The sequence below is a fragment of the Clytia hemisphaerica genome, unplaced genomic scaffold (genome assembly GCF_902728285.1).
Source record: "Clytia hemisphaerica strain Z4C2 unplaced genomic scaffold, Clytia hemisphaerica genome assembly, whole genome shotgun sequence".
In the NCBI taxonomy this organism is placed as follows: Eukaryota; Metazoa; Cnidaria; class Hydrozoa; order Leptothecata; family Clytiidae; genus Clytia; species Clytia hemisphaerica.
Window position 1 is genome coordinate 147,834 of NW_027104376.1, and position 51,851 is coordinate 199,684.

At 35.0% G+C, this 51,851-nt stretch overlaps 3 protein-coding genes and 1 long non-coding RNA gene across 4 annotated transcripts; all 4 read right to left on the minus strand.

Moving 5' to 3' along the window:
* Nucleotides 1–7,255: 7,255 nt before the first annotated feature.
* On the minus strand, nt 7,256–8,506 carry LOC136818852 (kinesin-like protein KIF21A). The gene is made up of 2 exons (XM_067075082.1): nt 8,448–8,506; nt 7,256–8,227 (listed from the first exon to the last, which is right to left on the minus strand). The coding sequence occupies exons 1-2, from the start codon at nt 8,465–8,467 to the stop codon at nt 7,372–7,374; spliced, it is 876 nt and encodes a 291-aa protein (XP_066931183.1). The 5' UTR covers nt 8,468–8,506; the 3' UTR covers nt 7,256–7,371.
* A 38-nt stretch (nt 8,507–8,544) lies between these two features.
* LOC136818860 (uncharacterized) lies at nt 8,545–9,362 on the minus strand. Its single transcript, XR_010848374.1, has 3 exons — nt 9,185–9,362; nt 8,963–9,050; nt 8,545–8,609 (listed from the first exon to the last, which is right to left on the minus strand). It is a non-coding gene; the product is annotated as an uncharacterized lncRNA (long non-coding RNA).
* Nucleotides 9,363–18,001: 8,639 nt separating this feature from the next.
* LOC136818854 (uncharacterized) lies at nt 18,002–19,976 on the minus strand. Its single transcript, XM_067075084.1, has 3 exons — nt 19,896–19,976; nt 18,988–19,325; nt 18,002–18,733 (listed from the first exon to the last, which is right to left on the minus strand). Exons 1-3 carry the CDS (start codon nt 19,936–19,938, stop codon nt 18,653–18,655), a joined length of 462 nt encoding a protein of 153 aa, XP_066931185.1. The 5' UTR covers nt 19,939–19,976; the 3' UTR covers nt 18,002–18,652.
* A 2,352-nt stretch (nt 19,977–22,328) lies between these two features.
* On the minus strand, nt 22,329–51,454 carry LOC136818851 (hatching enzyme 1.2-like). The gene is made up of 9 exons (XM_067075081.1): nt 51,211–51,454; nt 49,776–49,814; nt 49,144–49,299; nt 47,250–47,390; nt 46,177–46,306; nt 44,351–44,442; nt 41,167–41,271; nt 22,988–23,040; nt 22,329–22,573 (listed from the first exon to the last, which is right to left on the minus strand). Exons 1-9 carry the CDS (start codon nt 51,302–51,304, stop codon nt 22,358–22,360), a joined length of 1,026 nt encoding a protein of 341 aa, XP_066931182.1. The 5' UTR covers nt 51,305–51,454; the 3' UTR covers nt 22,329–22,357.
* Nucleotides 51,455–51,851: the final 397 nt, after the last annotated feature.

Below are 51,851 nucleotides of genomic sequence, written 5' to 3' on the forward strand. Positions count from 1 at the left end.
GGTCAATATTCTGCTTTATGTGAAAATCCTGATGACTCATATTTCCATAAGTGCAAAGAATGATATTGGAAAGCGAATCTTGGCATGCAAAAAAAGTTGTGATTTTTATATACTAAAATACTCACTAATTTGAGACACTTTATACTGACAATATGGTTTATGCAGAAACAACTAAAGGAATACTTAGTGCCAGCAATAAAGCTTACTTCTTAAATTCTAGATATACGCTTATTTCAAACATACAATACAGGAAATTTTTGTGCTCATTGAAAAGCTAATGAAATACATACCATATTGGTTTCTTAGCATATTTATGACATCATCAAATGTATCTTTGTTCTGACTCTTTTGCGCCAGGTTACTCAAATCTTTCAGAAGAACCACCTTACCAGTCTCCGCTTGAATTTGGTTCTTCAGCATTTTTTTGTTGACCTGGAGATCCATCATGTGTATTGCCTTTTTTTTCATCATTTGACAGTCTCCTCTGTTGGGGAAGATGCCTGAATAAATTCTTTGAGAAAAAAAAAAGAAGTGGTAGTTGCGTTACATTAAATCAAATCATTGTTGAAGAATTGGACATCAGATTTGCAACACTTTCATGGTATACACTGAAACCTACTCTGGTGCTTGGATGGATTCTGATGGATTGAATTTTTTTTAACAAAGATAATGAAAGTTCTTTCAGCTTGCGAAAACAATTACATTGTATTGAATGTTTTTGTTACAAATACCAACAATATTTCTGTTAATAAAGTTACCTTCTTTTTGGTATTGCACCACATAACACAAAAAGGTTTAAGATAATTATTAAATGCTTTGAAGGGGGAAAGATAACTCTCGGGGGACAAAATTTAGCATCCAAAGAACTTTAATTGCATTCAGCAACCAATGTGCGATGCCGGGTACTGGCAAGTAAGTTTTATACATGGATTCTATTTTTTGCAAAGATTGCTGACCTATTAAGGAAAAATTCCAATTCCAAAATTTGCAACTTATAAACAAAAACTAATTGAAATTGTTTAACAAGTCCGGTTATACAAATCATTGATAAATAACTGAGTGATTACCTCATTGAGATCATGGTTATGTTCATTAAGAATTTCTTTGACTTCCAAATGATGGACATTCTTGGATAACCTTAGTCTAACGAAGAATGGGCAGTCTGACTTCAAAGTACTAGAAAAAATCAAAACCAAAATCAAGTTGTCACACTGTTTTTTTGTTATTAACATGGAAACCAAGCAAATGAAATTAGACTGATTCCATTGAAAGGATATCATTTAGCATGACGCCCGGGAGGGGGGTACTACCCTTGCCGACCGACAGGGGTGGTCCGCTGAGGTTCGAAAAGCGGACCCTACATGGGACTCATTTTTTGCAAAAAAAGTGACCCTGAATGGGACTAAAATTCCCAAATTTTCTCAAAATTTCCAGATTTTCTCAAAATTTCCAGATTTCGTCCCAAAATTTCCAAAATAGCTACCCTACAAGGGACTGATTTTTCTATTTTGGTGTTTTTGCGACCCTACGTGGGACTGGTGGAGGTGAAAAAGGTACCCTGACCAGCGGAGCCTCCCTGTACCTTTTTTTGCCCTAGTACCCCTCTCCCCCGGGGGATGACGAAATCCAAGCTCCATATTGCTGGGTTTTTTTTGCTTAATTATAGGTTGAGTGTGAATAATCCTAGAAGGCTGAAAATTGATTACAGTAGCAAAAGATAATAATCAAACTTACTAGGAAGCTCTTTTACCAGTTCCACGTGAAGTAAATTTTTGCCCACCATGAACACATGAGTATTTCACTTCAGAATAAACTAATTTTTTGTTAGCATATTTCTTTGCTTTACTCAGTCGATTACCCTTAATTGCAGATGCCAAAAGACGACAATCGGGTTTCCAAAGTTGAACAAAATTTTCTTGCTGAAAGATTTTGATTTTGGATTCTAAATCTTCCAAGCTGTTAAAAGTCTCACCAACATAAAAATTTGATGGTTCTGGTTCTTCCATAATGATAATAGTAGATGAAAATTTTACTTGAAGTGAACATTTGATGGGCATTTGATCTGATCAAAACTAGACAAAAAAAGAATAATAATTAAAAATCTAAATTTTAAAAGTTACCTTTCATCACAAAATAAAAAAGTACACTACTCCGAGTTTCATGCTTACTGCACTTGTCAAATCAACGGATTAGAATAGGTGGATTAAGAACTCATAGAAAACACTCCTCGTTAGGTTATCAAACTTTTTTACGAGTTTGCTAGCAATTAAAACTTGATAAGTTGTAAAAAAGTTGTAAAAAATCATTACTTTCAACATTTTCATTGATCATTACGTATCACGTGGTACATTTTAAATAAGAAAATGCACTTTTTTAGCCCTTTCTATCCAATGCAGAAATTAGCCAAATAATTTGAAATTTATTTTCCTAATTCTAAATACAGTCTTCTTTCACCAGTATGCAACCCATTCGTGACCCATCGATAGTTTCTTAGTTATAGACCATACGTTAATTTTCACTTATCTGAAGATTGCCATTGACAAAAGATTAAAAATTTACATTAAAACTGGTCTAGCGTTTGTTGATGCTAAAACTTAAGTGCAGGATTTAAAATATTTGCAAAATCATCAAAATTGATCAAATCATAGGACAAATTCGTTTTCGAAACTGTATAAATTGGAAAATTGTTCTTATAAAAACAATGAAAAAACTAAACGAGGAGTGCGCAGAGTCATTTACAGATTTTTCTTGTAACAATGAGAAGACAATGGATCTCTCTTGGGAGCAACGAGAGAAGTTAATCCACCTATTCTAATCCGTTGGTCAAATGTACAAATAAAATGAATCTGTTTTGAAATTCTCATTTAAAAAGCTAAAAAATGTTAAAAAGTTGAAATAATTGGTGCGATAAAAAATTGATGTTCGTATAAAAGGGTAATAAAAGGTAGATAAAAGGAATGCATAAAAATTCTATCATTAGTCCGGTGGGACTGCTTTGAAGTTTTTTAGTAGAAATTTATTTAAATGACGGCATTTTGATACTAATTCCGAACGTTTATTAATCAGGTCAAGTTCTGACGTCATAATGTGATATTTCTCTGTCAGGCACAAATTACATCGTTTTGAGCCATTTACATAAGGACGGGCGTGGTCAATTATTTCCCAGTTCAATTTAGGGGAGATATCCTTCAATTGGAGGTCCCACACGTAGTTCGAAAGTTCGGTTGATTTCTTCTTGTCTTCATTCCTGAACGTATGTTTGTGGCCATACCAACGTTGCTTGAAAGAATTGGCAGTTAAACCAATGTAGTGTTTGCCTTCCTCGGTATCGACTTTTTTGACGTTACACTTGTAGATAACTTCTTTTTCTAAACAATTTCCGTTCAATGGACACTCATTCTTCTTTCTGCAGTTGCACAATTTTTCGTTTTCATTATTTGTATCTACTTGATGATTTAAAACTTTCTTATTGTGTGCTGATATAATTCTCGAAACATTTGGAAGGCAGCTATAACTAACTTTCAGGTTGTTACGATTAAAGATCTTGTGGAGGCGGTGGTTCTTCGGGAAGTTTTTGTCTACAATACTCAGAAACCTTTTTGCTACATTTGTTTTTACGTTGGTGTTTACCTACATTGGTTTAACTGCCAATTCTTTCAAACAACGTTGGTATGGCCACAAACATACGTTCAGGAATGAATACAAGAAGAAATCAACCGAACTTTCGAACTACGTGTGGGACCTCCAATTGAAGGATATCTCCCCTAAATTGAACTGGGAAATAATTGACCACGCCCGTCCTTATGTAAATGGCTCAAAACGATGTAATTTGTGCCTGACAGAGAAATATCACATTATGACGTCAGAACTTGACCTGATTAATAAACGTTCGGAATTAGTATCAAAATGCCGTCATTTAAATAAATTTCTACTAAAAAACTTCAAAGCAGTCCCACCGGACTAATGATAGAATATTTATGCATTCCTTTTATCTACCTTTTATTACCCTTTTATACGAACATCGATTTTTTATCGCACCAATTATTTCAACTTTTTAACATTTTTTAGCTTTTTAAATGAGAATTTCAAAACAGATTCATTTTATTTGTACATTTGACAAGTGCAGTAAGCATGAAACTCGGAGTAGTGTACTTTTTTATTTTGTGATGAAAGGTAACTTTTAAAATTTAAATTGGCTCTGATTTCATTGAGCACTCTGCAGCATCAATCACAAACAAATCTAATTAAAAATCTAAAGTAAATAGAAGATATAAAATTGCTTCACTATTTTTTTTTTAATAAGAACAATTTCAAATGTTGAGGCTTAAAATGACAAAAAAAGTGAAAAATCAGGAAAAATTCAAATCTGGAGAACACATGTCCAAATCTAATAACGTTCAGAAATAAGGTCAAATTAAAGTAAAAAATCTTTCAAAAATAATGAAAGCATGATGAGCAAAAAGTAAACAAATCTTAAGTAATTGGGAAATATTCAAGTGTTTTATTTCAAAGAATGTCCTACAATATTAATCTTTACAATTCTTACAAAAGAAAAAAATATAAAAACTACCAAAAACAAAAAATTGCTTATTGTCAAGTTAAGAGAGAACTTTAAAAGCTGCTGAACATTGTTTCTGAAAATTGACCATTATCAATATAAATCAATAAACTATGGTACTGCCGTACTGCTTCATACTGTAATTTAGTCTAATGTTGACATTCCTCATCTAATTCTGACACTTGTTTTATTAGCTGAAATTGATAAAAAGGTCAAAACCGTATTTTATTGCTCAAGGTTAGTTTCCACGGTGAACGTGTGATAGAGTTGACAAGAACTTGAGATAAAAGTTTGTTTAGGCAACAAATATGTCCATTCCCTGTCCTTGTTGCAGGCCTGGTCCTGTATGGCGACGTGCTATTGCACTCGCACACGCTAGCACACATGACATAATTTGCTGGTGCTGAAATAACACTCCAAAAATATATACAAAATCTTTGTCCTTTGCGAGTGCTAATAGCACACCGTAATCTGTAACATATTTTTCATGGAGCTGCTATTTTGGCACACACAAGGTTTTATTCATGGCCAGGCCTGCGTTGTTGGGTCTAAAGAGTGAGTCGATTGGTCAGTTGGTTTGTAGTAAAATTTTTAGGGTTTTCTTTTAAACTTGGTCTGCGAGGCAGAAGAAAAATGTTCAATAGTCAGCCAGCCGAAAGGTCTGCATGTTTTACATAGTTTAAAGTTGGCCTTTGAACATTGTGACCTTTTTACACAAAAAAGTTTTTAATGCAAAATGATAAACAAAGTTAAAATAAAATCACTTGCTGAAATTTTAATGAATTTTTTGACAAAGGACAGACTGACTCTCTGATTCAATTTTACTAAATTTTCAATAGGGTTATTCAAGTTATTTACAGTGACAAGAATTCCTTTTGGACGTTTTCACTATGCCAGGCCCCCCACACTTGATAGGATTGATCATCAGGGCGGCTGGATGACAGATCGATATGTGATTGATGGATTATAATCGATCTGGATAGGAGATCAATCAAAAAGTGATACTCAAGAGTTTTTAGGCTTATGATTAATTATCGTTTATACATTGATCTGTTATCAATCATCAATGTTTAATCAATGCATTGCACTACTCTAATCAATATACTCCATTGAAATATTAGCTTAATAAATGATCAACAAAGGAATAGATAAGTAATCTATCAATCACATATCGATGTTGTCAATCTGTTCCGATTGATGCTATTGAGCGTGGAGGCCTGGAATACTGGACTATGAGATAAAAAAAAAAATTCATTCAGTAATAGTGTATGACAACACAGGCTTTTTATCACACATTATATTGATTAGAACACATTAGCACACCGTGGAAACCAACCTTTATGGCCAGAGAGGAAATAATCCTTTATCAATCAGTGATTCAAGCTTTCATATCATTCCTGTCTCTAAAGAAGGGTGTCGGACTTAAACGTGGGATGTTGATATTAGACCAACTCACAGCTCTATTTGATTTGATCATACAAACGTTGCCAGATTTTTAACTTTAAACTTTTTAACTTTTTAACTTTAAACGTGTTCGCCAAAAGAAGTATTGAATGACACAACAGAATGACATGCAAAAATCCTTTGTAAAATAAAGAATTTTGAATAATATATAGTATCTTGTTGTCATGTATGCCAGTACTGTAATGTCACCATCATAATACAGGACAGAGCAGCAGCGCATCAAGCTAACTTTTTCATATTGTTCAACAATTCCCTAAAAAGTATGTTTTATTATTGTTTATACTCCTGGTACTCCATACACTGTCCCACCACCGCACCATGATAAGTAAAAATAAGTGGGATCATGAAAGATATACCCAGAATCATTAGCTAGCTAGCTAAGCAGTGCAGCAATATCAACATCCCTACCAGTCATTCATGCATCTGACCATCCAAGCCAAGAGCAAGAAAGGGACAAACTTGACAAAATCAACATCTCACACATTTTATACGCTTACGGTACTGTACTGTATTATGCTTTTAGTTTATCATGTTTCGTAAAAATGAAAACTAATTGACATTTTGGTTGGGTTTCAGCTTTTTTTCCACATGCAGCCATGATTCTGGATTCTGCATGATTTTTGACAAATATATGATTGAGGTCCACAAACATGACTGCCATTCACATGGCTATCATATATCTCATGAAAGATTTTTACTGAGGAATGTTACTACTCTCAGAAAAGATCACCTGGGTCGTCTCGAACTCCTTGTATCCAAAATTTGTTCAGAGATTTGATAGCCACTTCCTTATCCACTCGGCCATTCAACACCTCGTTGAAATTGTAGAATCTGTTTACTAATCTTCCAAACTTAATATGTGCCGTTACTATAGCTGCTCCACAACGGTCTGGTTATAGTCCCGGCATAAAGCTACAAAGAAACAATCTGCCGGGACTTTAGCTAGTCCGTAACGGAGCGGCTAGAGCAACGGCAAACTAAAAATAATCTGCCGTGACTATAGACACTTCGATTGAAAATATGGTTTTGGACAAAAATTTCTTTTCGGATAATGATTCTCTGGCATCTTTGATATTTACTTATAGTGATGATGAGTGAAATTTTAGATCTTTTACATTTTTTTATTTATTTTTTAATTTTATAAACAAAGAATTTTTTATTTGAAACAAGAAATAAGCTCGATTTGATTAAGAAAATTTTCAAAAAAAAATTTTTTACACAAAATATCTCATAATTTTTCAAACTGCTGTGGTCCAATCTTGGATTTCAGCCGTTCTGCCTTCAAATGCTTTATCATATTAAAATAATTCTAAAATGTTAAGATTGGTCTTGAGGTAATTTGAAAGGTCCTAAGTTTTCTTTAGTTTATTAATTTGTTCTTGTAAATTATTGACTAATGAAAGGAGACGTTCTCTTGTAGCACTTGTATCGGTTTCGAGTTCATCACTATCAGAGTCAGAATCGTCACTTTCAGAGTCCGATTCTTCACTCTCAACGTCAGTTTCCTCGTCGATTTCCTCCTCTTCCTCGTCGTCAAATACATAAATGTTTTCCTTCAATTCACGACGTTTTCTGGAAACCCATGTCATAAAATTATCATTTAAACAAGACAAAATTCGCTTGTTGAATTTACCAAATGATTCGTATTCTCTGCCAGCTTTTCTCTCGAATGTGGCATCGGCAACATATGCAAGTGAAAGTTTCTTGATGTCTTTAGCTGAAGCTTTTGCTCTTTTAGATCCTCGTATTTCTTTAATTTGCAATGTGTCCTCGAAATTTTTGACTATTTTTTGTAGATTTTTAATTGAAAAGGCTATTCTCTTAGCATTTTCTTTGTTTAAACTGCTATGTAAAGGTTTTAAAAGTCCTTTCAAAAATCTGTTCAGATGCTCAAGATGTAAGTCGCGTGATATGTTTCGACCACGAAAACCATGGGTATTAACAAATCTGCCCCAAATTAACTTGAATGCCTTTTCAGGCTTGTTTTCTATGGTTGTAAGTAAATTCAATATTGCGAGTCCATATTTATGATGTCTTGTCGCCTTGAAGTAAAGAAGGACTATTTTGTACGAATTCATTAATTGCTCTCCGTCTCCTTCTCTAATTTCATCGTGAATGTTTCTGAGCAATAAATTCGTGGTTAGTAATGCTTCTTGGTAATTCATCACGTAGTCCTGGTTTGAATTATCTTCCACATTAGAATCCCTGAACAAAGAAATGAAAATTATCAAACTTTTTTTGATTATTTTTTCTAAGTTTGATCTTGTACAATCGAAGAGGGGTTACAATAGCTGTAAAATATTTTTATATTATGAGAAAAGTTTTTAGTGATCAAATCAAACAATATAATTATCATTATTATCTATTGAACAGAGGCTGCAGAAAAAAATTCTAACTGACACAGATAAAGTTCTATGAGACTCACCGATAAAAAGAATGTATCATTTGTTCGTGAAGATTTCGCTCTTGTTCGTTTTGGAAGGGTTGATGATTGCATTTAATGCAAAAGAAAAAACGTGCTTTTGGTTTTTCTGGGTCAGTTGAAGGTCGTTCTTTTTCTTTTTCGGTTTGATATATAACGGTGAAGCTTAAAGAAAAAACGAGTGTTGATTATACATATATTTCAGCAGAGCTTCAAATCCGAGTCCAAAATGGATACACCTTTTTCTAAGCATTTAGAGTTTGTTTTAGTTATGCTTAGCCATAATTTTTCATAGGTTTAGATTTATACTTATCATAAGCTCACTTTTCCGAATAAATCCCATTTTGCTACAGATTTTAATAAAAACCAGATTTCTTAATTCGAGAAGAGAAACGACGAAAAAATATCACGATAAAATACGCTTGCTTTATAATGGACATAAAACAGGTGAATAAGAATAGAATTTCGATTAGTACAGTACTAGGAGCTTTCAGATGATGACAATTCTCTATCCTTACTTTTCGACAATGTATCGCGCAATTTTCTGTACGTATTCTTGTATCATTTCTGGTTTTCCATTTTTTATTTCATCTGGTATCGGGTCATCTAGAAAGAAAATTGTTATCTTTATTCGAACAATATAATTTTTTTATATATAACACTTTAGGATAAATCAACCGTTAGCGATTTCAGAAGGCAAAATAAAAATCTTTTAAGTTCTTACAAAGAAAGTATAATACCTTCAAAATTTTTCATGTTTAAATAACTCATCGTTATTGCTGCAATTTGACCATCAAGGTCTTTATCGGTGTACTCTGTGTAAGCGTTCATTGCCTTGTGTGGCCCTTTTTTGGCGTTTGAAGTCTTCATCACGTTCATCGCCCACGTCACAGTCCCGTGCTCTTATCCAGAGTTTCTAACTCTAAATAGCTTGTCCTTGACCTACATTGTGTCCGGAAAAAAGTGTAAAAAATTTATATAAAGTAAACTCCCTAAAACTCATATCTTTTTTAATGAGGTATTTCGAATTTCTGTGCTGTGGTAATTAAGTAAAATACCATGAGGCAGTTTTGAGAATTTTATTTAATATAAATTTTAGTAAACTTTTTTACGGATACACTGTGTAAGATTTAAGTTCAAGAATGAGCATTAAAACTTTTCCATTTAAAAGTTTTCATTGATTTTATAGATAACTCTCTCGATATCGGTAAGACCATCTAGTACAGCGCGAATGAAGTTGATAGCCCGTTCGTAGGTTAGATAATCTCCATCAAATCTTATAGCTCTCAAGATCTAAAGTCAAGAGAAAATATTAAGAAGTTTTTGTTATCGCCATGGTGCATTTTGGCTAACTTCAAAGGCAATATTCTATACATACTGAAAATTATCTCGACTACAGTTCACATGAGGACAGTTCTAAACAATTTTACGACGGTTAGTTATGTAAGTAACTCGAAATCCATAAATGTAAGGAATGAAAATCACATACCTGTCTTTTGTCATCATTCACAATCATGGGAACATATTTCTCTTGAATTTCTCTCAAAATTCTAGCGATACCAGATGATGTATTTTCATTTTCAAAGATAAGTCCGAGAGGGATGACAGTTGATTTTTGAGACATCTCCTTAACGAACGGATGGTCTATATGGCGTGAAATGTGTTTTTTTAATGGATCAAAAGCAGGCAAATACGAAACAATTGACTTCACCACGAGGAAAACGAACTCTTCTTTGACTCGCTGACAAGTTTCTGTGTTTGGTAGTACGCCAAATTGAGTGTAAAATTCCTCTGGTCGCGGATCTTAAACAAAAATATTAAGAAATAATCCATTAAGATTATTTAAAAAATCTGATCTATTAAAATCCCAAACTTACTAATTTTCATATTTTTAAATAGTCAGCGATACATGCCCTGTGAAGAAAGAATTCGGTCTTTAATAGCGATATTATGGAACCAGTGATGATCTTCATTTGTTTGATCATTTCCTTGGTGTCTTGCTTCGACCTTGATATCCAGATTATCTGAATAGGATTTTAATTTAGTTTTCATTGGATTATGAATGAATAAAAAATTATAGCAGTCGAATTAGCTTATCCTTAATAGAATTTCACCCAATATCGCAAACTACCATCCAATTAAGAGTTTCTGAATTTAGAAATTAATTGGCATTAACAGAAAGTCTTACTGTGTATTCGACGGTCGCCGGTTCCTCTTCAGGGATCGTTTCCAAGGTCATTTTCCATTCCTTCACTTCATCGTCGAAACCAACCGCGAGCTCCTTATTCTTTTTCAAGGCAGTTCTGTAAGAGTTTGTCATGCATAGCCTGTTGAACCACTTAAAGCATTTTTTCTTGATGCCAGATGCAAAAAAGAGCTGATCATTGCGATGGCATATCACGTTCGCTCGAGAATCGAAGAGTCTTGCCTTAAAAAGCAATCCCACAAATAATGTCCGAGCTCCAACATGTCTGAAAAATCAAATGAAGAATTCCAAAGATATGAAATAATTCAAAAGTATTTAATTCAATTCTTCTGAAATAAAACTGTTAGAGACATAGAAACTTTATTTCATCGTGATCATACAATCGTATTGTTATCTCTATTCTCTCCTATCAACAATCAGATTAACATTTGAAATAATATAAAAGGTAAAAGGTTTACTTGTATGGAGCATTAACGCCTTTAATTGCTCCATTTATGGCATGCGTTGAAACTGGGCAAATTCTTTCTACTTCTTTATAAAAGGCAAAATCATTAAATGTGACCAGTGAGTCAACAGAAGTATCTTTCATGAACGTCTGTTGCTCAAGTTTTCCAATCTCGGATTCACAAACTTCCGCGACCTTTTTCTTGAATTCTTCAGCCTCCTTCGCTTGCCTTTCTTGCTCCTGAATTAACTGATTGAAATGAAAAATTTTCAATAACATCGTAATATGCACTTGTTTAATGAGCCCCCAAGGGGGGGGGTTTGTAGGGGTTCGAAATACCGTTTTCCCGTCAAAAATTTTTGCTGAATCCCGGAATCCCGAAAGTTGAAAAAATAATTGTACAGGGCAAAAATGTACCTAAATACCGTCACCGTCTGATTTTAAAATACCGTTTTCCCGTCCCTTTTTTCGTCAAATCCCGTAATACCGTACTAAAAAAGGGCCAATCCCGTCACACCGTAAAAGTACAACCCCCCCCCCCTCAAGCGATTGGCGTGATGGCGTGAAATTTCTAAAATATGCATGATCATGAAAATTTGCATCAGCCGTGATCGTGAAAATCAGTTTTTTGTTTGAGGCATGATGGCGTGAATTTTGGGTCCGCTTGGGGGCCTCTCTAATTGGGGAAAACATTCGAGTAATGATTAAATACCTTGTCCTATAAGTTTCTAAAAATAACATAAAAAATTGCCCGTAACAGTGCTTTCCTATACTAAATTTACATCATACCTGACTTTCATCTAAGTCTGAAGTATCGCCATCGATGTCAACATGTCGCCTCTTTTGTGAGGTTGACCTTCTCCATTTTATTCGCAAAGGGTCACTTTTTTCAATGTGTTTTAGACCATTAAAGCATTCACGACAAACTGTGAATGTTTCCATTAAACCATCATTTTTGAAAAAAGTAATGGCGCAATTTCTTAAACGCCCAATAAAATTATCAGTAATCGTATTTCTAGGAGATTGGTTCGTTTCATATTTTCCCAAACATAACCTACAGAATGAGCCCGGCATTTCATTGATGAAGTAAACCAAAAATGAGGAGCTAAAACACATGTTTTGGAAATTTCTTTTTCCTCCGCTTGCAACTTGGTACTCAGTCTTTTTTTGTCTCTCCTGTAATTTCTTGGATGATATCAGTGTATTGCAGTTATCAATTATGAAAAAAGCACGCAAAGGGAGGTTCATTATTTTGTCTTTCACTGATGTATGTTTTTTATTTGTCAACCAATTAATTCCTTTTCTTCACACTAGGACGAAAAATGAGGACAAGCTTATTGTTGCGATTTTTCTCCTCTCTGATTACTCACAGCTGCTCTTTTTTTCGCTCACGCGGTTACTCTTTTAAAGGCACGGCTGCTTTTTTAGCCCTTACGGCGGAGAGTACTTTCTCGACAAATAAGGCAAAAGCATCAGAAAACATATCAATCTTTCCGTCGTGTAAGTAAAAGAGTAGAAAGTGAAAGAGCCTTGGTTTCACGCAAATGTTAGTTTATGCTGTTTTTTTTTACCAAAATGAGATGTAGAGCAGTAAACCAGGGGGGTGTAAATAAACCATCTCTTCAAAAACAGAAATGGTGGATCGAGATACGCTTAAATCGAAGGTTTTGGTTTTGAGTACAAGAATTCGTGCTGGTGTAGAGAGTTAAATTCAGCGTTTTTTCAGTTGTTTTAATGGTATTTTGATACGATTTTTACAGCAAATTTTGTTCGGTAAGGACGACTCTTCTTTTGATAAATTAATTTAGAAAAAAATAGGGGAAAACAAGTTAACAGATAAATGTTTGAACTGCAATGGTTCATAAGGTAAAATCACAAAATACATTTCGAACGTTCACGTCCATCATCAGTTAAAAAGTAAGCTACAAGCAAAATGTTCAGTTATTTCTAAAAAATTGAAAAAAATCATAAAATCACATGGGAGTATAAAACAAGTATTAAAAGATAAAAGGAAACAATTAAGTCATAAAATTGTGCATGTACATATAAAAACAATGTAATCATCAAAAATAGATACATATACCCAAGGCTATCATTAATAGCGACAATGGAATAAATAGTATTCAAATCTTAATGAGCAGCTGTCTGCTTTTAAACTCATCCTTGGTGTTGAGGTCTGGTTTCATTTCCCTAATAAATAGTGCCTCAATTGTCAATAAGTGTACTTCTCCTTTGATTGTAGAGCCTAAAATTTCAAGGTCCTCAAATTCAGGTTTTCGTTTACAACATCTCATGAAATGCATCCTTACTGGCCCTTCCTTTCTATTTCTGTGTTCTTTAAAGCGGGTGATCACGTGTCGAGCAGTTTGCCCAACATAGCAAGAATTACATCTTGGACAAGAAATTTTATAAATCACTCCACTTTTCAGTTCTCTTTTGATAGAAGGTTTAAGGCTAGGAAGGGTTGTTTTGAGCTTCTAAGTGTGACCACTGGTTGTACTGGTGCTCCACACTTGTGAAGATGGTTAATAAAGTTATCAGTCACTTTTACCACGATATTCCACGAAGAACTTTACTTTAGCTTGCTTTTGTTCTGGCTCCTGGTTTGACGTTAATAATTGCTCGTTTTCTTTTGAAATGATTTTCTCGATGGTTGAAGAAATGATTGGGTCATAAAATTCTGGTGGATACTGGTTCTTCTCTAACATCGACTTAGCCCTTTGAAGGCTTTCATGAAAGTGGCGCCAGTGACTGCAAGCTCTGTATATTCTGTGGACAATACCAGATACTACATTCCGTTTGTATCGTTTCGGTGACAACGCGTGGAAGTTCATCATAAGCCCGGTATCTGTCGGTTTGCAGTACCATGTTGACTCAAGGGAGTTTCCTTTGTGTATGATACATACGTTTAGGAAAGGTAGCTTACCATCCTCTTCAATCTCCAACGTGAATTTCAAATTCTTGTGGACTTTCTCATCGTCGTTAACGTCAATCAACTTTTGATCAATGTGTTGTCGTTTAATTGATCTTAGAATATCGTCCATGTAACGCTCGAAAATTTTCGCGTCATCTTTGATAAATTCTTCGAATTTGGACAACCATATATTGGCCAGACAAGGGGCTGGTTGGGAACCCATGGCTAAGCCATCCACTTGTTTGTACGGTCCATCATGAGTTAGCAACATAACGTCAGTTGTCGCAAGTTTGGTTAGTGTGATAAATGTTTCTTTGTCAACAGGTGGCTTTTTTACATTCCCAGAATAGAGTAGGTCAGCTGCATCTTGGATCGCTTCGTCGACGGGTACGATGGTGTACAGCGATTTCACATCAAACGAGATCATGACTTCGTCCTCATCTAACTCGATATCCTTTAGCTGATCAACCGTTTTCTTTGCTGAACTATTAATTTTCGATTGTGGTACGACTGACAACCATTCTGTTATTCTTTTGGCGATGAAGTTAACAAAAAACAAGTTAAATTAATTCTTTTTTTTTAAGTTCTTTTCTCACTTTAACAATGTTTATGGTACTGTTTTCAGAAAAGAAAAATCACTTTAAATGTTATGTTTACATTTATTTCTGCCATTTTAAAATGAATAATTATGGTGTCAGACCCTCTAATTATGCGAAGACCATAGTTATAAATTAAAAAAAGAGGGATTTCTGATTGGTTTTAAATTCAAATTTGGTGTGACAGTTGAGAAGTTCAGTTATATAATTTGTGGGTTCCACTGGACTCTCTATTTTTTCCATCATCAGATTATCAAAGGCAAAAAATAGTTGAGCTCCAGACCCTGGACTAAAGCGAAGTAGAGATTTTCTCTTTTTTGGAGTTTATTTTGGTTTTGGAAGTTATAATTTTAGAGTTAAAAGCCTTGTTTGTGTAAATTTATGTTAAGTTGTATCTATGGAATGCATCAAGGGAAACCCTCATAAACTTGATTTTATATGAAAACAATTTGAAAGGTATTAGAAAGACATCTGTAAAACTTTATTAGCAAAACACTATCCTGAAGCAATGGAAAAGATATCCAGGGAGATGGTTTATCGATGGTTTAGCTCAGATACCTTTCAGATTACAAAAAAACCATTTCAAAGCCATCGACTCAGATGGCTTTTGGAATATCAAGTTTGGATGCTTTATGGATGTGTTTTGTCTTCAAGATGTTTTTAGAAAAGCCATTTAGACACCATCTAACTTTGATTCGAACATTCGAAATTAGAATCTCTAAAAAATAAAAACAAAACAAAGTCCAGTTCCAGAGAGAATAAGTCACAAATGCGAGGAGCTGCTCTTTAGACTTAGAGAGAATAGCGAAAATAGCTGCATAAGAACATTAGTTTGAAAATTATATTTCTTTCAATGAAAAAAGAGAAGACAGCACTTAGTGTCACTAAGAACCACCAAACGCAAACAAAGTGTAAGTTACTCTAAATTTGTTTCTGAAAAGACCTTCGGTTTTACTTTAATTCTATTTCCATTGAACATTGAAGGGAGTCAACATTGAAAACTCAAAAGACGGGACGGTAACCTGCTTTCAAAAATCCATATTATTATTATCGTATTATTTAACTACTGCTGAAAAGATTTGAGAACTAGACCAGCCTAGGCACAGATTTTTAGAATATTTTTGAAAAATCATCTCATGTTGGAAACTAGAATACTTCTAGAATTACTAGAATACTTACAATTTATTTTTTGATTTGCTGTATGATTTGGTGCATCTATATATCTATAATCTAATATTGCGAAAAAGTATATGCACTTTTTATTGAAGTTTTGTCCTGACTGACTGACTAACCCAAACTTGTTGACTTCAAAGTTTGATGACTGTCTGCCATCTTTAACATGTGTCCAAAAATAAAGCATCATGGGATTAATTTGTATGGCTTTTCGATTGCTTTATGAACATTGTTATAAAGCAATTTGAAAGCAATCCGGGATAGCTTGTGGATACCTTTTTTGAGAAACAAACATAAGGCATCAATACACCATCCAGGATATTTTCCAAAAGCCATCCAATTATTGCTTTGAGATTGCTTTCGGGATTGCTTTTCGATTGCTTTCCATTTTTCGTCAATAACGCTATCTGAATGCTATCAAAGAAAGCAATCTAAAAGCCATAATTGAATTGCTTTCAAATAATCGCTGGATAGTTTGTGGATGTGGTTTTTACTCCTTCTCTAAATTGTGTTCTGACACTTTTGAAACTGTTTTCAGATGGCATTGTTTTTAAGCCATCTCAAAGGTATCTCTGCTCACCAGGGAAGTTGTGTCTCAGTAGCATGAAATAATGATTCAAATTAAAATTGTTTGTTTGTTTTGATTTTGGCCGATGTTTTTGTTACAAGATCTTGAATTTTTTTCAAGTTGAAGTTATAAGTATTGTCACTTTGGAGCCTAAAATAAAGCAACAGGTATATCAAATTTGAGTTGGTCTTTGTTAGAGAGCATGATTCTTTGGTTTTCTGGAAGATTTCTTAAGTTTTCAAAGCTACTTTAAAAGAGTCTAAAGTCAAGTTTTTTGTATTTTTTTTTCTCGAGTTTTAGCCATGAAAAAACTGACTCTGGACAAGAGTGCATACCTCTAGTTTGGCCTTGTCGGTATATCATTCCGTAAAGCTTAAACCGTGCAGCTGTGATAAAATATTTCTCATATTTTTGTCGGTTTCAAGAACTTTGGAGGGATTGAGTTTTTGTTTTGGCTTTTCACAGACCCGGCAGACTCAGTCAGGCTCAAATATTAAAGGAGATAATTTCAGTTGATAGTTTTTAGATGTCTTGCAGTGGCGGCCTGGCAGGGTGTGCAGGGTGTGCAGTGCACCACCCAGAAAGATCTGAAAGGGGCGCCAAAAGAGTTTTTCGAGGGGGCGCTAAAATTTTGTTCGTGTTTAATTGGGCGATTTGGCGCCCTTCGACAAGTTTATAGCGCCTTCTTTAAGTGCAATGTTGATTTTTTTCGCCTGCGGCGCTTCATTTTATTTTACACTCTTGCATCCTTTCTCTTGAATGCTGACAAAATGAGAAATTGCCAAAAAGACCAAAACTTGTTGATGCTCGCTGTGGTTTTTGTGGTCTTATGCTGACTAACTTTCTCCTTTTTAGAAGATCTTTTAAGCTGTTTGACGTTTCTTACACCAATTTTTTTTGCCTGCGACGCCTTAATTAAAAAGAACCCTTCTTCCTGTTAACTTTCGAATTTTGGGGGCCTCTTTCAGCCATTGATCTTTGATGGGGAGTAAAGTAAGACCAGCAGCGCAAAAGTTTAAAGATTATCGGGTAATTTTCCTGATAAAGTTTTAGAAAACAAAAATATAAACCAAATCGACTTGGTATAAAATTTCCATTTCAAGTATCAACAGCTCATGTTTTTTATTTAAGGAGCTTTATTTTTGGTGCTGAATCAGGAGGGCATTTTTAAAGTTTAAAATTGAAAAATTTTCCTTGTTCAAAAAAATGACATTTCAAATTATAACAAGGAGGAAAGAAATAGATATCAAGTTATCATTACTACCACATTCGTATAAATAAAAGTTATAAGTATAAACTCAAAGATTCCGGGCGTTACTTTCAACCAGTCAGTCACCTGCTCTTACAGTTTAATATTTCCACTTAATGATGGAGGGCGCAAATCCGATTTTCTAAGAAATACCTTTTCCCTAAACAATCTGTTTACCTGCTCCAGCTTATGACGTCATATTAGAGATACAAATCAACTTTTCTTGGAGATGAGATGAATTGGTAGGCAGATAACCAATACGCTAACATTCTTTGAATTAAATTCGGGCAAAGGCCGTCTGGCTTCACAGAAGCTAACGAACGCCTATCACAAGTAAAGTCAAAGCTTTAAAAGGTATCATTAAAAGAGGGGCCACTTTCATGAAAACAACTTTTTCAAAAATCAATAAAGTGGGGTTCCTCGAAATAACTTTTTCGGGATATATCTTATTTTGTTCTTTATTTAACGTTGGTAATAAAATATAGTTACAAGTAAATTAAACATCATATTCGAATATTTATTATGTAGTAAATAATATTTTAACATTTGAAAACATTACAATATAGAACAGAGTTTGCATGAACATTATATTTTGCACTTCAATGAATTTTTGAGAATGTTATGAAAATCTTTCTGTCTGCTTACACTTCCTACTTATCCTTCGAATGTTTAGAAAAAAATCAAAACAGCCAATTTGTTGTTGAGGGTAGGTTGAAAAATAATTAAAAACAACCACCAAGGAGGGGAGTACTTCGTAACAAAATCTGAGCGAAGAAAGGGGGAAAGGTTTTATCTTTTTCGTAAATATCTAATTTTATGGGAAAGTTAATCACCCCGAGTTTCCCGAATAGCAAGTCAACCAGTATTTTTGTTCGGTCTTTTTGTTAAACCCAGCCTATAATAGAAAGACCCGTTTGGATTTTATCATCAGAAGCTGTCAAGGAAGCACATATCAATATTACAAAGAAATTAATTTACGTTTAATATAAAACTTTAAAAGTGTTTCCCTGTCTGCTCTTGTCAAATTATTCGATATTTTTCAATTATCTTTCAATAATCAGTCTTCACAATGTCCTCCAGTTACCATTACATTATCGATTTCCACCTCGTCTGTCTTTTTGTATCCTTGAATAACGACCTTTGAAAAAGTGAAAGCAAGAATGAATGTTACCGTCATTCCTCCAAACTTAATACAGCCGTATTGTGCTGCTGCACAAATAATAGATGGGAATAAATCACTTCAGTATAGTCTCAGACGTCTGAAATGGTGAAGAAACACTAATTATTTGCAATAAAATTTAAACACAATTCTAGAAGCTCATTCATTCTTAAAAATTTCTTAAAATATTGATTTGAGCCTTTGGAATTCCTATAAAACTATTTATAACTTACCAGTGTGTTCAAACACCTGACTTTGAAGGTCTCTTTATATGTGACCCATCGTTCTCTGCCTTTATCAGTCGATACCATATCCTTCGGTGATTTATAGACTAAGTATAGACCGCCCGTGCTTGTATCGTAATAATTCATTATGTAAGTCTTGATGACTGAGTCGTAAAGATTAACGTCTGAGGGTGCTCTACGTATGTAGTCAAATGAGAGACAAATGGGTGTGATTGGCTTCTGGCTATTACGGCAACCGGTGATCGGGAGAAGGTGTTTTTTGCGTTTGATTCTAACGTACATGAGTCCGGAATGTGTAGGATTGGATTCTAGGTTGATTGATGTTCCTGTGAGAAAATAGTAATAAACAACATATTGTTTGTGAATAATTCCCTGTAGAGAATTTGAGGATTTTGTAGTACCTTAATCCCTATGAGTATAGGTATTCGTCGTCACTGTGTATGTTCAAGAAATGTGACGATAAATCCTGATTCTAACGTAAAAGTAACTATGGCGATCATCTAGGATCTTGAATGAAGACCGTACCAATCAAATCACGGAAATAAGAAACGTAGAAAAGATTCAATGAAGGAGAGACATCTCAAAATATAACATAATAGGGAATTGATTTAAAGGAAATTTATCAATGACTGGGTAGTTATTGGTACACACTTGGGAGTCAAGGAAACAGATATACTTATGTATATGTATGCGAAAAAACTATTACACGTGATATAATCTGCTTTTAAGCTCAACCTGAGGATAATTGCTCCCCCCCTTCGGTTCTTTGAATTTTAATTGGATCAATAAAACATAAGATTCTTGTTACCCGTCTCTACAGGTTTAACTTTAGAGAAAGCACATCAGTTAATCCCATTTAGATATAATGCGAAATTGATGGCTAATGAATGATATACCTTGATGACAAGATTTACATGCAGTTCCACAGTACGCGTTCATCAATGACCCAGTTGATTTGCGTGTGCATAGACCTTTATCAGCTAAAGGTTTACAATCTGGAAGGTACGATCCACATTGTGTGTCTAAAGAAAGTGATATAAAGATAAACGCTTTAAAAATTCAGTAAAAGATATTGGGAAAGCGAGATTACTCTCGGGTACCTAATAGCCGTCCCCCCCCCCGCTAGTTAATTTTTCAAAAGTTTTCCACCCAGGACATTCTTATTCCAACTTATTATTCCAATCGCTTATTAATTTTTTTTGAAAGTTCCCTCTTTTGTCCTAATTCCAACCCCCCCGGTTATTCCAATCTCCCGGCTATTAGGTACCCGAGAGTATGCATTTATATACCCTTTGAGGAAGGAGATGTGAAACAATCATGTGGAACAATCAGGAGTTTTTACTTACGCCTATAAATTGTCGAGAACGATAAAAATCCATCATTTTCAAGAGTCAGGGGGTAAAATCTTTTAAGGCTAAAGGAAGGTAAGGGAGGGGAGAAATTATTCTCAAGTTAGGGTGAGGAGAAAAAGAGAGAAACATTTTAATGGCATGATTATTGCTTTGGGAATGAAATGACTTTTTGGGGAATACATCTTACACTTGTAATGATATTATTTTTTTTGTAATTCAGAATGAAGATTATGCGAAGACATTCTTTTTGCCTTTTTAATAGCATTTTTACAATTAGAATAGTTTGTTATTTTGAAGCAAGTGCGTTTGAGGCTGTATTTAATGATAGGTGACACAACATAAATATCTAGAGATAACGCAATCTTTATCAGATGCCTACAACCAGGGCTAAAACTCATGAAATAACATCCAAATAAAAACTAAGAGCAGCCGCCGGCAGATTTTTTTGAAATATCTGGGTTTTTTTTCCAGGAGAGTAAATTTTATGGATAAATCTAGGAGAGACTTTCCCCAAAACACCCAGGTAAAATCCAGGGGGGTCGCCTTAAAGACATCTGTTCTTAAAACTCAGGAGCACATTTTAAGGAAAAGCACATACAATTTTCCAGCGGACAATCTGTTCAAAATATCCAGGAGCTAGATTGTGAAAAACACAACCAGATACCAGATTTTCTTCCAGGGAGCTGCATCATTTTCTTAAAAAGTTTCATTTTCTAGGAGCACTTTTACTTTGTTAGAGAATAGCTGTTATATTTTTCCAGGAGCATAATACTTCTAGAGAACAGATATATATTTTCTAGGAGTTCCATTTTTTCCCATAACGTATGATATAATCAAGGATACAGAACAGATAGTTTTTTCCAGGAGAAAGGGACCTCAAGAACAGATATTTCATACTTCCTAGCCGGTGGCTGCTCTTGAAAAACGTTGATGATGTTCGCTTTAGGATTAGGGTGGGATGAAATGTAGATAAAAAAATCTACTAGTATGTATTTATATGACCCATGGAGATTGTAGACAGCTTACAAACTTATCAAATTTAATTTGTTTTGGTTAAGGGGCAAAAGGTTCTTCGGAACCAGAGTGGGGGAAGGAAACAAGGAGGATAGAAATGTCGACCCAATACTGTGTTTAAAATAATTTCAAGAGTACTTTGCTTATACATACCGTACTTACTATTTAATTTGTGAACAATATATTGAATTACCTGTAAGCCTCCTCCAGAAATGACTTTTAACTATAAAATTCTCGCACGATTCAGCCTCAAAATCACACCCTGTAAAAAGTAAAGTTGCATATTGAATCATTAGATACTGTTAAACCAAAAGGCTAGGTTTCAAATGATAAACGTATTATTAGATTATGACCTATAAAAGTGCTCCACCCCTAAATTGCTTGAAATTGAGTAATTTCAGACTCAGCATTGCTCTTTAAATATGTTCTTTTTTATGGCGAGCATCGTTGTTTTTATAAAGTTTTTCTTATAGAATAAGTGAAACTAAATAATTTCTCGGGTATAACATTTGATTGTGTACATCTACTTACCACCCAAATAATTGGCGGGCTTTGTTGGTTTGACAGGTGGTGGCGCTGGTGCCACAGGAATTGTTTCAACTGAAGAAAATATTTATTGTTTATTATTCCAAAAAAACGACGATTTAATCGGATTGTAATATACACACTTTTCATACCGTCGAATGTGGTAATCGGACTGGATAAATCAATAGATTTTTAACCTCGGCCACTATTACGTAGACCAGGGTGTACGTTATTCAGTTGAATGATAAATGATCTGGGTCTGCATTCAGTAATGGCAATCTCCAATTTGTGGGAGATCGCTTTACACTATCATAGCTGAATCACCGTAAATTCAAAATATTGATATTTTGATCATGTGCGCAGATAGTATCACATTGAATTACCTTTAAACGATCGCCTTACACCTACCACTCCCTATCGCTGAACTTTTAAAGACAAAGCTGGGATGCGCCATTCTCCAGCAGTTATTATTTCCCAAATAACACAATCACAATAAAAAAACTATTAAAGTTACCAGGGCAAGCAAAATATTCGTTCAAGCCAACCAAATCTAATTTCGAAAGCTGATTGCGTTGTCCAATTTTATCTTGGAAAGCGGGGTCGAGTGTTTCTATGGTAACCAATTCACTACTTCTAGCGAATGCATTCTTCTCGTACTGCATGATAGATAGCAAATCGTACTTCTGCAAATAAAGTTGTAAAGAACTAGAATTAAAACAAATTGATATTACATTCAGGGAACTATTTTATTGAATTATATTATTCCATTCGCCTAAAGTGTGCGTTAATCTTTCTTTTGCTTTCTCTTTTTCAACGAATGCTACTATTCTAACACTTTATATACCGTTAAATAGATATTTCAGAGCACTATAATTTCTGAGAAAAATAATTCGAACCATTTTAGAAAACAAAAAAATGCTTTCGGATCCTTGGGGTTTTCTCCCTTCTATTACGGAAACCACCTAGAAAAAACGGGCATTTGCCACTATTTTAAAGTTTAAGCAATGAAATGATAACAAACGCCCGGACTATTCCGGGTGCTTCAGTATAAAACTCTACGTCATGTAAAGCGAGTTTTTAGTAGCAGCACTACTTACTTTTGATGTCATTAGATATTTTTGCGGTATTTTCATGAATTGTGGTGCAAATTCTGAAATCAAAGAAAATAAAGAATTGTAAGAAAGATTGAATATCGGTAAAAGTATTTTCTTGTTAGCAGTATCAGTTAGAATGTATTTTAAAACTTATAATTTAGTTTATGCAGTGTCTTTCACTTTTATGGCTGAATTCTCTAAACCTGCATTTGAGCTTTAGTTGAGCCTACATTAATTCATTGCCAATTTTGTTTTATTTTTCAAAATACTACTAACCAAATAGGAGTAAACTTTATTTATAATTAAATATTCATTTTTTTGAAGCAATAATAAAGTTAAGAGATTAAATATATCAAAGTCAAATTTATATCAAACGGAAGAATTTTTTTTCTTGCTCCTCTTTAATTTTTGTTTTCATGAAATTTTAATAAAATTCTTTTCATCCATTTTTCTGTGGATATGAGATGTCGAATCTACTCAGGATTGATTATCTCAACTCTATGAATTGAAATTGAAATCGTTCATCATTTGATGGATGTTTGTACAACCGGGGGGGGGGGGGTACTTAGGCAAATGGAGGGTATGGTATGTGCCACCCTTAAGGGTACCATTTTTGGACTTCCAAAGTCCCGCTAAGGGTCGGAAAAATCAGAAAATCAAATTTCAGTTCCACTAAGGGTCGGAAAAATAGGACAATTTAAACTTTCTACCCCCTGAAAGATGGAAATCTGGTCAAATTTGTCCTGCGAAGGGTCGTGAAATTCCAAAAATGTTCCTTTGTTTTCTCCTTTTTAGTCCCGGTAAGGGTCCAAAGCCCGGGGGGTACTAGGGTTGGCGAATGAGGGGTATGTGCGGACAGGACCTCCGAAAACCGACCCTTAGAGAGACTGATTTTTGCTGAAAAAGTGACCCTTAGAGAGACTTTTTGAAATTTTTTTGACACCATTTAAAATTAAGTTTCTTCAATTAAATCACAAATTAAATTAATTATTCTATGGTTTATATCCTAATTGGACGCAAAAAAATAAAACAATATAATACAAATAGTTATTTCATTTAGAAAAGGCTCTTGTTCGGGTCTACCAAACCCTTTCTTGTTTTGTTATTTAAAACAATTTGTCATTCATTTATATTTGCTCTTCCAAATTGTTATGGCCGCGTGGCCCTATATTCCCCGCATGCGACTACCATAATTTGACCGATTTGAACAATAGCGCCTTTTGTTCAATTTGGGACTCTCGTCCAATCAGATTGCCGTATTGTGTCAAATTTTCCCAAATTTGACTGCTAGAACAATAGAGCTGTGTCAAATTATTGTTTGATTTCAAATTTGGGACTATACTGCAATCTGATTGGTTCATGCGAAATTTGGGACTATTCCGCGATTTGATTGGCTAAGAAACCGAACGCACTTTTTTGAACAAGATGGCTACCTCAAGCGACGGAGCAAATTGCTGAGCCAAAAAATACTTGGAAATTTGACTGGAAAATTGTTCATTTTATTGGTCTTATTGGACATTGTAGTTGGAGTTTATGGTAAGTAATGGTTTTTAAATGATATAGAAAGGTTTGGGTAGAATTTTAGTTACATTTTTTCTCGATCAAGTTGTGATTACACTATAATTTCGCCATTCTCCCAGATGCCAGACTGCAGATAGATGTATATAAAACCTAAACTTTCATCTCTAAAGAAAGAGAAGTACTTCTTTGAAAAAAACTAATGATCAAATCTGACAAAGTAAAGTAAGATATGACTTTCTTGTTAATTTGAAGAAAATTGGAGCACTTTTCATGCTGTGGCGGTTAAAAAAGGTCCCTAAGACTCTGACCGTTTTGGCGGTTGTCACTTTGTGTTCTCAAAATTGGAGACAGATTTATTTTAAATAGATGTATACTATAATTTGATAAATAGTACTATTACGTAGTTCATGTGTAAATTTGAAGAAAATTGGAGCATTTTTCATGTCGTGGCAGTTAAAAATGGTCCTTTAAAACTCTGACCGTTTTGGCGGTTTTGTCACTTTGTGTTCTCAAAATTGGAGACAGATTTATTTTAAACAAATGTATACTATAATTTGATAAATAGTACTATTACGTAGTTCATGTATGAATTTGAAGAAAATTGGAGCATTTTTCATGTCGTGGCAGATAAAAATGGTCCTTTAAAACTCTGACTGTTTTGACGGTCGTCACTTTGTTTACTCAAACTGGAAACAGATTTTTTTGAAGCAAATGTATATTATAATTTGATAAATGGTAATATCAAGTAGTTCATGTGTAAATTTGAAGAAAATTGGAGCACTTATCATGCTGCTGCGGTTAAAAATGGTCCTTTTCAGACTTTGGCTTTTTGGCGGTCATCACGTTGTTTACTCAAACTGGAAACAGATTTATTTGAAACAAATGAATATTATAATTTGATAAATGGTAATATCACGTAGTTCATGTGTAAATTTGAGGAAAATTAGAGCACTTGTCATGCTGCTACGGTTAAAAATGGTCCTTTTCATGAGTTTGGCTTTTTGGCGGTCATCACGTTGTTTACTCAAAACTGGAAACAGATTTATTTGAAACAAATGAATATTATAATTTGATAAATGGTAATATCACGTAGTTCATGTGTAAATTTGAGGAAAATTAGAGCACTTGTCATGCTGCTACGGTTAAAAATGGTCCTTTTCATGAGTTTGGCTTTTTGGCGGTCATCACGTTGTTTACTCAAACTGGAAACAGATTTATTTGAAACAAATGAATATTATAATTTGATAAATGGTAATATCACGTAGTTCATGTGTAAATTTGAGGAAAATTAGAGCACTTGTCATGCTGCTACGGTTAAAAAGGGTTTTCATGAGTTTGGCTTTTTGGCGGTCATCACGTTGTTTACTCAAACTGGAAACAGATTTATTTGAAACAAAATGAATATAATTTGATAAATGGTAATATCACGTAGTTCATGTGTAAATTTGAGGAAAATTAGAGCACTTGTCATGCTGCTACGGTTAAAAATGGTCCTTTTCATGAGTTTGGCTTTTTGGCGGTCATCACGTTGTTTACTCAAACTGGAAACAGATTTATTTGAAACAAATGTATATTATAATTTGATAAATGGTAATATCACGTAGTTCATGTGTAAATTTGAGGAAAATTAGCGCACTTGTCATGCTGCTACGGTTAAAAATGGTCCTTTTCATGAGTTTGGCTTTTTGGCAGTCATCACGTTGTTTACTCAAACTGGAAACAGATTTATTTGAAACAAATGTATATTATAATTTGATAAATGGTAATATCATGTAGTTCATGTGTAAATTTGAAAAAGATTGGAGCACTGCGGCTGTTAGAAATGGTATTTTTGTGACTTTAGCCTCCAGACGGTTTGGGTTATGAGATCAATTGCGTCAAACAATTTTTTGATTACTTTCAAACGATTTGACCTTTAAATCGTCTTTAATCAATCTGGTGACGTTTGATTGTTTTCACTCCATTTCTCACACTTGAAACATGTTTGAGATTTTTGACTCAAAATTTTGATCTATTTTTTATTTTCAGATTAGAAACCGTCTAAAAAAGTAATATATATATATAAAGTTTAAACTGTTTTTTTCAAAACAAACCAAAAACCTGTTTTTTTCAAAACAATCTAAGTATGACAAAGCCTCATACTCACACTGGTAAAAGCGTCCATGATTGGGAAGAGCTTCTCCACAAGTTTGCCCGTGGGGAACACAAATTTGCTACTGGGGAAGCTCCAGGGGGTCCAGTCATGAGGAAGAAATACCATTCCATCAAAAATTGCCCAAAACATTATGGAAAGGACTACAGGGACCTTAATGGCAATATAGTCCGAGTCCATTGTAAATGTGGTTATCACCAGGTAAGACAATTAATTCAAATTCATTTTGTATTATGCACTACTTTGAAATTTTATTGATTAGAGGAACTGTTTGTTTGGAGATGCAAAACTTGTGAAAAACCAAAAAACAAACAAAAGTTACCTAATTTCAACTGTATTATAAATAAATGTAAACAGAATATTGACTCAGGCAATATTTCTCACTAACCGGTCATTATTGTATTAATATTTTGCTGAACTTGCTTCTGAATTTTTTTTAAATTTAGTCAAGATCTTCACTGATGAGAGCTCCTCCATTAAAACTGCCTCCATCGAAACCTCATCCATCGCAATCGCCTCCATCGCAATCACCTCCATCGAAACTTCATCCATCACAACAGCCTCCATTGCAATCGCCTCCATCAAAACTGTTGTCATTGAAGCCACCATCATTAAAACATCAATCTACAAAATCGCAGATATCTGGAACTTCACTGAACAGATTTCAGTTTGCCAAAAAAACGGTAATTTCTCTTCCAATTCTAATTCCAAGTAATTTCAGATAAATGTTCTTTATGAAAGTGTCATTCACATTGCATTTTGAAAATTCAGCATAACAAGTGTATAGCAAGAAAATCATTAATACCAATCAACCAATTTTTTTCAGCTTCCAGTCAAAGTTGTGCAGACGTCAGACAAGGTTGTTGTCAAAAACCTCCCTTGCTCTCCATCAAAATCAAATAACGAAACTGTAAGTTAGTACCAAAAGAATACTGAAAATGACAGGATACAGTATACAAAAATTAAATGACATCCCTATTTACTAAAGTTTTGTTCCTTTAAAAAAAAGTCTCATTGAAGTACAATCTCTTATTAATTAGATGGTGAATTAATTTCAAGAAATACCTCATTAAAATAATTTAGTTTGAAATACCCACAAACCCACATAACTTTTATTCAAAAAGGCACCCATACCTACAAACTTAACCCTCATAACAATTCTTGTCACAATTATTTTTAAGGCACCTACCAAACCTACAAAAGTTGGTCAAACCGCGACCAAAGCAAATATTGAATCTAACAACAAAGCAGTAAGTTTCTTGATTACATTGTTTACCAAACCTTTACTGACACAATCATTTTGTAAAATTTTATCCTTAATTTGAGTTTCCTGGCTATGAAATAGTTTTTTTAAATTTGTTTATAAAGGGTATAATAAATATTTCAAAAAAATAATGAATTTTATAGGTTACCTTTTAAACGAAACAAAAGGAAGCTTAATAAAATGGGCTTAAGACCAAAATCATTGCCTCTTTCATCTGATTTGAGAGAATGGATTATATAAGGTCATCCTATTGAGAATTCTAAAAATAAAACAAGGTAGAGATTAGGATTTTATTTGATATTCAATTTGGAAAATGTCTTCCTACAAAATTTTTGGGCTTAAATCTTTCTTAAATCAATTAAAAAATTATTTTTCTGTATTATAGCCTACAAAACACGACCCTTTACTCCCCAGGCAGCCTATAGATTACTCTCTCAGACTCCCTAAAGGTTGGTTGAGCTACCTAAGCAAGGCAGAGCAGCAGTGGATTGGTAAAACAGTTTTTATCAATCGAGATAAAGAATTTCAAAATCTAAATCAACTCTGGTATCATCCACCACAAGAGAGTAATGCTGATGTGAAACCAGACCCAGAGAAATTCTTAATGCGCAGACTTTTTGTATGGTTCCCAAGGGCCCAACACAAGTTTGATTTTAAATGTGTATGTGGCAAAAGCCTTCACTCGAAGGGGATTCACAGTAGACTGAGGGTAGTGCTTGATGTCAAAAGCTATTACAATATAGCAACTGAGTTCCTAGCATGCATCTGTGGAAAGACCTTTTTATCGACAACTCAAGCATTAATTGATCAGCTACCAACACACATTCAAGAACAATTCCCTGCAGTTTTGACATATAAATATGCAACTGACAAAAACGTCATTTCTCTGTTAAAGTCCAGAACTTTAGGGAATAGTGCGCATGCACTTAAAAACACTTTGTTGGAAATGCATAGCGAAGAGTGGATACGTAGAAGTATGAGTTATCTTGCTGCTTGTGAGGAATTCAAAGCAAAGATGAGTTTTTTTCCTCAGCTGACCAAAGAGTTGTCGTTTGAAGAATGTCCAACGTTAACAACTGTTCCAACATCCCAATGGTTTATGGCAGCTTATGTTCGAGATGTTTGGTCAAGACTTGATGCTTCAAAGGCACAAATCACATCTGTGTTTGGAGACATCTTAAAGATTGATTCAACGAAGAAGATTTTGAAAAAGTTGGCGGGAGAAGCAAGAGGAACAGCTACTTGGGTCACCAATGTGTCTAATGAGTATGGCGGTGTCTTGCAGTCTGTCCTTACATCAACAGAATCAAATGATGGTTTACAAGAAATGGCCAATGGGTTAATGAAGAGATATGCTGATGCTAATACACCAAATCCAAAGCTGCTTTACACTGACAGGGATTGCTGTAGTAATGATGAGGAAACACGGTTTCACCGTCTTTTTTCAGAATGGGAGGAGATGTTAGTGCGTCTTGACATCTATCATTTTATGAGAAGGTTAGGTGAAGGGTGTACTTCAGAGAGTCATCCGCTTTATAAATGTTTTCTTGGCCAACTCTCTGCTTGTATTTTTGAATGGGATGAAATCGATTACACCCAATTGATGACAGCCAAAAGAGAGGAGCTTCGGTTATCTGGTGTTCCTTACCCCTCTGATGAAGCAGTTGAAAAAGCCATTACTCGTGAAGAACTAGCTTTACATTGTCGAAGAAAGACCAGAGGAGTAGAAGCCACGACTAAAAGCATTGAAGATCTTATCTTGGCTTACACAGGTGTGACTGACAGTTTGGGTGTTCCACTTTTGAAGGATGAAATTGCAACCATTTATAATGAGCAAAAATTTCACATACCATGCATTCAAGACCCACCAAATATTTCTTTGTACACTCAAATTGGTACAAGCAAGAAGGGAAAGATGGATTTACCAAAGTACCGTTGTGCCAGAGGAAGTACTTCATTAGAGTCATTTCATCGTCATCTACATCAGTTCATCCCAGGAACAAGAGCCAACGCTATCAATTTTCAGGCGTACCTTATTGAAGGATTGGCACGCTGGAATGTTTCGCGGATGGATGAAGCTGAGAAGAAGACTCTCGGAGATTTAAGGAGTTTTGATGCAAGATTGGTTACTGTTTTCAACCATCTTCACAAGGAAGTGCTGGGAAAGCCATTTAATGAAAGGCCACCGCCTAACAAAGCCACTGAAGAAAAAATTGGTATGGAATATCTTTATCATCAAACAGGAATGTTATTTGATACCTCAAACCTAGACAAGGCTGTCGAGGAGAATGTTGATATTGATGTTGCAGATGAAGGGATTGAAGAAGACCTTGACCTTCTATCAGTACCTTTTGAACGTCAGGCTGATGCTGTTACAGAGCAAGAGAGTGATTTTACTGGTACATCTGATGAACAATCGAATGCTACAGATTCCAGAGGCATTCCTGGATGGAATATAGTGGATCAAATTGCCCAGTTATTGCTGCATTCTTCTACAGGTGTTAGCATTTCTGATGAAGTAGCAAGAAAGATCATTGCTCTATATATGAAGTTAGATGATTTTGACAAAAAACCTTTAAAGATTGATCTTGTATCAACAAAACAAACCAAAGGCAGATATTGTCAAAGAAAACATGGTGATCATCCTGAACTTGTGAAAACAAAGAGGGTTGCCATGTCAGGAGCTGTACGTCCTTTTTGTCCAAGCAAAAGCAGGATAGTCGAGGCACTTTGTATCCATCTGGTTGATAAAATAATCTCCCCTAGTCGAGAAACAATTCCTGCAAGAGGTTCTAGGAAACCCAAAACAAAAATTACATCAAGATGGAATTTAATCATTCAGGAATACAAGAAAGTGAGGTCAAGAGTCTTGAATAGTGCTCTACTTGTGAATGAAACAGGGCTTGTATTGTACATGATCAATGAGTCTCTGCTCAGAACTTGGTTCAAAAAACGCCAAAGAACAGATGAAATTAAAGTTTTGACGCAAGGGATGCCAAATGTTCCTCCTAGTCGCCGAATTGCTACCGAACCACTCCCGGCCTTGAGAGAAGCACCAAATAATTTACAAGGAGATGGTATGCCAATGGAATGTTATGAACCTGAAGATAGATCTGGTATGGCAAAAATCAAAAGAAGGAAACAGAATAAATCAATACCAGCAAAACCTTCCCAATCTTCTGCACCTGGACTGTCAACAGCTACTCAATCACTGAGTCAAATGCAAATTCCAGTTCAGCCTTACAGGTTCGTTCAGCCAAGCCAATATCAAATTTCACCGCAACCACTTCTTGTTTCAATTCCACAACTTCCAGCATCACCACCACAGTTTCCAGCATCACCCCCTCAACAACAAATGTTTTTACCTACAGGACAGAAGTCACCACCATTTATTTTTTACCCGCAGCATAACTCTGGTGTAACATCTCCACCAGGTTCAAAATCTAAAAGTACAATTTATCGAAACAGAAAACGGCAAAGCTCTTCGACGGTGACTTCTCCTACTGGAAATAGAACATACAATTGCAGTAAATGTGGGAATCCTATGACAGGATGTGCTCATCGCCGATTTAAAGGTAAAACATATTGTCCATATGAGGAAAATGCTCTATCGTTTGAAGAGTTTAAGAAAAGAGTGTCAGGAGAAAAATAAATTGTGGATTCGATAAAAAACTTCTATGGAACCTCTTATGTCCTGCCCATGTCTCTTCATGATTTCAAGATATCAAACCAGATCAATCGACAGACTCCTCGACATGCAAGATATCAAACCAGATCAATCGACAGACTCCTCGACAGCCAAGATAAAGATCGAAGCCAGATCAAAGCAGACTCCTCGACATGCAAGATATCAAACCAGATCAATCGACAGACTCCTCGACAGCCAAGATAAAGATATCAAGCCAGATCAATCGACAGACTCCTCGACATGCAAGATATCAAACCAGATCAATCGACAGACTCCTCGACAGCCAAGATAAAGATATCAAACCAGATCAATCGACAGACTCCTCAACAGCCAAGATAAAGATATCAAACCAGATCAATCGACAGACTCCTCAACAGCCAAGATAAAGATATCAAACCAGATCAATCGACAGACTCCTCAACAGCCAAGATAAAGATATCAAACCAGATCAATCGACAGACTCCTCAACAGCCCAAAGATCAAAAGATATCAAACCAGATCAATCGACAGACTCCTCAACAGCCAAGATAAAGATATCAAACCAGATCAATCGACAGACTCCTCAACAGCCAAGATAAAGATATCAAACCAGATCAATCGACAGACTCCTCAACAGCCAAGATAAAGATATCAAACCAGATCAATCGACAGACTCCTCAACAGCCAAGATTAAAGATATCAAACCAGATCAATCGACAGACTCCTCAACAGCCAAGATAAAGATATCAAACCAGATCAATCGACAGACTCCTCGACAGCCAAGATAAAGATATCAAACCAGATCAATCGACAGACTCCTCATCATCAAGACATCAAACCAAATCAATCGACAGACTCCTCATCATCAAGACATCAAACCAGATCAATCGACAGACTCCTCGTCATCAAGACATCAAACCAGATCAATCGACAGACTCCTCGTCATCAAGACATCAAACCAGATCAATCGACAGACTCCTCATCATCAAGACATCAAACCAGATCAATCGACAGACTCCTCAGCAATGCAAGATATCAAACCAGATCAATCGACAGACTCCCTCCTCAATCATCAAACCAGAATCATCAAGACAGATAGAAAACCAGATCAATCGACAGACTCCCTCAGCAATGCAAGATATCAAACCAGATCAATCGACAGACTCAGCTCAGATATCAAAATCTCGCACAAGATATCAAACCAGATCCATCGACAGACTCCTCAGCATGCAAGATATCAAACCAGATCCATCGACAGACTCCTCAGCATGCAAGATATCAAACCAGATCCATCGACAGACACTTCAGCATGCAAGATATCAAACCAGATCAATCGACAGACTCCTCAGCAATGCAAGATATCAAACCAGATCCATCGACAGACTTCTCAACGTGCAAAATATCAATCAAACACAGGGTCAAACTTTCTCATTGGTATTCCCACAAATGGTGCATGGCTTTAGTTAACTTAGGATACTCAGTATTAGGAACGAATTTTACCCTCTCAAGATATCAAAGCAGACAGCTCGACAGAATCAGCATTACGAATTCTCACTCTCAAGATATCAAAGCAGACAGCTCGACAGAATCAGCATTACGAACTCTCACTCTCAAGATATCAAAGCAGACAGCTCGACAGAATCAGCATTACGAACTCTCACTCTCAAGATATCAAGCAGACAGCTCGACAGAATCAGCATTACGAAACTCTCACTCTCAAGATATCAAAGCAGACAGCTCGAAGAATCAGCATTACGATTCTCACTCTCAAGATATCAAAAGCAGACAGCTCGACAGAATCAGCATTACGAATTCTCACTCTCAAGATATCAAAGCAGACAGCTCGACAGAATCAGCATTACGAATTCTCACTCTCAAGATATCAATGCAGACAGCTCGACAGAATCAGCATTACGAACTCTCACTCTCAAGATATCAAAGCAGACAGCTCGACAGAATCAGCATCCCAGCTCGACAGAATCAGCATCCCAGCTTTATTTTCGACTTATCCACAATGAGTTCATAAAAATCTTATAGGCTGTCTGGGTGAGGGGGGAGGGCAATGCCCAGAAGACTTGACTAAAGAGGGATATCAATCAATCGTTGAAATGGTATGCTTTCATAATTTTTTTTGGTCTTTAGAATAGTAATATTTGATTGGAAAGCAAAGATTTTACGGTTGTTCGATTGCCTTATTATGTTAATTGTGTAGATTTCTAAAAACTTATTAATGCAGGGTCTTTTCTCTTCTCAGCATACTGACTGGTCCATATGAGAGCAGTAAATTTGTACTGGACAAAAACACAGATTGTGCATTCAAGACTCGTAAAAGGAGTGTTAACTTTTCCGTCGAGTTACCATTCTAGACCCATCGAACGTTATCTTAAGAGGAATGTCAATCAATTAGTCAAGGTATGCTTTCGTAATTTTTTTATATTTATCTGGTTTTTAGGGTAGTAATGTTTGATTGGAAAGCTCTTTTAAACGTCTCAGTCTGTTCAATTGTAGTCTGGAGATCCATACTCTCTATTCAAACTTACAACACATAAGCAAAAATCCCATCAAAAGCTACTCATTGAGAGTATGGTATTTTTGACCCAGTTTGAATTTGTTTACATTTGGTTTGAATTTCGTGTCAAAAAAGCCGTTGATAAGGTTAGCCAATCAGATTCGTGCACTTCCAATCAAAACAATAATATCACTTGATTTCAATAATTGTTTAACAGCCAATAGAATTCTGGGGACAGATTTGGCATCTACAAAAATACCCGGCTACTCTGCTATTTTCTATCGAGATTTCTACATTATTATTCGTTTTAACTAAATGCTATACTTCAAAACCACACGAACAGAGTAGACGGGTCTCCCAGCTAGTTCAATTGCCTCATCATTTTAGTCCTATAGATTTATTATTATTTATTAGTTAGTGGTATTTAATGGTGTATGCATATAAATACAGGAACTTTCTCATTTCAGCCATAATGGTCCTCTCAAAACCATGAATTGGGCAAAATCATAAGGACCATCAGTACTCGAAGAAAGAGAGATAACACGCACAAAGAAGGAGAGTCAACCTCTCCCACAAGATATCATTCCAGACCTATCGACAGAAAGAAGGAGAGCCAACCTCTCCCACAAGATATCATTCCAGACCTATCGACAGAAAGAAGGAGAGCCAACCTCTCCCACAAGATATCATTCCAGACCTATCGACAGAAAGAAGGAGAGCTAACCTCTCCCACAAGATATCAATCCAGACCTATCGACAGAAAGAAGGAGAGCCAACCTCTCCCACAAGATATCAATCCAGACCTATCGACAGAAAGAAGGAGAGCCAACCTCTCCCACAAGATATCAATCCAGACCTATCGACAGAAAGAAGGAGAGCCAACCTCTCCCACAAGATATCATTCCTATCGACATATAAAGATCAAATAACTCACAGTTACTCGGTATGTACCTTACTCTTTAGCAGTGTATCGTTCATTGGGTCCGGTTAAAAGTAACATAACAATATATCAATTTTTTTGAATCAATTACTTTTAGATCTGTTGCAAGGTGTCCAACAATAGCTGATGGTATTCACTTTGCTGACCTTTCAACCTTTCTTTCCACCACATCAGGAGACTCGCTACACTTGCCAGATATTGGCTTTGTGATCTTAATGACAAGGTAACTAAGTATTTAGATTTCTAAGGGGAAATTTGTCTACCATAAATTGAGTTTTTGATACGCTTCAGACATGATTTCTTCTCCTTATGCATGGAAAGGTTTTTCTCGAAGACACAAGACAAACACAACTGTTTTTTAGGCTTTGTTTAATTTCTGATCTATTTTACTTTTTTTACAGTATAAATGGCGACAACCAGATGTTGTATAAACCATTTCCTATTGCATTCTTTGTGGTCGTACAAACGTCAATCATGTGTTTTCACGTGTCAATTGCATCTACATATGCTAAAATACCGTCCTCCTTCAATACATACACTCATTTCCATGATAACAAGAAGTTCCTTTGTCAAACCATTGCTGTTTCCAGTCTTCGATCAATTCGTTGAGAATTGTTGCACACAAAACGTAAACATTCCAGAGTTCGCATAGACAAGACTAATTTTTCCTCCTTCGCATTTCCATAATAAGATGTTTCCTCTCCAAACCATAAATATTCAGTCTTCACATCGACACAGTAGAAGAGTACCTCACCGACGATTCCAGTTTGACTCCAAAATAGATATGTCAGAACCGATATTGCTTGGTGTTTTGCAAAAGTCGTGTGTAAGCGATCAAAATTTGTTGTAAACGTTCGCTACTTTCCCAACCTTCGAAGTCATCTTTCACATCATCCTTTAAGGCGAGAACAATTTGCTCTAACGTGTTTAAAGAACCTGTCACGTGCCCTGAGCTGATGAATTTGGTCAAATGTCTATGACATGATTCTGAATTTCTCATCAAAAAGACAACGATTGAAGGTAACTCTTTCATTTCAACGGTAGAAGTTGGTCGTAAATCGCAGATGAAATCAAGATAGTCGAAAACGTTTTCCTTCACAGATTCGATATTAAAAAGTTGACAAAGTATGTCGTTGGATAATGGGAAATTATCCACATTGAATAAAAGTTCCACCACAAATTTATAACCTTTGAAGTTAGGATTGCTTCCATTTTGGTTTTGCAAGAGACGTGTGTAAGCGATCAAAATTTGCTTTAAACTTTCACTACTTTCCCAACCTTCGAAGTCATCTTTCACATCATCCTTTATAACCCTTGTCACGCATCCAATTAAAGAATAAACCGATGAATAAATTGACGTTTTCGCTCCATCATTAATAGAGTGAACGAGAGATCCATTGGTAATAACCGAACAAGTTAGCAGAAAAGGCGAACGCTTCATTGTCGAATAAAAGTTTCTCAGCACTTGTGATTTTTGTGAAATGTATTTCCTCCAAACCCTTCTCATGCATCCAATTAAAGAATAAACCGATGAATAAATTGACGTTTTCGCTCCATCATTAATAGAGTGGACGAGAGATCCATTGGTAATAACCGAACAAGTTATCTTTCCTTTTTTACCGAGAAAGTGGACAAGTATTCCAGCGTGACCTTCAGTAATGACTTTTGGGACTTCTTCCAGGATCGACTTGTCAGAACCAATACTGTCGCCTCTCTCGAACCAGATGTTTTCTTTCTACTTGATACAGTGAGGCTCCGCAAACTTCTCAACTCGCAAGATATTAAATCAGAAAAATCGACAGACTTCTCTTAATGAAGAAAAATTTCACGTATGTTTTTTTAATTACTACAGTTAAAAAAGATAAAAATTGTCTATGGTAAAAAACCTTCTCAATAAATTATTGTCCCTTATTGTCATTAAAAGTCAAATTCCATTTTGTTTTAGATGTTGGGAGCCGGCGACAATGAGCACCTTGGCCCGTGTGATACCCCCGTCGGTGAACGGCTAGTACGGAGCATAGTCTCTGGGGGACCGGTAGCCATCGTTTTCGATCGTGAATAGTCTCAAATTTCGCGCTTTTCTGAATAAACCCTTAGGGAAAGTATTAAAAACTACCTTAAGTGGATCAATTTTGCAGGGGATTAATTCGCTAAATTGAATCCCTGCCAAATTTAACAAAAATAATTTAATATAAAAAATCACAACTTTAAATCACGACAGTAATCTTAATAGTAAATTAACCCAGTAATTTCCACGTGTCTCAAAATTTCCAATTCGCCAAATTAAATCACCAAAATTAATTGACTTAAGGTAGTGCAAAAGAAAGTATCTTTGGGGAATTAATTTTGGCTTTTTTTCTAAAACGGCGAAAATTAGAACCCGCGAATTATAAATTTGACCATTTTTCAAATTTGTAGAAATCCCTAGAAAAATGAAAGAAATTTGTCAAAAATAAGACAAAACTGCGAAATGCGATCTTTTCGACCGCGTCTGGTAAAAATTTTCGTAATTTTTCAATTGTATGCTTCTCCCAATGCTTCCCATTGGTTACAATTTTGTGGTTTTCTGTTTCTTTCACTTTGTTTTCTGGAGGTCTGAAAAGACCAGGCAAGATATCAAACCAGACTACTCGACAGATAGGATGTCACTTAGTCTGAGATATTCTCTCGACAGAGTGTGGTTGTGAGGTGCTCTTTACATTTCAATGACTGGTATCAATTGAAATGAAAAGTTCGCCTAACCTGACAGAAATATAATTTGAACACTTCAATCGGACCTAATATCTACTTGTGGTCTCGCTCCTTTGCCTGAGATTACAAAGCAGGGGAAACATATAATTTGGATTGAATTATACAGCATTATAATGATATCTCTTCAGTCATTAATAAATTTTTTAATTGTATGAAGATTTATTGTGTATTGTAAAATCATTATAATTATTAATTACAATTAATTACAATTTTCAATTGTCTTTCATTGAATCTTGAGCATGCGCGTTGAATGTCCATATAACTTCTGTGTAGAATGGGTTTCCCCCGTTGAATGGGTTTTTCCTTCTATTCTCTAAACAGAAAAAGAAACCACAAGCTGTTATTACACATAAAGAATGGGGCAAATTTTGATACTTAACACAAATTGTAAGAGACTTTTGCTTGTCAACTTGTAACGACGTAAATAAATCGTTGCTTAGTCTGACACATGCTCTCGACAGATAGTATGTCGTTAAGTCTAGGTACTGCAATAGCTGTTCTACTTTTGAACGGCTAAAAGTGGTACCATTTACAGTACTTTCGCGCCCCGCAAAGACCCGGCGCACTAAGGAGACATAAGTGAAAAAAAAAATCCTTTTTGGTCCTCTTTCCCCTATTCTTTCCCCGAATAATTTTATTCTTTCGCCGAATGTGGTAGACGAACCGAAAAAATTTTTGGCCCAACGGATAAGGCGTCCGACTTCGAATCGGAAGATTGTGGGTTCGAGTCCCATCGTGGTCATTAGTTTTCAATTTTTTAGTTACTAAATATGGAAGAATGATTCTATTTACTTTCTTTATATTTACCGAGAAAAAAAATGTACTTAGATTTTATTCTGCAAAATGTTACTACCCCTGTATCAGTTCTTTAATACAAAACAAATTACATCTCTGTCTTCCCCAAAAAAAGCAGTCGGGAAAGATGCATATTGTGTTTTATACAAAAATTGATACAGGGGCAACAACATTTTACAGAATAAAATCTTAGTACATCTTTTTTCGTTGAATATGAAGAAAATAAATAAATATAGACGTTCTACAAGATTTAGCAACTAAAAATTTGAAAACTAATGACCACGATGGGACTCGAACCCACAATCTTCCGATTCGAAGTCGGACGCCTTATCCGTTGGGCCAAAGATTTTTTTCGTTCGTCTACCACATTCGGGGAAAGAATAAAATTATTCGGGGAAAGATTAGTGGGTAATGGACCAGTAAAGGCGGTTATTTCACAATGGCGTCTGAAGCTTTCGCCGTGGTTTCGAAGGCGCGAAACTACCAATAATGGTACCAAGCAAGATCTGAAGATCAAAGCTGTCCAAATTTGTAGAGTCTAAAATCTCAGACTAAGCTACATAATTTGGTGTCTGAAGCTTGATTTATCAGAAACGCCTTCGAGGGCCATTAGCTATTAAGGCATATACAGAAATTCAGACACTTATGCTTCGTCTAATAACCACTTGTGGTTAATATTCGGCAAGGGGATTTACCTATTGATGCGGGGAAGTTTTGGAAAGACGGACTTTATATTATTGTTATTTTTTTTGTGAATTCTTTTATTAATCTACTGCATAACACCACAAGTAATTATTAAGCATAAATGGTCCATTAAGATAGAATGTAAGATATTATTAACAGTTAGAAAGAGCTGTTCACTGCCCCATTATGTCGAGAGTATATCTCAGACTCAAGCGACGCCCAATCTGTCGAGTAGTCTGATTAGATATCTTGCTTAGTCTTCTAAGGCCACGAATACAACGAAAATGAAAAGAACAGTAAAGCTCAGTTATATAAGACAATTAATCAAGGGAATTACTGTAGCCAATTTTTTTTAGAAGTGATAGATTTTTAACAACAAAGGTTTCCTAATGTTTTTGGAGATTCAAAATAGTAGTTTTTCCTTTGTCTGCAAGGAAAAACACCAAAAGTTGGATGAAAAATATTAGAGAATCAACCGAATCAAAGCATGTACATGTAATTGAATGGGTTTATTTTGAACTTAAGAAAATATAATTTATTAGCAATAAAACAGATTCATGAAAAATGCTCCGATTTACTTCTAATTTACACATTGACTGCATTTAAGTATGCTCTAATGAATTCCAGTAACAGTTTGTACAGAAAAAATCTGTGTCAAGTTTGAAAAATCAAAGCGACGACCGACAAAACGTCATAAGTCCAGAAAGGATCATTTTCATCCATATCATCATGAAAAATGTTCCAATGTTCTTCAAATTTACACATGAATTGCATTTTAGTATGGTCTAATGAATTCCAGTAACAGTTTGTACAGAAAAAATCTGTGTCAAGTTTGAAAAATCAAAGCGACAACCGACAAAACGTCATAAGTCCAGAAAGGATCATTTTCATCCATATCATTATGAAAAATATTCTAATTTACTTCAAATTTACACATGGACTTCATTTAAGTATGCTCTAACGAATTCCAGTAACAGTTTGTATGGAGAAGGTCTTTGTCAAGTTTCAAAAATCAAAACAACAACCGCCAAAATTGCCAAAGTCCAGAAAGGACAATTTTCATACATAGCATCATGAAAAATGATCCAATTTTCTTTAAATTCGCAGAGGAGTCATATTTTATGGTACAAAGTCTGATTTCATTATTGGTTTGCTCTAAGGAAGCTCCAATCCTTCTGTAAAATTCAAAGTTTTGGTTTTATGCATCTGGTAGGATAGCCAAATATATGTATGTTTTCAACATGATTAAGAGCAGAAATACTCTTAAAAGTTCCTTCCAAAGCTTTCCATATCAATTAAGAAACATTATTCACCATATACATCATATATTATGTCCAATATCACCAAGAAATTACCAGTTTTCAGCTCAAATATAGAGTGTTTTTTTGCTAAGCAGCTTTGCTCCTGTCTATCGCTTCGGGTAGCCATTTTGTTTCAAAAACGCTTTCGTTTTCTCGGCCAATCAAATCGCAGGATAGTCTCAAATTTCGCACCGACCAATAAGATTGCAGTATAGTCCCAAATTGAAATCAAGCACCAATCAGATTGCAGTATAGTCCCAAATTTGAAATCAAACAATAATTTGACACAGCTCTATTGTTCTAGCAGTCAAATTTGGGAAAATTTGACACAATACGGCAATCTGATTGGACGAGTGTCCCAAATTGAACAAAAGCGCTATTGTTCAAATCGGTCAAATTATGGTAGTCGCATGCGGGGAATATAGGGCCACGCGGCCATAACATCGTGAAAGAGCAAATATGAATCATTCACAGATTGTCTCAGATAACATAACGAGAAAATTTGTCGCAGAAGATTGACAGCTTTTCTTAGATAACAAAGTAATTGAGATAGAGAGAAATATCAAATTACGACCCCGAGATATTAATGATGATTTACTTTGTATGATGTTTTCTTTATGAATTTTGATGTATTGGTCTCTGTCAAAGCGCATGTGTTCGTGGATGTATCCCAAAGCGTGCATCATCTCGTGAATCACTTTCCCTGTTATAATGAAGAAAAAGATACACGTTTTTTAAAGCAAAGTATTTGAGAACATATCAAGGCTGTGTTGATTTTTAGAAGCTTTTTTAACAAATCAGACACCAAACTAAAGTAGACACCTGGTTATTCGAACCTACACTCATTCAAATAATTCAGTTACTGTATTCGAAATGAGATGAGGCAAAAGCAATCCATCGGACTATGTCAAGCTGTAGGTATCTGTCTACGCAGGAGCAGATCAGTCTTCAGTAAAAAAGACCTGAACATTAATAAGGATATTACAACAAGGACACTTGTATAGCGTAGCTATACAAGTGTCCTTGATTACAACAAGCCTCTTAACGACCAACATTAGAATTTAAAATAAGAAAAACATATATATTATTATCAGATTTAACTTTCCTGTTTCATTTTTATATCTTCAGATCTTTTATTTTCAGATTTTAGGAACACAAGAGTTCTTATATTCACATATTTTCTTTTTAACTGTATATTCGATTTGAACATTTTTATCCTGTAAATTTGTATATATGTATAGTAGGCTTATTTCACCAGTCAACTTAGCCTAGAAATCTAAGCCAGATTGATTCAGTCACTAGGTAAAATCTGATGTTAAGTTGTGACTGAATATCTGGCTTAGTACAAGTAAACTCGGTAGCTTATCAACTGACAAAACCGAAAATTCAAACTTTCCCGGGCCTTTTATAGTGAATGCACATAATTTGAATAATTCTCTAAACGAATATTTTTCAACAAAAGATTTTTCATAACGAATCCATTTTATAAAAATACGAAAAGAAAAAATCTCCTCCTTATTGATTTAAAATTTCTTTTACATGTTGTAAGATAAAAGGCTATTATTAAAAAAGAAGGAGGGTGAGCAAAGGAAAAAAATATGTTCAAAAAAAGTCATGAGTAAAAAGATGTTTTCAAAACAGACGACAATTTATCGTTTTTGTGTTTTGACCAATCAGAATGAACCCAGAGTGAACCGAAACTTGCGTTCATTTTTTGAACGCGCGCTTCGCCCAAGCCAGTTTTTCAAGGCAAATTTAAAATTCTGTATATCTTAAAATATCATTAAAGCGCCGATAATGCTATATTGCCGTAAGCCGTATCTTAGCCTTGTAAAAACTGGCTTGGTTAACCAGGCTACAGTCAACTGTGGTTATGGATAATACACGCTTTTTTTTATAAGAATGGTGTATTTTCATTCCATCATGGATATTCTTAACTTTTTGGCGAAAATCATCCAAAAATATTCTTACGGTATTCTTAGGTTAAGATCGAAATTGGCAATCTACAGGTTAAAATGCATTAAAAATGGCATTTTTAGGTTCAGTTGCTAAATTCCATGATGGTGATATCATTATCATATTCTTAATTTTTTGGCCATTTTCATCATGGACATTCTTATAGAGTGTATTCTTATAAAAAAAAGAAGCGTGTATATATAACAAATATTCTAAATTCGAAATGAGATAGCGTCTCCCTTGGATCTACTTATCCAACTCAGACAAAACACTCTCGGTTATTCGAACTTTCAGTTATTTGACGCGATTTCAATTCCCCTTGGCAACAACTATAGGTTAAATCACCCTCAGTTACTCGAATTTTTCTTATTCGAAGATTGTCGAGTGAGAATTTTGAATTTCGGCGATTTAAACACTTTTCTTCAAAAAATCGAGTTCAACTACCCCTATTTATGGGTATTTATATATTTCAAACAATTTCTTCAAAAGCAAAAGTTTAAAGCTCTGCCTCGGTCCAGAGAATTGAATAAAACATGGGATCATGATCTTAACAATCTGTTAATTTGATGTTAAAATTATTTTTGTTTATTGCGCTCAACTGCACCCCAATACCTCAATTGCTTCAGAAAGCCCCTCCCATTAAGGTTAAGTTGAAAATCTGGCGGAAAAAGAAATTTTTCAGTTAATCGAACTCCGGGTTATTCGAAATAAAGTCTTATCTATCCCCCTTGGAGATTCGAAAAACCGGGAGTCTACTGTATTCACAAAGTGCTGAAAATAAGAACATGTACGTTTGTTCGTGAGTTGAGAACAAAATATATAAAGACATAAGGTTTCGATATTATTTCAATAATATTAAGAACAAGTTTTGTACGAACATTAAAGCTTTGCGGACTCTAAAACATCCAAATCTTGAGATATTGCACACAAATACTCATAAAGTGATGGAAATAGGAACGTTTAAGGAGCGTTCTTAGCTTTAAAAGTCAAAAAGTTATGCCCAAGGCTTTATGTTGGGTATTCATATGAAACAACGGGAATTTAACATGAATAACTGAGGTGCAATATCAGAGAGATATTATATAGATGGGGCCGTCCATATAGTACGTACGCAAAGATTTTCCAAAAATTTGATACCCACTCCCCCTTGTACGCAGAGAACAATAGAAATGATGTCATTTAAACAATAGATGTACGCTTAACCCCCTCTCCCCCCTTCACTGCGTACGTACTATATGGATGGCCCCGATGTTATATGTACTCTTTTTTTATTAATAAGAAAGATTGCCAAAGAAACTGGCCCCAAGGGGGGGCACCAGGGTTAGCAGATGTTGCGTATGTGCGGATTAGTCCTCCTAAAACCAACTCTAAGTAAGAGAGATCTTGGAAGTAAAGCATGCTATACGACTTATTCAAACAGGCAATAAATACTGGAAGGGACAAATCATATTCCATAGAGATATGTAGTTTATCCAAATTGACACCATCCTGTAACACGTATCATTATCTTATATAACACTTTATGTTACTGTATTCCCGGGTCATGAACAACTCCAGTCTACTCACCTGGTTGCAAGATTCAATTGGAATGAAATCGCGTATTATCATATACAGTGCCGTAGACACAATTTATATTTTAGGGGGTCCTAGAAAATTTTTGGACTTTATACCCTCCAGATTGGCTAAAACTGCCTCTCCGAAAGTCAATTTTAAAACTTTTTTGGGGGGTCCAGGGCCCCCCACCCCGGCCCCCCTGGCTACGGCACTGTATAACACCCACATCACTGTTTTCTACGGATTATAAACAATCCTAGTCTATAACTTACCAGGTTGCAAGATGCAATTGGAATGAAGGTAAATGGGTTGAACACCTCCCAAAGCTGGATCTTGCGTCACCTTTCCAACGTAACTTTCACATCTGAAAAAGTACATATTAAGAACTAAAGTCTATTCACGATAAGTGTGCACTCTTTTTTCATTTGCCTGTAACTTTTGAAGGAATTCTTCAATCTTCATAAATTTGGTATCATTTGAAAGATATTAATGAGTGGAACAATATGAAATAAAAAAGTCTTTGAAAGAATTCTAAAAATGAAGATGAAAATGAAGAAGAAAAAAATGAAGATCTTGTAGAGAAGTGCTATAGCTTTCATTTTCACTGGAGTGAATCCTTGATTATCGAACGTCATCACTGTGAAAAAATCTTTCAAAAATAATCATTCAGTCAAAAGATATCAAACAAAGTTATAAGTTGATTGACGTCTAAAAACGCTGTTTTCTGCTGTTTTCTGCTATTTTTTGGGGTCAATCACTTATTAACTTTGTATCATAACTTTATATTGAATAAATATTTTAGTAAAATTTCTTCACAATAATGACCTCCTAAGATCAAAGAATCTCTCCAGTGAAAATGAAAGTTATGGCACTTCTCTAAAAGATCTTCATTTTTTTCTTCTTCATTTTCATCTTCGTTTTTAGAATTTTTTTAAGGACTTGTTTATTTCAAATTGTTCCACTCACAAATATCTCTCCAACGATACCAAATTTATAAAGATTGAAGAATTCCTTCAAAAGTTATAGGTAAAAGAAAAAAGAGTGCACACTTATCGTGAATAGACTTTAATCAAAGTAACGTTAGAGAATTGACAATCTGTTAACTTCTGGGTAATTACTGTTACAAATTACGATATTGAATAAATAATAATAACCCTTTTTTAAGAAAATCGCTCGTTCAAACTTTAAAGACTTATATCTCCGGATCTAGAAGAAGTTAGAAGCTCGTTCATAGTTCGTTGGATTGCGATAGCGGATATGCGCGGAACTGACTGAATGGTTGAGAGGTGCCCAGTAGTAAAACTTCAAATTGATTCGCCAGAGGGCAGAATCAAGTAAAGCAGGGCTAAATTTGGAGGTTCTTGAATCACTCATTCACCAAAAAAGGTCAAAAAACGGTCATGGATTTTTGTTAAATATTTGCATTTTTTTGACTTTGTGGCTTAAAATCTCGCTGGAAAGTCTCACTTTTGATTTTATCTTTGCTTGACCGTGAAACCCAATCCAATGTCTACGAATTAGACCAAAAATGACGATATGTCTAACTCAAACTGAGCATTACAAGAGGGCTTCGCCCTCCTACATAGCCCATGTCTGATATATACGACATTGGCACTAAAAGGGCTAAGCAAGTGTTCAATTTTTTGTCAAGGACCACAAACAATAAATGAGCTTTACAACTACCAACCTTAACACCACATAACATTCAGGTTCGAGCATGGCTTAAAGCAATTGTTCAATTGAACAGCTAAAGAGATTTAACGTATTATGATAAACTGGAACCCAAACCCCTTTTTGTTACTTATGGCGCTAAAGTTGATACAGTTGACTTTTCCGAATTCAATTTTCTATTATTCGAATCTTCAAATAATTTCCATTTGAGTTCGAATTAGCGAGATTCAACTGTAGGTGTATTTTTGATAGATTTTAAACGGGGTGGGCTGGAGTTTTTACAAGAGACTTCACTAATTGGTTATTTGAAGTAATAGAGATGACGCGTTCTTTAAAAAAAGTAACAAAATTGTTTTATTACAGGTTAACGACCAACCAAATCAAACGAAAGTTTGTAAAAACTCCAGCTTGTCCCTTTTAAACATACCCATCTCCTCTTCGAAATTGAATGAACTCTTCTTCGTCAGTTCTTACTATCCATGGTTTGTCTTGGCAATTTAATGCTTGATTGAAACTCTCAACGGCCAGCTCCAAGCGAAATATTTCTACAGCCGTAACTAAAAAAAAAATATTTTATTTTATTTTATTTTCAATGTATTTTCTACTTTAAAGGTTTTATGTTTACGTAAGTGTTCACGTTTCATTGTCTGTTGTTATATTGTGCTGATATAAGCAGAATATGATTTTCTTTTCCTCTTTCTGGCCAATCTTGCTCCATCATTTAAATTGATGAGTAAGCAATCGATATCACTCTTATTTAAAAACAAAACCTTAAACTGCCCATCTCCACTAAATTTCAGACCTCCATAATTAATGAAACACACGTATCACTTTTAGTAATAGATAATTGATTAGTACTAGTAATAACATGGTTTAGAGGGTGATTTGGGATTAATAACCCCGAGGTTCATTGAAAACATTTCAAAATAGCCCGAACGTAGTGAAGTGTTTTGAAGCGTTTTCAATGAAACGAGGGGTTATTAATCCAAAATCACCCAAGAATACCATGTTATTCCGCGTTAATTATATGGTCAAAAAAAGAATTGAAGAACACTCAATCGCTATTCTTTTCGAAACTTATAAAAACATTCGAAACTATAAAAAAACATTCGACTGACACTCTTATTTTGATTCGCTTAAAAATTTCGTACGATATTTTGTTAACCAATCAAAATATCGTACGATACTTTTCTTTCAACCAATAGAAACTTTTGTATACATCAGGGCGATTACAAAAAAGTGGGACTATTACGGATTTATCGCCCCGCTCGTCCTTTACAAATCTAAGCTAAATGTAATCAACCATATAATTAATAGTAAAAAAATACTATTATTAAACGCTTCAAAGTGATAAGTTCGATTTTACAAAAGAGAAGTGGCTTCTGCATGATAAAAATCAATGAAGCAAATTGCGATATTTGAGACTATAGCTAAGTCTCCTCACATATGGATTGACAGGTGTATGCAATCGATAAAAAAATAAAGAAAAATGCAACTCACAATCGTCCTCTTTGATTTGATACGGAATATGGATGACTCCATCAGCATTTGATGACCAAAAGACAACCTGATTATAAATAGCTGTACGTTTTGCAATTTCATCGCCACTTGGTAAATCAATGATCATATCATCTAACAGATCTACAACGAAAATGTGAAATAGATCAGCAATTTATCAATTAAAGGAATAATCAGATGGCTTGAGATAGATTTGGCCTGTAGAAACCTTCCATAATCCTGAGCAAAACCTCTGAGTATTTTTGTCTAACTATTTTCGCTCAATTTTAAGTCGAGCTGTCACAATTTGAATTTTTAAAAATAGGTTCTTGTTTCACGTTTCTACTCTTGTCTCCCGAATAGACGGGGGGGGGGTCCGAATTAACAGGGGGTAGGAAAATTTTCTAAATTCTAACAAACATACTTTAAAAGTGGATTAATTTTAGGGTAGATTTAAATTGGCGAATGGTCAATTTTCAGAAATTAATTAGGAATTTAATTTGGTGGATAGGAAGGTAAACTCTAGTAAACTAAGGACTGCGTGATTTTTTAATAGAAATTCCACCCTAAAAAGATACAGTTGAACTCATGTAATTCGAATTCTTAAGGGACCGAGAATTTTGTTTGAATTACATGCAGTTTCTAACTAGATGAGTTTTTGTATTTTTGACCTAATTCGATGAAAAAAGTCTTTCCCAGGTTTACTTTTGAACTTGATGGATGCGTCTTTATTGGACATACCATCCTCCAAGTCACGGAGAGCTTCATATTTCGTTTTTGATAAGAAATGGAAGGCAAAAGCAGTGGACGAGCTCCAATCGAGTGTAAAAAAGAAAACATTCGATTGTTAAACACTAATTCTAACGTCAAAAACGTTTGATTAAAAACGTTTGATTGACAAAATGTCGAGTTTGTCTGCTTCAAAAACTCAAAAAAATTCCAAAATTCGAATAATATGATTAAAATTTCTTGATGCGACTGGAAAATTTGTTCGATTTACATGATTTTTCGAATTACATAAGTTCGAATTATTGGAGTTTTCTTGTAAGGTTTTCAAGGTAAACTCTGAGGGGACCACAGAATCTGTTCGAATTAAGTGAGTTCGAATTACATAAGTTCAACTGTATTTTAAAATTTGGCAAATGACTTATTCTTAAAATTTTGGCGTGGATTTTTTCAACAAAATCGGTAAATTTGCCAAATTTAATCGCACACCAAAAGTAATCCACTCAAGGTAACTCGACTTTGGAAAGAGCTACAATCTGTGTAAAAATATTTTGAGTATTTTGGTTATTTCCTCGTTTTTACTAATTTGAAGTTTGGGCGAGTTAGTCGCTTTTGGGCAATCTGTTAAATATAATCAAATATTTCAATTTGAGAGAGATTTACCGACCTTCTGGCTATATTCTGAGCTTTATTCGACCATTTTTGAACTTTTAGATCCTAAAATCCTAAGATTTCTAGTGTTAAAACTCAGAGCTAAAGTTCTACCCTTCCAACTTAATTTAGAGCACTTCCAAATCGTTTGATTTCGTGAGGATTTCCCTTTTCTCAAATAATACGACCTTGTTTGTAGGTTAAAATATTTCAAGTATTTAATGAGGGCAATAGTATGAAATAGAGTTTTAGCGGGAACATGCTTGATTTTGTTTTAGAGAACTTAACATTCTGTGCACCAAGAAAAATTATATTCGAAGTAAATTCAATTCCTAGTCCCTGAAAGCCGTTGATAGGTGTATTACTGTATGCGTTAATAGGTTCCTCTTGGGCCTAGAGGGTGAAGCATACACCCATTTTTCGCCAATGATTGTGTAATGGCACGTTCACACATGCAAACGTGAGAATCTCAGAAAATGATAAAAAATTACAGAAAAATAACTGACGTATCAATACTTACTTTTTTTAACTGGTCTTTCTTTCTTGGCATCCATCAGAGGTTTTTCTTCAACAAGTCCACTGAAGAGTTTTGCTATTTCTTCAGCTTTAATTTTCTTGGCTTGAATCTTCTTCGATTGTTGCTTAATATCTTCGATTTTTGATAAATCATCTTCAACTAAAAGCAAAAAGGGATAGAGAGATGTATATGCTCAGGATCCTTAAGGCTGTAGTTTAGACGTTTAACCAGGGATATGTAATAGCGGAGCTGGATAACGCACATTTGAAAAAGCCTTGTTCTATCTCTGTACCCTGACACTAAAATTTGATATGAAATTTAACTTTTTTAATTACAAACTCGTGAAATTTGGATTTCCTCTTAGCCAATGTTTCTGCTGCTGCATTTATCCTTCAAGATTAAAAACTTTTAATTATCAAGAAGTCTCTAAAACATTTGCGAATGACAATTTAAAAAGACTTTAGGCAGGGTCACAGGAAGGAAGGAAGTCTGGTAGATATCCCAAACGGAAATTTCAATTGACATTTTAGATTCCCACTGAAAAAATACATAATAAATTATTCGACAACAGTGCTAGTTTTTTTTCTTTAGTACTCTAGATTTCCAGTGAAGAAATGAAAATTAGGAGCATGTACCTTCTTTTTCAACAAGACTTTCCAATTTAGATATGGCATCTAAAGAACAAAATATTTTGTTTGATTCCATTAAGTACGCAATTGTTTGATTTTCAAGAAAATAAGAAACAATTTTTACTAAAGAAGAGGTAATGTCCATTTGGCCAAAAAGAATGACGGTAGAATTTATAAATCCAGCATTTTCCGCAGTTGTTACTTTTCATACATTAGTCTATATTGTGGACTGAGTAAGCCAAAGACTAAATCAGTACTAATTAACAACTTCAAGAATTTTTAGATCAAAACTACCTAATGTTGTAACTCATGTCATTTGCCCTTAAATAAATTCTTTTATCATTTGGAGGAAGACGCTTTGTTATCATTGGTTGTAGCTATTTGGTTTGGTAAAAGATAAGACAGAAACGATCAAAGTCAAATCTACCACAAAAGCACATCCCACTTAAAGGGAAAATATCACGCGAACATTAGTGAGTAATCAAAACTCAGGACCACGCAAAAAATTCTTTTGTAATGAAATATTTCATGTCAAATAATTAGGTTTGAAAAATACTTTCACCGTTTACTTTGAAAAACGGTTCTAGGAGATTTGCACAGGGAGTTTGCCTTTCCCCTAAGAAAATTGTAAAACCATTATACTACCCCCATATTTTTTTCCTGCACTATACATGTGTAACTTCTGTTGTATGAAGCTCTCTAGACCAAAAGCAAGTAAAACTGATTCATAAACGGTTCCGCTGCCCAAAGACATGGATTTGATCCTTAACCGGGTTAAAACCAAAGACTCCAAAATGGTACTTGATTTAGCATATCATTGAATACCAGAGTTTGATAAGTGAATTTTCGAATGAGGCTGCGACATATGTTACTAGTCGTATTGTATAAGTGTTACGAAGTATTCCAGACCCCTCGTTTTGCATGTTGCAAGTAAAATAGAGGTTGTGAGATAGACAATAGAAAAATGCGTCAAAAAAGGACTGGGAAGGTTTTATTGGGATAAAGCAGACAGAAAAATGCCCGCGCGACTACGATCGAAACGGTGTATAGCTTAATAAACCGCCATGAAAAGCGTAAAGAAGAACGTCACAAAGATGTGCGAGGACGAGAGTTATATTGGTGTGTTGGCTAGTTTTTAGCGTATATAAACGTCACTTAGGTTTGGGCGATGTGGTATAGTAGTCATTGACCTTGGTTGCTGCACAGGCGACTGAGGTTCGATTCCCACTCGCAGCGGTTCACTTGGCAAGTGAATGAACCTTCACCCGTGTCAACCAATGCCGTGCGAGGGAAATTGGGTAGTCAGTCTAAGGTGCTGACAAGGCGCTCATTGAAAGCGTCTATAGTTGCGAAAATAGGGCTCAAAGCCTCCTGCAACTCAACCAAATAGAAATAGAAATAGAAAAAAAGGGTTAACAAATAAAGATGTGAATAAGTTTACCTTCCACATTCTTCTCTTTGATGACCTTGCCATGATTCGATTGTCCAAGTGCCAAAACCATGCATAAAAAAGCTGTCAGTACAGAAAACCTCATGATTGATTTAAGGCCCTCCGAAAACCAGATGTGGCAAAACTCTATATGAATTTTAATGAACTCCCTTAATGTATTAATAGGTTAATAATTTACCCAGTGACACTATTTATAGACTTGTATGAACAAGAATGATTTTTATAAACGATACAGAATATATAAATTAAAAATGACTGAAATAAAAATCTAAAAGTCAAACTTAATCGAGATAAGAGTCTCGCAAATAAAGTAAGATCTCTTAACACTGATAAGGAAAATTGTAAAAAAACCCTGAGCAGATGATGTTAGATAACCAAGATACTTCCACGAAAGAAGTTACATTTCACTCCACCGGAGAGATCTTTTTGCAACCGACTCGCTAAAAACAATCTTCATGACCGCTACTTCCTACATTTTTGACGTAGTAGTACTGTCTATTGGGAGTGTCATCTGACTTTTGTCTTTAAAGACATTAAATTAGAAGGCGGGAACAGACAGAATAGTCATAACTTTGTCACTGATACATTGTTTTACAATTGTTTGATGCACCAACAATTGGAAGATTGAGATC

Bases quoted from the DNA above. Each gene is read 5' to 3' on its own strand.
- LOC136818852 (XM_067075082.1), bottom strand. From the start codon at position 8,467: ATGATACATTCTTTTTATCG. The intron at 8,228-8,447 runs GTGAGTCTCATA...TTCTTTGTTCAG, and splicing joins ATGATACATTCTTTTTATCG to GGATTCTAATGTGGAAGATA.
- LOC136818854 (XM_067075084.1), bottom strand. From the start codon at position 19,938: ATGAACGCGTACTGTGGAACTGCATGTAAATCTTGTCATCAAG. The intron at 19,326-19,895 runs GTATATCATTCA...ATTTTCTCACAG, and splicing joins ATGTAAATCTTGTCATCAAG to GAACATCAATCAACCTAGAA. The intron at 18,734-18,987 runs GTAAGTTATAAA...ACTTTTTCAAAG, and splicing joins TCAGGTGTTTGAACACACTG to GTCGTTATTCAAGGATACAA.
- LOC136818851 (XM_067075081.1), bottom strand. From the start codon at position 51,304: ATGAGGTTTTCTGTACTGACAGCTTTTTTATGCATGGTTTTGGCACTT. The intron at 47,391-49,143 runs GTAAGTATTGAT...TTTTCGTTGTAG, and splicing joins AGAAAGACCAGTTAAAAAAA to ATCTGTTAGATGATATGATC. The intron at 23,041-41,166 runs GTAAATCATCAT...CTTTGATTTCAG, and splicing joins TAAAGAAAACATCATACAAA to AATTTGCACCACAATTCATG.